Genomic DNA, 72,089 nt, shown 5'->3' on the forward strand with positions numbered 1-72,089 from the left:
TCTTGGTGGTGGTGAAAAATTTACCTAAGTGTTGAAGGGTGGACACGGACTGCTACTTTAATCACCCCGCCTTTTATCTCAGTTCGTAATTGAACCCGGGACTAAAGGAGCCTTTTGTCCCGGGTGCCAATAGCAACCAGGACAAAAGACCCCCTTTTTATCTCGGTTCCAAACTGAAATCGGGATAAAAGGGTACGTTCCGAGCAGGAATCGAAAAATACCCTTTTATCCAGGTTCCAGTTTGCAACCGGGACAAAAGGGCCTTTTCCCATTTTTTGTCTCCCGCCTATTTTTTGGAAATGGATTTTATTTATGTTTTCACTGAATTTCAGGATGCAAAAAGTAAAAACTTTAAATGTTTCGAACATGCAAAAATATATTAAATTAACAATTATATTTACAATAAGTTTGAATGACTCATTAATTTTATACCAGTTCTTTTAGCTTCTAAAATAATTATTTTACTGCATTGCTATCATCAAGAAATTATTCAATTAAATAATTGCAACGCGTGAACAAATCAATTTATGTATGTGGTTAACATTGTTCATATTGATCTAATAAATCTTCACATCAACTAATTTAAACATACATGAAATCATACATACATTAAATTAAAAATTGTATCAAGTAGTACATGAAATCATAGAACTTTACAATGTAACTTTACATAAAGGTGAAGCAAATTTAGCGCATTACAATGTAACGTTAAAAAATTTCTTCTTCACGAAAGTTCCTTGATCATGATCGTTGCGTAAGTACGTAGCCTCTTCTTTGGATAGCAAGATACTTGGGTCAACTTCAACAACGAATGGAGGCATGCCATCAAACTGATCATTATCATCTGATTGGTCTGTTTTGTCTTCGACTCCCACGATTTTTCATTTACCTAGAAGAACTATGTGGTGCTTTGGCTCCCATGGCTCTTCTGGATTTCTCTTGGGTTCGCTAGACATGTCCTTCACATAGAAAACCTGATGCACATCATTGGCAAATACGAATGGTTCATCATTGTATCCAGTCTTGCTCAGCTCCACTATTGTCATTCCATACTGATCTTTGGTTATGCCAGTTAGCTTCACCGATTTGCAACAAAACAGAGGGATGTACAACGAATTATATTCAAGTTCCCATATCTCCTCTATGAAACCATAATACAACTCCTTGCTACTGTTTCTGTCTATGACATCTATGCGGACACCACTATTCTGGTTCGTGCTTTTCTGGTCCTGGGCTCTTGTGTAAAATGTATAACCATTTATCTCGTTGTCTTGGAATTTCATGATTGTGCTAGCAGGTCCCCTAGCTAACCAACCGAGTTGTGGGTGAATCTCAGAGTTACCCATAATTTGTTGGCGCAACCAGGAGGGAAAAGCTTCCATGTGATGATGTGTAAGCAAGGCATCAGATTTCATCGGGTTTTTGGAAACTAGCATCTTCCTATGCTGCTCGATATACGGAGCCACAAATGATGACTATTGCAGAATAGTGTAGTGTGCCTTATTGAACAAATTAGTATCATTGCTCAAACTTGATTTTCTTCCAAGGGTGCCCATTCCCCACAGCCTCTCCTCATGGCGTGAAGTTGGAACCCCAATCAAGTCAATTGAGTCAATAAAATCAATACAAAACTCGATTACCTCCTCTATTCCATATCCCTTGGCAATGCTTCCTTCTGGACGTGCACGATTAATAACATAATTTTTTAGGACTGACATGAACCTCTCGAAAGGCCACATATTGTGCAGGTATACTGACATAGTTTGAGAATACCAATCTCTTTTAATAGGTGAACCAGGAGGTGCGATATAATATTGAAAAAGGATGGTGGAAATACCAACTCAAAGCTGACAAGACATTGCACCACATCGTTCTGTAGCTTTGCTAGCTTGGATGGATCGATTGCCATTTTCAAAATCGCATTGAGAAATGCGCATAGCTTTACGAGCAGCAATCGGACATTCTCTGGTAGAACACCCCTCAGTGCAACCTGAAGCAGCTGGGTCATCAACATGTGGCAGTCATGGGCCTTGAGATTTGTGAACTTCTTTTCTTTCATATTTATTATTCTCTTTATATTCGAGGAGTACCCAGTCGGGACCTTCGTACTATTCAAGCATTCAAACATGCTATCCTTCTCTTCCTTGCTGAGAGTGTAACTGGCAGGACATAAGTAGTGTTTTTCGTTATCTCTCTTTTCCGAATGTAGGTCATCTCATTACCCCAAGGCATTTAGGTCCTATTGTGCTTCCAATGTATCTTTTGAGATCCCATAAAAACCCATGAAGCCTTTTAAGTTCACGCAAAGATTCTTCGTCAGGTGCATCACGTCTATTGCATTGCGGACCTCTAGGATTTCCCAGTAAGGTAGCTCCCAAAATATTGACTTTCTTCTTCCACATGGGTGCACGTCCGTTATCATCGTTCGAAATAGGTTGGCTACCAAGACCCTTTCCAAAGACTACCATTACATCCTTTATCATCTCAAAGACACAGCTTCCATTACGGTGTGTAGGTTTTTTACGATTGTTTGATGCCTCTTTGAAATGCATCCCGCTCTTTCTCAGATGGTGGTGAGCAGGGAGAAATCGACGATGACCCATATAGATGACCTTCTTACAGTGCTTCAAATACATGCTGTCAGTGTCATCTAAACAGTGGGTGCAGGCCCGATATCCCTTGTTTGTTAGCCTCCGAAGGTTACTCAATGCAGGCCAATCATTTATGGTTATGATCAACAATGCTCATAGGTTAAATATCTCTTGTTTATCCTCATCCCACACACGTACACCTTCTTCCTTCTAGAGCTGTAAAAGTTCTTCAACCAATGGTCTTAGGTACACATCAATGTTGTTGCCGGGTTGTTTTAGGCCTTGGATAAGCACTGGCATCATAATGAACTTCCACTTCATACACAGCCAAGGAGGAAGGTTGAACATACATAGGGTCACAGGCCAAGTACTATGACCACTACTCAACTCACCGAATGGATTGAATCCATCAGTACTTAAACCAAACCTTATGTTCCTTGCATCACTTTCAAAGTCCGGGAATGCTCTATCAATTGATCTCCACTGCGCCCATCAACAGGGTGTCTCAGCATCTCATCTTGCTTACATTCTTCTTTGTGCCATCGCATCAACTTAGCATTCGCCTTGTTCTTGAACAAGCGCTTCAAGCGTGGTATTATAGGGAAATACCACATCACCTTCGTGGGAACTCTCTTCTTGGGAGGCTGCCCCTCGACATCACTAGGATCATCTCGCCTGATCTTATACCACAGCGCTTCGCACACGGGACAAGCATCCAGTTTCTCATATTCGGAACCATGATAGAGGATACAATCATTAGGGCATGCGTGTATCTTCTGAACCTCCAATCCCAAAGGGCAAACAATCTGTTTAGCTTCATATGTTGTGGATGGCAATTCATTATTCTCGGGAAGAATTTTCTTGACAATTTTCAACATCCCCTGAAATGCCTTATCGGACATAACATTTTTTGCCTTCCATTGCATAAATTCTAGTGTGGTACCCAGTTTTTTATGACCCTACTAGCAACCTGGGTACAACAATTTTTGGTGATCATCTATCATGCGCTGCAACTTTGCTGCTTCCTTCTCAGTTTCGCAATCTCTGTGTGCATCCCGTAGCACCTGACCAAGGTCATCAGTAGGGCCATCTTCTGCAAATTCATCTTCATCAGCCTCGCCCATTGTGGTATCTGCAAAAGCTTGGCCTGCAACCCAATCTGGAATGTTGTCATCATCCTCCTCCTCTTCACCGTCTTCCATTGCAACCCCTCTTTCGCCGTGCTTGGTCCAAACCACATAGTTAGACATGAAACCGTATCTAAATAAGTGGCTGTGAATAGTCCCCCAGGAAGCGTGTGAATAGTCCTTCTTATTACTGCATTGGAAGCATGGACAATATATGAACCCGTTCTCTAGCTTATTCGCTTTGGCCACTTCGAGAAAATAATGCAAGCCATCAATAAACACCTTGCTCCATCTGTCCACATTATACATCTGTTGACTCCAGATTTTAACACGTATGGAATCGGCGTCAAGAAGAGAGAGAATTAGCTGATGCGGCGAGGCAAGGAGGTCACGATTGGGAATCGGCCGATTGGTGCTACAGTTGGAGATCGGCCGATTGGTGCTGCAGTATTTCGGTGGATGGAGTTGGTGAAGATCGGCCGATTGAGAGGCTGGTGCGGTTGGGCCAATATGGGCTTAAAGTGGATTACGAAGATAAAAGGAGATTGGCCCACAGGAGCGCGACGACCAACTCCGATACGAGTTATGCTTGTAAATATTCGTTTTCATTTAAAATTAGAGATAGAGTCCTAGTCGGTTAAGAGATTGGTTGTAACAGGCTATAAATAGCCATCTTTAGAGATCTGTAATCATCACCAAATCAATACAACAATCTACTATTTCCTCGCACTTTACTTTTCAAGTTGGCGACTTCGTCGGTACTTTTCTTCTTTTCACGAGTTCGTACGGGTTGGCGGGGCTGCATCAACTTGATCTCCGGCCGATTCTATAAGTTCCGTTTATCGAGTAATATCTAAGCTTTAACTTCGGGTGCATCGCTGTCATTTCGTTTAGATTTATTCATCAGTTATCGATATTTACTAGAATTCTAGGTTTTACCTGCTGTTCTAGTTTTATCACGAGTTATCCAGCTTGGAATTAGAGATTTCGGCTTACTTATATTTTATTTCTTATCTACCGCTTTTGCATAGCCGATTAGATCTGTTCCTAGCGTTGCTACTATAGCGTTGTCTGGTTTACTTTAGTAGTTTTCTTTATCAACGTTACTTGGTAGTCGGCTGCATAATAGCCGATTTCCATATTATAGCAAATCGGCCGATTCGCTGATAAGCCTCCTCAAGATCGGAACCTTAGCCGATCGCAACCTCTGGGATCTGACACGTTTCTCCCTTACCAATCAACAGGTCAGATTGGCTAGCACACCACGCGAACCGCACCAGGGCGATCACCCGAACAGAAGTTAAGCAGATTCTCCCGGGTCGTGTGTCCGACGCTGAAGATTCAATCGGCTGATCTTTAGCACCAACAACATGCATTGCCGGTCCATCTGCATCGTATTACGCATGAAATAGATTACGCATGAAAATGGATTACACATTTTTCCTTTTTTATTTCTATTGTACACAATTAATTTTAATATGATTTTTAGCATGCAGGTCTCTAATATCTTGCCAACGTTATAAATATTAGGTTATATGGTAGTTGTTTTTTTTTTACCAATTCAAATATATTGTTTCTTTATCCTACAATGATTACAAATATTAGGTTTTCTTGTTGTGAATAAGTGTGTCATTTCCATTTTGCATCAATATTACGGTGAAAAGGGAGAATATGCTTCGCTCGATATTGCATTCGGAATTTCAAATCTCTTGAATAAAGCACGAGGCACGGAAACGATGCCAGCCGATATCAAATTTCTTGCATGATCAACAATCTGTGAGTGTGAACTTGTGAAGTCGTACATGTCGGACTGAATCTATCGTTGGAATTTGATTTTGGCAACCTACTACAATGTGCATTGACCGTTATTCATCTGTGATCTGAAAGAGTTTTCTTTTATCAAAAACTAGTGGACGTGGACGTGCGACACGCACGTGATATGCGTGGGCAAGTCTTGTCTGCTTTATAGAAGGAAAGGAATGACAAAATTGGATATACCGGAGGTCAGGCGGAGTGATTATAATGGACATAAATCACCATGCACTATACAAGGAAATGTGAAGTATAGAAAATTGATAATCATAATCAGGGGAAAAAATCGTGGGGGTAGAAGAGAATAATCGCCGATATCTATCACTCAAACTTTGCCATATATCAGGACTGGCCGCCACATTCTTTGTCATATATCAAGGACGCGCACCTCGAATTAGGAAAGGACGATTGAATCTCCCACCAGACAAATCAGCCCCATGTTTCCTTTTTCTCAAGGTGCATACACACATTTATTTGAGTACTTGTCAGCGCTATCTGCTTGTGTATTCTCCTAGTTTTCCTAGCCCAAAGAAACCAACACAAAAGCTTCTTCGCCATCTCTGCCTTAGCAGCACCTTTGAGAACTCTATCATGCCGTCCTTCATCATGCTTGTAGTGCCAACTGTCCAATGGTGCGAGCTGCCTACTGAGATATGCAGCAAGATCATCAGTGGCATTGACGTGTTGGACGTCATGAGCTTCTGTTGGACCTGCAAGTCACTGGAGTTGGTTTGCAAGACCCTCGGAGCTACCATTATGAAGTTAGGGAGTGTAATACTGGTCACATCTCAACTAGATCAAGATGGTAGGGGGGTTGAGGACAACCTAAAAATAGGCAAGTTTGTTTTGCACGATGTCTCGAATGCATTGTCCTTTTGCTGTGTGAATGAGGGGTTGCAACGTAGGATCCGGTTAGGTGGCAAGGGTGATTGGCTAGTTACTACAAGTACAAGCCTCGACTTGGAGCTCCTAAACCCAATAACCAGAACTAAGGTTCTGTTGACGCCAGATTTTGACACGTATGGAATCGGCGCCAAGGGAAGAAAGGATTGGCCGATGCGGCAGATTGAAAGGTCACGACTAGGAATCGGTCGATTGGTGTTGCAGTTGGAAATTGGCCGATTGGTGCTACAGTGTTTTGGCGGGCGGAGTTGATGGAGATCGGCCGATTGGAAGGCTAGAGAGATTGGGCCAATATGGGCTTAAGGAAGATTAGAGAAAGAAGATAGAGAAAGATTGGCCCATGGGAGTACGATAACCAACTCCGATACGAGTCGTGTTTGTGAATATTCGTTTTCGTTTAAAATTAGAGATAGATCCTAGTCGGTTAGGAAATCGGTTGTAACAGGCTATAAATAGCCATCTTTAGAGATTTGTAAAAAACACATCAATCAATACAAACAAATCTACTTTTTCATCGCACTTTACTTTCAAGTTAGCGACTTCGCCAATACTTTTCTTTATTCATGAGTTCGTACGGGTTGGCAGGGCTGCATCGACACGATCTCCGGCTAATTCTATAAGTTCCGTTTATCGAGTAATATCTAAGCTTTAACTTCGGGCGCATCGCTGTTGTTTCGTTTAGATTTATTCACCAGTTATCGATATTTACTAGAATTATAGGTTTTATCTGTTGTTCTAGTTTTATTACCAGTTATCCAGCTTGGTATTTGAACTATCAGCTCTGTTATTTGTTATTTTCATTCATCATTCTTATATAGCCGATTAGATCTATTTCAAGTGTTGCTTTCGTAGCTTTGTCTAACTTACTCTAGTAGTTTCCCTCGCAATCACTATGTGATTGTCGGCTGTATCATAGCCGATTATCTTTATATAGCAAATCAGCCGATTCGCTGATACACTTTTCGAGATTGGAACCTTAGCCGATCGGAACCCCTAGAATTTGACACGTTTTCCTCTTTGCCAATCAACAGGTCAGATTGGCTGGCACGCCGCGTGAACCGCACCAGGGCGATCACCCGAACAGGAGCTAAGTAGATTCTCCCGGGTCGTGTGTCCGACGTTGAGAGTCAATCGGCTGACTTTTAGCGCCAACACACTTTTGGCACGCCCAGTGGGACGACCTCAACATCCACCTTGTCAAAAGCTTCCGAGATCTCCGAAGACAACGTCATCAAGGTGACGGAAGCAGATCTCAAGGACGACCAGAAAGAAGAGTTGGCAAAGAAAATGGAATAATACAGGAAAACATGCTTGCAATCTTTCAGTCATAACAGGAGCGGGGAGACCATCAAGAAAGCTCCTTTTCCAACTCCCACCAGATCACCATCGCTGAGGATTCGGCCAAGATGTCCGACATGATCCAACAGTCTGTCTACCAGGCCTTCATCGATCAATCTCCGGTGATGGCCAACACAGTGTACAATGCCGTCATCAGCTCCCTGGCCAACGGCGTATCTCAGGGATATCAGGGGCCGGCGTACGCCCCACCCATCGCAGCCCTAGTCAGGAGCTTACCGGGCACATCTCAATTAGCTCCTCAGCCGATGCCAACACAGCATGGAGGACACAACACTTCACTGCCTTCAATGCATCCAGGATACAACGGTGCGCCATGCTTTCAATCACAAGCACCGCCGCAGCCTGCTCAAGTTTCCTCTGTGCAATCATTGCCATCAAACTCAGTGCCTTGGGGGGCACCGTCGATAGCGGCCGTTCTGGATCAATCGGCCGGCTATGGAGGCTCTCCGATCCAGGCACCATTTCAGTCGGCCACCCGGCCGACGGTTCCACAGTATCAACTGGCCACGTCAGAAATCGGCAGGGGGGCAGATGCTGCTGAGTCACTCCGAGGTGCGGCACCGATGATACTCTACGATGAGACAGTCGGTTCGCTGCACCATCAAATGTCAACCGCTCAGCCGGCCACGTTGCCGCAAAATCCGCCGCATGCTTTGATTCATCACCGGTCATCCCACCGCCAATCCACCAACATGTGCCGATTCCCCAGCCAGTAATTCATCAGCAGCAAGTAGATTGGACGGCAAGGATAGCGGAGGTGATTCAAGATCAATTTGGGTTGAAGCCAAAGGTACAAACTTACACGTACAAAACGCCATACCTGCCTGCCTACGATCTACTATCATTTCCCCATTGGTACAAAGTTCCCGACTTCACTAAGTTTTTAGGGCTGGATGACACCTCAACTGTGGAACACGTAAACCGATTCATCATCAAATGCGGGGAGATAGCTACACAGGATGTTCTACGGGTGCGTCTGTTCTCATCGTCCTTGTCCGGGTTGGCTTTCCAGTGGTTCACTACACTACCGCCCAATTCCATCATCACCTGGGCCAACCTGGAAAAACAGTTCCACAAATACTTCTACGCGGGAGTCCATGAGATGAAGCTCTCAGATTTGACCAGCCTCAGGCAGAGGAGCGACGAGCCCGTGACCAATTATGTGCAAAGGTTCAGGGAAGTCAGAAACAAATGCTACACCTTGGTCCCGACCGATGCGCAGCTGGCCGACATCACCTTCCAAGGCCTCCTGCCACATATCAAGGAAAAATACGCTTCCTAGGAGTTCGAGAGTCGGAGTCAGATCATCCACCAATTGTCCGGTCAAGAAGCACGCCCCTTTGATCAGCGAAGAAATTTTCAGAAGAAGGTGGCATACTTAGAGGGATCTAAATATGAGGAAGAAGTGGAAATTGGCCTAGCAGAGTGGGTTAAAGGAAACAAGCCGATATCGTGTCCTTTCGGGAAAAAGGATCCGGAGGCGTTCGGTTTTGACACGTCAAAGGCCGACAAAATTTTCGACCTACTTCTCCAAGAAGGGAAGATCAAACTCTCACCTTATCATACGATCCCATCGGCCGAGCAATTAAAAAAGATGAAGTATTGCAAATGGCACAATGCCACGTCCCACGACACAAATGAGTGCAAAATCTTCCATCAGCAATACAATCGGCCATCGAGCAAGGCAGGCTCAAGTTCGAGGTCCCGACAAAGCCAGCAAAGCCAATGAAGATTGATCAGTATCCTTTCCCCACTAACATGGTTGATACGGGAAGAAACGCGCTTCAAACCAAGGTGCTGACGTCGGAATCGGCTAAAAGGAGCGGCGCTGTGGACCTCAGAAATCAAGCTACGGTCGAAGACGTCAAGGGGAGGAGACGGGTTGACGATGAGGGTGAAGGATCGGAAAGACCGCGTAGACCTATTACCTCCCAATTCCTGCTTAACAAATATTAGCGGCAGCAGGAAAGTTCAAGATATCGCAAAGAAATAATGCGACGACACGAAGATCATTGGCGGTGTCCGTTCTTCATCCACTGCTGGGAAGACAACCTCAGGTTGCCATCAGCCGACAATTGACTGGAATGCAGCGGTCCATACCGTGACAATCGCCCGTTCAAGAGGTCTCGCTCCAGGAACAGAGGGTCAAAGCCAATCAGCAGAAACTGGCGCGAGCAAGAGGATCGGCGCCTTTCAGTGCGTGATCGGCTGGGGGGCAGAGTTGACCAGTATGATCAGCCAAGAGGCAGACTTGAACAGTACGATCGGTCGGAGGGCAGGTTTGACCAGCACAAGCGACCGGGGGGCAGAGTCAGCGCGCATGATTGGCTAGAGGAGATGGCTGACGCCAAGGTGCCAGATGAAAACCCCCTAGGACAGGAACTGGACTGGGAACGCGCCAGACCACCGGCCAAACCAGTGAACCCTAGATGGTGCCCTGATGGATTGACCAAATCCCAAAAATGAAGGATCCAACATCTGTGCCAATGGGAACAATAGGAAGAAGAGCAGCGACAGATGGTGGATAAGAAGGATGATAGATCTCGGGTTTGGCGACCCAAAAGAAACGACAAGGAAGAAGGCAACAATAAGGAATTTGCAGCTGACGTCAGCATGGTGTTCATCTTGCCGATGGAGTCCATGGCTCCCGCCGATCGGGACAACACGACGAAGATGGAGGAACAGATGGCACAATTGGCTCTGGAGCCAATGACAGCCACTTTTGAGAAACCCGAAGATGAAAAACGGCAACACCTCAAGGCACTGTTCCTCAAAGGACACGTCAACGGTCGACCTGTCACCAGGTTACTAGTAGATGGAGGCGCTGCAGTCAACATCATGCCGTATGCCATGTTCCGGAAATTGGGCAAAAGCGATGAAGATCTGACCAAGACGGATATGATGCTTAAGCACTTCGAGGGCAATGTGTCTCCCGCGCGCGGAGCACTCTGCGTCGACCTCACCATTGGCAGTAAGACCCTTCCTACTACTTTCTTTATCATTAATGGCAAAGGGTCCTACAATATGTTGCTCGGACGCGATTGGATACACGCAAATTGCTGTGTCCCGTCTATAATGCACCAATGCCTCATACAATGGGTCGGCGACAACATCGAGATAGTCACCGCCGATTCCGCCTACAGTGTTGCTGCAGCCGATACGCAGCAGTGGAGCTGCGAGCACGTCAAGTGCATATCTGGAAGAACTTGGGACACCGATTTCCTAAAAGTGTCCGATTTTGGCCTACAGCCGATCTGAGCAGTCGGCTCTGAAGATTCAGATTAGATGGATCAGTTTGTCCGAGAAGATGTGAAGCTGGGGCATGGGTTTACGTCGGCCGACTCATTAGAGATGATAGATTTAGGTGATGGCACTAAACCAAGGCCGATGTACATTAGTGCTAACCTAGATCCCGAATACAAGTGTAAATTGATGAGTTTATTTAAAGAATTTAAAGATTGTTTTGCTTGGGAATACCATGAGATGCCTGGTCTAGACCGGTCCATTGTTGAACACCGGTTGCCTATAAAACCGAGATATTGACCGTATCAGCAGCCCGCACGACGATGCAATCCCAAAATTCTACCTGATATAAAGGCCAAGATTACAAGACTGATTGAAGAGAAATTTATTAGGCAGTGCCGTTATGCCGAGTGTATCTCTAATATTGTACCCGTATACAAGAAAAACAGGAAAAAATGGGAAGCTGCGCGTGTGCATTGACTTCAGGAACCTTAATCAGGCTACACCGATGGATGGGTATCCAATGCCGACAGCTGATGTTTTGATAGATGCCGCCGCAGGATATAAAGTCATCAGTTTTATGGACGGTAATGCTAGGTACAATGAAATATTAATGGATGAAGAAGATATTTCAAAAACGGCTTTCAGGTGCCGGGGCCACCACGGTTTATTCGAGTGGGTAGTAATGACCTTTGGATTAAAGAATGCTAGCGCTACATATCAACAGGCTATGAATTACATCTTCCACAAGCTCATTGGCGTCCTGGTGGAAATCTACATCGACGATGTCGTAGTCAAATCAAAAGGGCATCAAGAGCATCTGGCCGATCTGCGAGAAGTATTGGAGTGCATAAGGAAGCATGGGTTTAAAATGAACCCGAATAAGTGTGCATTTGGTGTATCGGCTGGGCAATTTCTAGGATTCATGGTTCACGAGCGCGGGATAGAAGTCAACCGAAAAATCATAGTGGCCATCAATAAGGTCGTGGCCCCACAAAAAAAAACTGAGTTGCAATGCCTAATCGGCAAAGTTAACTTTATCAGAAGATTCATATCCAACTTGTCCAGGCGTATTCAAGCCTTCACGCCGTTATTGAAGTTAAAGCCCGACCAGGAATTTGTGTGGGGAGAGGAACAGCGAAAAGCACTGGAAGACATCAAGCAATATCTGATCTCGCCACCTGTATTGGTCCCACCACAAGCTGACAAGCCATTCAGACTATACTTATCGGCCGACGAAGGGGCTATCGGATCGGCACTGGTACAGGAGTTCGAAGGAAAGGAATGGGTAATATATTATGTTAGCAGAAGACTTCTGGATGCCAAGACAAGATATTCCCTGGTAGAACAGCTATGCCTATGTCTTTATTTCTCATGCACCAAGCTCAGGCACTACCTGTTGTCGGTAGAGTGCATAGTCGTATGCAAGGATGACGTGGTAAAGTACATGCTATCATTGCCGATTTTGAAAGGGCAAATTGGAAAATGGATCCTAGCTCTGTTAGATTTTGACCTAAGGTACGAATCGGCCAAAGCTGTCAAAGGTCAAGTCGTGGCCGATTTCATGGCCCAGCACTGTCGTCGAGCCGGTTCCATGGACTCTATACTTTGATGGTTCATCATGTGGGGCCAGATCAGGAATCAGCATCATTCTCATATCGCCTCAGGGGGCAAGTTATGATTTCTCTCTGCCGATAGAAGCATCCGCGATCAATAATCAAGCAGAATACCGAGCCGTCCTAAAAGGTATTCAATTATTGAGAGAGGTCAAAGCCGACGCTGTGGAGATTTTTGGGGATTCCATGCTCATCGTAGACCAGTTAACGGGAAGATCTGCATGTAAAGACGATGTCCTGAGGATCTACTATGAAGATTGCCTCCAACTCTTAAAGGAATTCAAGTCTGCGGTTATTGAGCATATTCCTAGAAATTATAATGAAGAGGCTAATAGGCTTGCCCAACACGTGTCCGGGTATCGGCCGATTCAAGGCACCATGACTCTGGAACTCACGGCCGACGATTGGCGAAAGGAGATCGCCGACTACCTAAAGGATCCGTCCAAAAAAGTGGACCGGCGAGTGCGTTTTCAAGTGACAAAATATGTATTACTCGAAGATGACTTGCTTTACCGAATGATTGATGGGGTTCTACTCAAATGTCTGGGGACGGAAAAGGCAAAGATCCTGATGGGAGAAATCCACGAAGGCATGTGCGGAGCTCACCAATCGGCTCATAAGATGAAGTGGATGATTAGGAATAACAGATATTATTGGCCGATGTTACTCGGAACCTTAGCCGATCGGAACCCCTGGAATTTGACACGTTTTCCTCTTTGCCAATCAACTGGTCAGATTGGCTAGCACGCCGCGCGAACCGCACCAGGGCGATCACCCGAACAAGAGCTAAGCAGATTCTCTCGGGTCGTGTGTTCGACGTTGAGAGTCAATCGGCTGACTTTTAGCGCCAACAAGTTCCACTACCATCCTTTGGTAATAATCTGTCCGGTATAGAACTGCCATCATACAGGGAACATAGTGTAATATTTCCTCCATTTGCACGTGATGTCCGGCGCGTCGCCCTTTCCCGGACGCCATCCCACGTGGATGGCTATCAGGCCATCGCACTTTTCTCTGATGGGTTATTGACATACATAGCATAAGGTGAACATGTTTGGAGGGTGTTCAAGAATCCAACTGACCACGATGACAACGCCTACAATTATTATCCAGAGGTTTTCTTGGATGTCATAGTTTACCATGGATGGGTGATTGCTGTTGAAGAGGATGGTGACATATTTGCATGGGACATGAGCGGTCTGGACTTGACACCAGTGCAGCTGCCAATGCTGAAAACTACTTCAAGTGAGGAGGAACTTGAACGTGTGTTCTACCTTGCCATCTCCCCTTCTGATCAGCTAATCTTGGCATGCCTGTATCGTCATGATTTTGGACACAATAACAAAGCGAGCAGAATGGTGTGGAATGAACATGACAGTTTTGAGCAACTGAATAGCATTTCCATGTTTGAATTTGACAATACAGATGTGACATGGAGAAGGATTTCATCCATTGGGAAGGACCAGTCATTATTCATTGGGCTAAACTACCCCTTTTTGTCACTTCAATTGACTTGAAGGGTAATAGCGTCTACGTGGCCGATGTGGGGAACTTTGATGTTGGCATATGCAGCTTGGGTAAAGAAGGGCAAGTCTTCATTACTAATCCAGATTTTCCAGTTGATGAGAAGGCACATTTGCTCCAAGGATGGACCATTCGCACCCCAATGCTCATGTGAAAGGAAACAATTAGTTTATATTTATAGTATAGATTTTCTTGTTACTTTGCTCATTCTTCACTCCATTGTAATGCTTGATGATTGATTTAATGGATAATTTAAGTTCACAAGTGATTTTTAATGATTGATTCATGCGCTATATACATAATAATATTGGTCTACATGTTAATTTAAAACACAATTTACATCCATAATCATTTAGATCTTAAATCAATATAATAACTAAAACTGCCACTACAATGTTGGCTGTGTAATCTTATCTAAACAATCAATCAACCTTTTACCCTCCCTACTATATTTATTGTATGTTTCTAAATGCATCTCCAGGAATTAGGCTGGTTATCCATGTGATTGGGGTATTGGTTTGTAAATACGAAACTAAGGATAGTATGAAAGAAAAAAGGAAGGTGTGAACACAATCAGCGGGGGTGCCGTACAAGAAGATGAATGGATGTCGATTCATTTCACCACACGCACCGTGATCCATTCCATGTATATAATAACTACATTATAATGAACCATGGGCCAGCGTTTAACCCACGGATTTAGACACATAAACAATAGCCCATTATAACCATTACAAACTCGATAGGTAAAATATTATTACAGCCCATGTCGATGCCCTTGCCCGTTATATGTCCCAGATTGTTCAACAATCTAGATAACCCCAGTATAGAAGGGGACCGACTGTTCACCTCCTAGAAGCCGTTGTTGATTCCCCTTTCCACATTGTAGCACGGATCTACCAAGGATACGCACAAGCAGCGCTATCTGGCAAGGACGCCTTTGATCGAGGAAACTCAGAAACTTCACAATGCACTTCATCCCTTTTTTACGCTCTCCATTAGCTAGGATCCGAATCTTGCAACCTTTGTTTTCCCACAGAATCGACACACAACACCACAACCGCCATGCTGAACAACTTCCGCGGGCCACTGGAACCATCTTCCGAGGAGGAAGAACATTTGCTTCCCGGTGAACAGGTCAGCACCGATGACAACCCAAGCGACTCTTCCACCATCGTCACCTCTATCGATGGACGATGAATGGGAGGAGAAGCCCCCCTCAGAGACCGACAGTGACATCAGTGCAGCTCTTGCCCTGATGGAGATGGACCCCTCCATCACACCAGATGAAGAAGGGCAGACGGATACATATGAAGGGGAAGGTGAGGGATATGAAGCTGGCATCAAGGACTACGAGCACCGACCATGCAAAAGAATCAAGACTTGCTTGAGTGCACCTGCTTGGGACACCGCCGGCCCATCAACCAACAATGACAGCGTCCCCGACACTCCTCCTGCCTGCTCCGGATGCGATCGTGTGTTTGGTGCAAGAGAGGAACTGTGCAACAAGCCTGGAGACACCGCTGAGTCTCCAATCAACCTCGATGGATCTGATGATGAAAAATAAGATGCATAGTGTGCGCGTCATGTCTTTTTCAATTCTTTGCATGCAATGTTATCACATACTATATCCATATTTTCCTTGGCGTATGTAAATTATCATATCATGAATTGATGAACTCACCATATGTAAATTCTTGGCGTGCTTGTATGATTATTTAATGCGGGGATATAAACCTTTAAAAATATATGCAAAGCAGCCTGTAGAAAAATTAAAATTTTTCCTTCCTTATTTCATACTTGTCAACTTAACACTACGGACCTAATCAAGGTCTACTCCACAACTGCAGACATTTTTATACTTGTCAATGCCATGTTCCATACGGTTGCCATTTATCATGTACTCGTACACATCAGCTATGGAATGTGGAACGCACACTCTCCTTTAGCCTATATCTAGTGCCCTGATCTCGATGGCGAGAACGGCAACAGCAATTGCCATCGTGAGCCATGACGTCCGTACGCAGTCCAGCTCTAATATCTGTACAAGAAGTCACAAGATTAGCAAACCTATGACGCCCAAATATATATATGCAGCACCTTCCAGGCTAGGAATGCATGGGTATGCGCCATTATCAATCAGGGTAATTGATGTGTTCACTACTAGATTTTTGGTCCATTGCAACGGCGGAAAAATGTTGCAATACCCAAAATCAATGCAATATCTAGCAATTGCAACGGCGACTGGTTGGTTGGCAGGTGTGGCAAGAACTGGCGTTGCAATAGCTCTTTGCAATGTTTTTTGTGGGCCGTTGCAACTTAGGGTAATTGCCACACACTTTTTCATTGCATTATAGAGTATGGCAACGGAGGATTTCGTTGCATTACATGTATTGCAACGCAAGTAGTCATTGCTATAGTACGTAGTTGCAACGTACAAACTCTGTGGTAATATGGTAGTTCACAACGATTTACATGGTGGCAATAGAATATATTGCCACGGAAATTTGACGTTGTGACATATCCTATGGCAACTAAATTTCTTTCGTGGAAATAAACTATATTGCAACGGAACCATTTTTGGTGGCAATAATTAGTTTTGCAACGGAAACTATTACATGGGGATTGTTTCTATGGAAACTCAATTGCTTTCTTGGCAATAACTTATATTGCCACGAAAACATGTTTGGTGGCGATAATTCGGTTTGCAACAAAAAATATTACATTGTGACAGATCATATGGCAACACAATTGGTTCCATCGAAATAAACTATATTGCCATGGAAACATATGTGGTGACAATAATTTGTTTTGCAACGGACAATATTTAGAAGCAACATAATATGTTGCAACAAATTAGCGGTGAAGGTTATTATGTATTATTGCAACTTTTATCTTCCGTGGCAATAAGTTGTTGTGCAATTGAAAGTATATAGATGCAATAAAAGATGTTGCAACGAATTGGGGTTGTTGCAATTATTTGTTTTTGCAACACGTGGATGTATTTCTTTTCGCAACTGGAAGATGTTTTTCGCAACGGATTGCATTTTATATATTTGGATATTGAATTGTTTGTGCAATGAAATGATTTCACCGAAATATGAATTGCATCATCATGAATATGAAACCAAGCCATCTCGACATTCATAAAGTCAAAGTGCCAAATACATATTCCAAATCAAAAATAGTTCATAACTAGTATTGGTATATCAACAATACTAAATCCTTGTAATGTAGGCTACAGAAATCATGCAATACATTGATTTTCCTTGTGTCAACCATATCATGACTCCGAGCCCGTGCGATCCATTGAAGAAGAATGTTCCTATCCAAAAAAAAGAATGCAGTGCATCAGCAAAAGGGTCTCATAGTGCAGTAGTATGTACTAAACAAACATGATCATGGTAATTTTTCTTGTGCTTGTGGACACGTGGTGAACAAACAGAGCATATTATTTGCGCACAAGAGACAGCTTTAAGTTTACTGATGCACTTAAACATAGATTATAAATCAGGTTTACTTCTGCATACCTGTTGGCTTCTTGTGCGCACACGTTTTGTAGCAGCATTCAGTAGTTGCCGTGTACTAATATATGCTCCTGCCACATTGTTGCTTTTGCTGTTTTGAAAAAGATCTCGAGACATTGTACGAGTTCTATGTTTGCTAGCATTTTTCTCAACTGTTGGCGTAGCATCACTTGGGATGATGCTCCTTGGGTTAGTCTGCATAGGAAAAATAGGTGGAAGTAATTTAGGGACAAAACACAATCCAATATGCTAATTTGTGCAACAAATATCCAAATTGCTTTTACCTGTAGTAATGGGGTTTCTCTCTGTTCAGCAAACTTTGATAGCATCTCTTTCATGATTTCTTCCCTAAGTGCTTGCCTTTTGTTATTTTCCTCTTCTTGAATCTGTAGCAATTTTTCTTCCAATATCCTTTCCCTTTCGGCCTTTTCATTTGCAAGTTGTTCTTCTAACTTGTCAACCTTTTGTTGGAGCGCATTCTTTTTCTGGTTGGCCACTTCTGTAGCATGGGCTTGCTCTTGGATTTGAGCTTTCAGCAATTCACTACGTGATGAAGTTTTAGACACGTAACCATGACCATGGGTTCTGTGGGTTTTGCATCCTGTACTTTGCTTGTAGCATATTTGGAAAACATTATTTTCCTCTACAGTCGAGATGGGATTTGTATCATCATTGCGTTCTCTCTCGGAAAGATTAGGCATGCATTGTCCTAATTTAAACAGCAGCATTGGTGTCGGTATTGGACCTTAAAAATAATAAGAATCATGTTGTTAACAGTGAACTATGTAGATTACTTACATACACAGCCTTATATGCTTCATCTGACTGTTGCCCATTCTTCATATGAGTACTCAACCAAAGATTTAAATCACTTGATTCTTCTCTTGTATCCGGGTCTCCCTAAGATGGCATGAATGAAGCACATTAGCTTGACATGTATGCAAAAAGACCATACAACAAGTCTAAACATTACCTGCTCATGGCTCATGTTGGAAAATGATCTAGACCCTATGACATGGTTCGTCTTTGCTTCTTTATAGTTCTTGGAGTTCTGGTTGCTAGCTTTCTGTACAGGGTGTAAGTAAAAAAATACATCAGTAGTGCATTGATCGAACTAGTAATAAATACATGTGATATATGGAAGGACAAAAAGGAAATGCTATGAGACCTTGAAATTTGGAGATCCAAAATACAAGATCAGGTAGTGCCATTCAGCAATGTCAATGTCTTCTGGCTTGTGTTTTATTGTTGCTGCGTAACTATCGTTTGCCTTGTACGTGGCACTAAGTGATGATCTCCATCCTTTGTATCGCACCATCGCGATGGCCCAAATCTTTTCCTTTTCATCATCAATGTCTACAAGCTCCCACGTATTCTATTTATGTGAGAACACATTCAGAAGGAGAAGTATTTGGCTATTTGAGGATTATTATAGCAATCTGGCAACAGAATTAAACATCGTACGTACCAGTATGTCGGATGCTATAGAATTTTTCACATTTTCCTGTATGTCTTTCCATTTGTTGACTCCAATAAGTGGAGCCCTTTTCCTTGTAAACATTACAATTTCATCCACATATGACCGAGTGTTAGGGCCTACAGGACCTCCCAGCTTTGTGGAAAATTCTATTTTAAGTTTCTGTGAGCCGCTCCTTATCCTCTTTATGGCTACTGATAAACCCTTGAGGGCACCACGTCCTCCTTGCTTGCGCCCTTCACTGGAGTCTCCTATGAATCCATTAAGTAAAAAATGGTCAGATAATTGCAGCAATGTAGATTACATTAAAAAAAATTTGCAATGCATAACACACATTTTCTCGCTTTTTTATCATGCCGAGCATGAGATGGCCTATCTGATGGTGCTGATTGCATGGCTGCAAGACCTTCGTCATCAGGAAGGTTTTCAACTTCATCATTGTCATCTTGATCTAAATAAGATACTGCATATCATATTATGGATCCACATCAGTCTAAACATTTTTTGTTCACAAGTAATATTAACTTTGATTGTTGAATGATTGAATAGAAATTACTAATGTCTTGAAGATACTCTTTATGCCTTAACCATTCTTTATATGTCTTGATGGTTTCTTCCTTGTAATCATCTTTAAATTCTGCACGTAATGAATATGTAAGTGCAATGGATAATACAACACATAGTTTATATAAATTGTGACTGGAGGAATTGTACCTACCTGTGTCTGGTTCATCCTGCTGCAGGTTTTGAAGCCATATCTTGTAAGCATCTATTTGTTCTCCTATCCTTTGTCCTTTTGTAGTTGTTTCCCTTTGTCGCTTCAAGGGAGTTATGGTTACCTGCAAGTTAGTCTGTTGATCCCTTGTTAGGAGGATCCTGATTTTCCTGTCTTTTGAATTTCTTTGTAACATGGCTGGGATTTGCTGGTCATAATCAAGAGGGACGAGGGCTGCTGTGTTCCTACCACATCACTCCTTATAGTACAAGAAGGCACATCCATAGTAGCTGAGCTTTGACTTCAAACAAACCAAGTTTAAAAATGTGATATTAGACCTATCACAAGTGAACTGGGCAGTTTCATGACCCGAAGGTGCCCCGACGCAATCAATAATTACACGCCACCTCTCACCAGTGAGTCTACAATCAAACATATATGCAATCATTCACTGACCAAGGTAATGTCCTTACTCTTACACAGGAATATTAATCTATATATTCAATAGAGGACTATATATAACCCTAGGACTAGAACCTAGGCATGTATTGAGATCTTCCAATTTTAGATAGGAATATAACCCTAGGCATGTATCCAGATCATCCAATATCACATAGGACTATAACCCTATGCGAATTTTCGATTGGATTTGCAATAGCCTGAGAAAACATACCTGGTTTGGGGAGGTTGAAACAAAAACTCATCAGGACCATCGTCTTCAGTCGCCATCTCTTGGTCACCGGCGGTGTGGGGTGGAATCAGCCTCCTGCCGTCAAATCCAGTCACCATCTGTTGGTTGCCGACTGTGTGGGGTGGACTCAGCCTCCTGTCGTCGTCTTCAGTCGCCATCTCCACAAGGAACTGAGAGTCATCGGCTCATCGCCCCCCTCTCCCCCACGAACATCAAGGAAACGTGATTAATGGCGCCGGAATTTTAGTAGATGGGGATTGGTAAAAATATATGGAAGGGTTATTTTGGTGGGGCTAGGAGAGAAATTTGGGCAAGGCAAGCGGGAAAAATTTGCCTGGGGAAAAGGAGGAGGTGTTATGTTTCATGCGTGTTTAATTGGAACATTTGAGCAATGTGTTCAATATTGAAATCACTATGCACATTGCTTCATCTGTACATGTATATATTCACGTGGATCTACATGGTGATAGTGTGGCACACAATGAGCATATATAACTAAAGATAGTGTGGCACACAATGAGCATATATAACCCTTTGGCATGGCTCATCCAAAATGGCTTCACCGGTGAAGCCAATGCCTGTGAAGCCAAAAAACATTAGGCATATCCCTTAGTGAGAGAGAAAGCATTAGGATTGCATTGGAAAGTATATCGATTAGCGTGGAATAGAGATGAAGCCAAAGTCGAAATGAGATACTTTTTGAAATCATAAATGTAGAATTCATGTTATTATGTATTACAATCTAATGAAACTAAGTTGACACCATAAAGTTGAGATACTTGACTCTCCAAGATTCTTGGAATGACTTACAATTACGTACTTTGAAACTCCAAGTTTCTTGGAATGACTTATAATTTGGTCAAACTTGAGATACTTGATTCTCTAAGAATCTTGGAATGACTTACAATTTGGTCAAACTTGAGATACTTGACTCTCCAAGATCCTATGTGACTTACAGACGGCAGCGGCTTAAACTATTGAACGTGCCCTAATTTGATCAAACTCCAAGTTTCTTGGAATGACTTATACATATAAAGAGTCAACCATTGCCCAACCGTGTGCAAAGTCATAGGCAAGGAACTATATAGGATATCAAGAGGCCACTTTGCAACCATTGCCCAACCTTGCCTAGCTTTACTGAGCAAGGATACATATGTGTTTGGTCTGGCTCGTTGTGGGTCCGGCTCCACCTGTCACTGCCTACTGTAGCGTGCCAGTAGCCCCAAGGAGTTGGTAGGCAAGCTAGAATATGGTACAGCATGAAAAATCCTTGTTAGGCTAAGCGATGCAAACGTGCACAAGCCTGCAGTGTACGAATCTGAATGGATGACACATGCACAAGCCAGCATCAAAGATCTTCTCCTCGAAACTGTGCCATTGCGCCGCATGTGTCAGCCAATGTCAGCGGCTTTGTGGTACTACGCCCGTGCCATGAGTACGTCGCGCACGCAGGTTCCCCATGCAGACCCCATTTAACACAGCAGTTGATTCCCTACCTCGCACCGTTTCTCGGCGCACAGCCGCCCTTTAACTGGTCCTTCGGCTGCTCTGTCCCTTCGTTCCCCCAGCCAACAGGCACGAACGTAATAATATCCTAACACAACGACCAGGGTCATAAGATAATGCAAAGCCTAGTGCCATGAAAAAATGAAAGCCCAACCCAACCGTTTTTTCCTCCGACGCTTCCCCTCCCATCCTCGTCCAATCCGCCTCCTCTCATCGAGCCAAGTCCTCCTCCCCATTCTCCTCCTATCATCCTCCGCCAAGATCTGCACACCTCCCCCTAGATCCGGTCCCCTCCCAAGTCCTCGCCGCTCCCCATCCGCACTGCCCGGGTCAATGAAGGAGTACCATCATGACGCTAAGGGTCATTTTGCCTGGAGCAACAAGGTCATAAAGTTGGAGACGTCATCGAAGGCCCACACCATGGGAGGTCGGGGCCGCTGTGGTGAGGCTTCTTCCTCACGTCATCAACAATTGCACAGCGGCGTGAACAGGCGGCCTACCACGTGGTCGGTTTCGAGGGGGTTTACCCCGGGGAAATCTTTTTAGGTGAAGATAACTGCCGACTCCGACTACAATTCCGATGTAGTTATCATTGCGCCCATGAAGCCAGCAAACATCATCGGCCTGAACTCTGAAACTGAGTCCAACACAGAGACGGATGACGATATTGACCACATGTGCGACCAGTGCATTGATGAAATCATAATGTTCTTACTTTCTTCTATGTTTTTATCTATGTATCCCTCATTTGTACTACAATTCAAAGATGGTTAAGATAGTCATTGAACCATTGAACATTTATCTATGTAGCTATGTATTGCACATTGACCCCTGAACCATTGAACATTTAGGGAACATTTAGGCAATATTTGGGAGACTAATTCAACATTGATCATTGAACATGACAGGAATGTGAACAAGGGAATGTCTATGTTTTTATCTATGTATCTATGTCAGAATGTCAATCATGCATAAACCCCTAAAACATTAATCATTGAACATTAAAAGAATCTGAACATTGAATGTCAGAATGTATTGCAGACTGATTTTATTTAACTGTTTGATGTATTATAGACTGATTTCGATGAGTTGAAATCTACTTTCAAGAACTACACGAATCATGCAAATGAAAAGTACAACAAAGTGGTGCGGGAGCGCCATGATCTTGCCAAGAAGCTTGACATAACTAAAGAGAAGGCAAAAACATTAGTTGCAGCAGTTAAGACGCTTGGCAAGAAGAAGGTAGACAATAAGTAGGTCTTGGTTCACAAAGTGTTTAGTTTCGTCTGTAACATAACCTCTAGTGGTATGATCCCCATCTGTCATGTTCTTTTGGACTGCCTGTGTGCATGGTGGAAAAACGTTGCTTAATAAGCCTCATTTTGATCAATGTGTTTGCTATGATCCCCATCTGTCATGTTACCTTTGATCAATCTGTTGGTGTAGCTGACAAATACATTTACAGTATTAAATTACTGATTGAATGAGGTTACTAGAATAATTGTCAAAGCCTTGCAACATTGCCTACCTGTTGCAACAAATTTTCATAGAATTTATTTCTGTAACTAACATAGAATTTATTTCTTTTATTTCGGCTCCTATCCATCACCCAACTATTGCATAGCGTGGTGGTGAGGTGCTCGAGTCCAAACTTTGGAGACCCTGGTTTGATTCCCTCATTGCGCATCTTTTAATTTTTTCTGAAATAAAACTCGCAACCATTTTTCAACTCGTGGTGACAACACCTATCTATTGCAACAAATTTCTTGTTGTTGCCATGGGCTATGTGGCAATGTAACAAATTCGTTGCAATATTGCTTCCTACTTGCAACATTACGTATTTCATGGCAATAACCCTTACATATTGCAATGCAAAAAAAAACTTTATAACAATGCAAAAAACGTGGCAATTTGTTCAGCAACTCGCAACCATTTTCAACTCGTTGCGACAACACCGACCTATTGCAACAAATTTTCCGTTGTTGCCTTGGGCTCTGTGGCAACATGACAAATTCGTTGCAAAAATGTCAAAGCCTTGCAACATTGCATATTTCGTGGCAATAACTCATCGATATTGCAACGAAAAAAATTAATTATTGCAACGAAAAACACACATGGCAATATTGCCTACCTATTGCAACGAATTTTCAAATGGTGGTAATAACGCCTATTGGTTGCAACGAAAACTCAAAATTGTTGCAATAACCCCTTCCTGTTGCAATGAAATTTGAGTTGATGGGATGATGGCCGTAATTTGAGTTGATGGGATGATGGCCGTGGCAATAGTCCTAAAATCTAGTAGTGGTTTTAGCACTCTTCGAAGCAAGCTGCAAAATCTCAGATTTGAAAATGGATCACAGATCTACATGTGAGCTCTTGATGAGTTCATGTATTTCCATACGCACTTCTATCTCGGTTAACATGAACTCTTGTTGCAACCAAAAAATCATTGCTTAGTTCGGCACCAATGAGTTTTCCACAGGCCATATGATCGTAGTCAGATATGATGCGTAGAAATCTAATGCGACTGCAACCCACACAGCAATTTGAAATGACATTGAAAGGCATAATTTAACTGTTAATTAAGCACAATGGAATAAACAAACCTCGCATCTTTCAAGCAGATCTCCATTCTGCAGTATGGTTCAAAGGAGCAACTTGGGGTCACCGGGCCAACAGAAGCAACTACCGTGAACAAACTTACCTCGGATCCATGCTCCATTGCAGGGGCTTCCTGCATAGTCAAGAAACTGCCACATGAAACCATCGTGTTCTTCACAAAATTTCTCTCCATCTCAACCGTTAGTGTGTACTCCTACGCGTGAAGATGGAGACAAATTTGGTGTCACGCGTCATGCAGTAGAAATTCGGTGTATATATACCTAACGCCTCTTACCTCCAAGTACCTCATATTGAAAGGTGATTGGCTGGCCAATTTATTTCCAAAAGTTAATGGATCCAATATTAGGCAATTAATATTGAATTAGGAAAGCCAGAATTAGAGGGTCTGACAAGGAATACTGAATTAACGGGTGTATAATACCTTTCATAAGTAATCAATATATCGATTTCCAATTACATACTATAATCATACCGAAATAGTTAGTACACTCAACATGGAAAGGACATTGTTGGGCACAAAAAATCTTGTGCAAGCAGTACAGCCAATAGACGCCAACACCGTCATTGGTGCGCCCACATCACATGGGATGACTAGTCCTGGGCCACCATTTTTTTTGATAAACCATGGGCCAACGTTTAACTGATGGACTTAGACACATAAATGACAGCCCATTATAACCATTAGAAACTCGAAAGGTAAAATATTATTACAGCCCATGTCGATGGCCTGGCCTGTTATGTGTCCTAGATTGTTCAACAATCTTCTACATTAGTATAGAAGCTGATATACCTCCATAGGCTTCTTAAGCCTATAATCTACTCGTACTGCTCATGGGAGTGCATTCTGCTGGTCTATTTTGGTCGCACTAAACCTGTTTTTAGAAACTAAAGTCATGTAATGTGATGCAGTGAAAGACTATGTCATGTTAACTTGTCAATGTCTGCATAGCGTAGTTCAATCTGGGAATGTTTGTATGTGTGACAAGTTACGTGATTGATAGTTCTTATTATGTCCTCGAGAAAATCCTCGCGCTGCCCCACCCCTTCCCCCTCTGCTCGCCCCTCACTAGCAGTGAGGAGCGGCAGCGGGGTGAGGGCAAGGCCAACGGCGAGCGCGGTGCAGGAGGAGGTGGGCGGTGGCAAGCGAGGGCGAAGTGGAGGTGGACGGAGGCGGAGGCGGAGGGCGGGTGGCGAAGGGGCGGAGGCGAAGCCAAGGTGGGCGGAGGCTGCTGGCCTATTTTTTTTATTTTTGTTTTGGAAACTACTCCCAGTTGGTAACACCAACCGAGACTAAAGGGGGCCTTTAGTCCTGGGTGGATGATGTGGGACTAAAGGACCCCCCCCTTTTGTCTCGAATAATTAGTCCCAGATGGATTTTTGGGATATTTGACCAATACCAACCGAGACTAATGTCGTGTTTTCCAGTAGTGACACATAAAGAACTGTTTTCTCTGGTCTATGGGAACCTTATGTTTTTATCATGAATATAAACTTGTTTGTTCTCATGAACCGTTGATGTACCTTTAGTGCGCGCCACAAATTTGTAAAAACAGACCAGTATGATTGTTTTTAAGTTCATCCTATTGTTAGACCAGACTGTCACGGCAACCACTTCATAAACCAGACAGCTGTCCTAATGATTTAACTTCCATTCATTAAAATTTTAGATTCATAATGTTTAGTTGAAATGGAGTAAGCTAGGCAGATGTTTACCTGATTGTAGAGCATAATGTGGAATGGTAAATCATTAATCATGATGTTCTATATATTGTGACCCTGTTTTGCTTATAATGAAGGCTGAAGGAATAAAGTATGATATCGCATTCACAAAGATGACATGTACCATGATACTCCATGAAGAGAGCAATGATGAAACCAATGGACCAGTTATGTCTTCTAGTCAGGTTCCTACCCTTACTGTAATCATCACTATGTTCCTTCCCTTTTAGTTCCATGTTGTGAGCTATTTTTGGTTGATCTAGTAGACAGTAAATGTACTTGTATGTTGTGTCATGTGGGAAATTCCTGAAAACTCGGTTTTGAATTTGCCAAGATAAATGTACCAACTGATAATAACTTCCTAGTATATGTGGTATGAATGCATGTTATCTTATCCACATGCTAACTGACCCCCTTGTAAAATTTCAGATTCGAGCAAAGGCGGAGGAGCTTCGCGTTGCTATCAAGCGGAAGCTGAAGATGGGTGACTATAGCTATGTGGAAAAAGACTGAGTTGGTTGTCGTTAAGAAGAAGAAATGGAGTGGGTTATTATCACATGTATATGTGTCCACCAGTATATATAAACATATATATGTATATGTATATGTATATGTATATGTATATGTATATGTATATGTATATGTATGTATGTATGTATGTATGTATGTATGTATGTATGTATGTATGTATGGAATCACTTTGGGTCCTATTTGGATCCTATGAACTGGGATGTGCTATATATCTTGAACTGCTATGAATTGGGCCCTGTTTGGATCCTATGCTATGAATTGGGCCCTGTTTGGATCCTAGTAGGGACAAAGGGAAGGGAGCGACATTATACAGAACTTTCTAATAAACGATTGCAAACAAATGAATCGATACAAGGGTGAACAAAAAATTCCTGTATACATAGCTGGTACCCTAAAACCAAAAATAATCAATCATACATGAGGCGAAGCTCAACAGATCACAAAGACACACAAGGTAGTCATTCCTGCATTGGCAGAGACACTGCCTGTAGCATAATAAGCTGATCATCACGTAGGTGGAAGCATGCAAACCTGCATGAACAATACCTACAGTTACAACAATGCACATTGGAATTGGAACATAATATTTTTAAAAATAACACACCTTAAGTGTCCAAGCCATCTCTATAGACAATGTTCTTTGTGCCTAGGCTAGCGTTTTTTTTTTGATAAACCATGGGCCAATATTTAACCGACGGACTTAAACACATAAACGACAGCCCATTACAACCATTTCAAAGTCGAAAGGTAAAATATTATTACAGCCCATGTCGATGGCCCGTTATATGTCCTAGATTGTTCAACAATCTTCTACCCCAATATGGAAGGGGACCCGGAGGCAGTTCTTATTATGTCATTGAGAAAATTGACCTTGCTTGTTAACTAAATATTTCACAATGATTGCAAACAAATGAATCAATACAAGTGTGAACAAAAAATTTGTGTATACACAGCTGGTACCCTGAAACCAAAAATAATCAATCATACATGAGCCGAAGCTTAACAAATCACAAAAACACACAAGGTAGTCGTTTCCTGCATTGATAGAGACACTGCCAGTAGCATAATAAGCTGATCATCACGTAGATGGAAGCATGCAAACCTGCATGAACAATACCTATAGTTACAACAATGCACATTAGAATTGGAACATAATTATTTTAATTTTTAAAAATAACACACCTTAAGTCTCCAAAACATATCTATAGACAATGTTCTTTGTTCCTCTTCTAGTGGGGTCCATATCCTTGTTCTTTCTAGCAAGAACCCACGTCGTCTCACAAGAAACACCTTCAGATAGTGCAACGTACAGCTGTCTATGTGCAAAGACAGGCTCGGGGAGGTAGATACCAACATTGGGTATTGTCTGGCCCTGCGCTTTGTTAATGGTCATGGTGAAGCTCAAGCGGACAGGAAATTGCTTGTGCTTGAACTTGAAGGGAAGAGAAAGATCTTCTGGAGGTGACATTGGTATCCTTGGTATGAATACCCTCTTTCTTGCATGCTGTCCACTTACAATCTCAGCATCAATAGAATTTTTCTGGAATCCTTTAATGATCAGTCGGGTGCCATTACAAAAGCCGTTGTAAGGATCTAGATCACGTAGAAGGATAACAGGACAATTCTTCTTCATCGTTAGCTTGTGTGGAGGCAACTTGTTTAGTGTTATTGAATTCAGAAAATCAAGGGGATAATTATTCCGCGTGTCATCCTCTGCCGAATCAAAGCTGTAATACACCTGCTTAGTACTTGGAAACCTATCAATCATCAGTGCATTGACCGCATCAATGTGCTCGTTCCATGTTGAAAGGATAGCACCCTTGCACATGTAGGATGCTGATCTACGATTATCGGGCAGGTCCGGGAATACACGATCAATGACCGTATCTATACAAATATCTTCTGAAGGGCTATCAATAGAAATGTAATCAGGCAACAACACATACTTACTGCCAAATGTTTCCTCAGTGCTATTACTGATCCTCAACAGATAATCTGCAAACCACATGTCGGACTGTGCTCTCATGTTTTGGGTCAACTGGATGCACCGAACACTTTCCCATATGTATGACTTGAGAAAAGTAGCATCAGTTATCTGTGCTCTTATACCACGAGCCACGACAGGAAGAACCTGTCTGAAATCGCCTCCAAACAACATGACCTTACTGCCAAATGGTTGCATGCAATCCTTTATATCTCGCAATGACCTATCTAGTGCCTCAACGCACTATCTCTTGGTCATCGCAACCTTATCCCAAATAATGAGAGATGCTCTCCTAAGAAATTCAGTTGTAGCGGACCTTTGTAAGCTATGCTTTATATAGATATGTCTTACCGGTGCCGCTAGGATCATCCAAAAAAAACCTGACCCTTGCCATTCATAACATGGTCAAATATCTCCTCGAAATCTGCCATCTGCTCTGCATTTAGTGTATCTATGATCGCCAGTTGTTCCTCTTCATAACCAAGATTCTGCTCCTTAGTGAGCTCTCTGTAATGGTCTCTAATACGTAGTTCATCTGCACACAAGGAAAATATGGAATGTTATAGGCAAAATTTAACCAATAGCCAATTGTAACCATATTTAAATAACAATCTGTTGGCGCTGAAAATCGGCCGATGATCCTCAGCGTCGGACACACGACCCGGGAGAATCTGCTTAACTCCTGTTCGGGTTATCGCCCTGGTGCGGTTCACGTGACGTGCTAGTCAATCTGACCCGTTGATTGACAAGGAAGTAAAAGTATTAAACTCCAGAGGTTTCGATCGGCTAGAGTTCCGATCTATCTTCAACAGCGTGCCAGCGAATTGGTCGATTCATTGTAGAGGTAACCAGCTATAAAACAGCGCATACCGCGTAGCGATTGTAAAGAAAAGCTACTAGAGAAAACTAAACAACGCTAGAAAAATAACACTTGGGATAAATCTAATCGGCTGTATGATAATAAAGAAAGAAAGCAATAAAAGCCGACAGTTCGCATCTCAAGCTGGATAACTGGTGATAGCAACTAAAATAACAGGTAGAACCTACGATTCTAGTTAATATCGATAACTGGTGAATAAATCTAAATGAAACAATAGCGATGTGCCCGAAGGTAAAGATTAGATATTACTCAGTAAACGGAACTTACAGAATCGGTCGAAGATCGTGTCAATGCAGTCCTGCCAACCAGTACCAACTCGTGAAAGAAAAAGTACTTTGGCGAAGTCGCCGACTTGAAAGTAAAGTACGAGGAAAAAGTAGATTGGTTGTATTGATTGATGTGTTGTTTACAAATCTCTAGAGGTGGCTTTTTATATCCTGTTACAACTGATTTCCTAACCGACTAGGATCTATCTCTAATTTTACTCGTATCGGAGTTGGTTATCATATCCCACGGGCCAATCTCCTTCTTTAGCTAATCTTTTCTCCGGGCCACTTTAGGCCATACTGGCCAAGCCGCTCTAGCTCCCAATCGGCCAACCCTTACCGACCCCTGTTGTCAATCGGCCGAAACATTGTAGCTTCAATCGGCCGATTCTCAACTGTAGCTTTTAGCTTGCCGCATCGGCCAGTCTTTTCCTCCCTTGACGCCGATTCAAAACACGTGTCAAAATCTAGTGTCAACACATGCCCCCAGTTTCAGAGCAAAACGGAACTTTTGCTTCGAAATTCTTCTTAATTTTAACTCTCTCTCCGAGACAAGCGCGGCAAAGACCCCTTTCTGTTTTGCAGTCTTCTACCTAATGATTACAACCTTTTCAAACTAGGCCTTTGAGGCAACCGCTCCTCCGAAATTCGTGTAGGCGGCGCGGTAAAAATCTCACATTTACCGTTTCTCTCGAACTGTCTTTAAATACTCGCATCCGCCGCCGCTTCTTCTCCACGAGCTCAAAAATTCTTCTTTCTCCAGCGAATCATCTTCCGCCACATTCCGGCGCCCTTTCACCTTCCAGCCGCGTTCCTCCGATGATCCTTCTTCCATTCTCCAACCACCCTGATTCATCTTCCCCAATGGCGGCTCCATCGGCAACCATGAGCTTCATTCCAGAGGTAAATATCTAAAGTTTCACCCTTTACTTTTCGCATCTTTTAGATCTATTCTTAGTTTCCCCTTTTCATCTTCCTTAGGAGGTTAGGCAGCAAATCACCATCCCTATCTTGGATGCGCCTAGTCTCATCGGCCTTGGTCCCATGGGGAACCCAGATCCAATTTGGAAACCCACAGAATCCCCTTCAAACAATCACCCATGGTTCTTGATCAGTGGACGGGCGCATTTAGATCTTGGCCAAACGAGACCCCTGGCTGGAAGGAATGGTTCCAAAGGATGGCCAATTCTAAGAGGGTTTTATGGGACGAACAGAAAATAAGCCATTGCATAAATTTGTCTTTCTCTCAAATGGAGAAGAACGAGCCCCAGGTCATTGTAGCGTCCTATTTCTGGTCTGACGCCGTCAACGCATTCCTCTTTGGCAACGGGCCCATGACCTCAACTCTGGCCGATGTTCTGATGCTGATCGGCCTTGACATCTCTTCGCCCGATAGACCTTTTGACTTTCAGATCAAACCAACTCATTGTCTAGAAACAAAAGGAATCGGTGGATGGAAAGGTTATATTGACAGGAATATGAAAACCGGAACCATCGGCGAAAGAGAGCACACAACCTTCCTGATGATGTGGCTGGAAAAACATCTTTTCTGTGGCCGAGCAGTTGGCCCTTCATCCAACACGCAAGCTCTAGCCGAAGCATTAGCAAGGGTTCTAATGTCCCTTTAGGGAAACACTTGCTGGGATTGGCCTACCATATGCTGCACCAGATTGCCGTAAAGTTATCAACTGGAGAGCCGATTGGAAACCCCGATGGCCCTTGGTGGTTCATTACCCTCTGGCTCAACCTATACATTGCAAAAGTTTCCCGGGAACGAATTGAGATCAAAACATTCCCCAATAATGAGTCAAAGGAAAATCCAACAGTACGTCGGCGTTGCACTTCTTTTGGTGAGGCAGCATCGCCTTTCCCTGGCAGTAAATTCACTCCTACCAGGACCGTCAAGTACTTCAGATGCTTCTATGCTGGCTTCAGTGAAGAAACCACAAGCTGGTATCCATACCAGAGAACTGAACCACTCTTTGAAAACCCTACTTGCTTCAATTCAACCACCAACTCCTTTGACAATGAGCTCACGGATTTCCTGATGAAGCCTGGGATTCTGCCACCAAACTTCTTTTCAAGGAAAGACTCCCCGACCTATGAGTTTTACAACCCATCAGTGGTAGCACGGCAATTCGACCTTGGACAGTTGCCGATTAGGATTTATTTTGCTGGCCGCGTGAAGTTCCGGGATGAGCTTACCACAAGGCTTGAATATAATCGGCTATACAGTTTGACGCCAGACTCCAATACCATTGACTTGGCTAATTGGGTGGTGGCCCCCTTTGCCGTTCAACAATTCAAGCTATGGTGGGGTGAATGGAAGCAGCATCTCTTCTGTGTATCTCCCGCAACATACTGCAACGATCTGGATCCAGCCAACATTGATCCAAATGTAGCGGTACTATCCTTTTTGGTCGATTTTAACGTCACTCCTTTTGTATTGCAAGATTACCGCTAACTTTTCTGTTCTCTTGCAATCTGGAAGCCAACTCCCCCCAACGCGCAGCCGTAGCGGAAGGGCGATAGAGAATTGCCATCCATATACTGCATTTCCAATCATTGGTTTCCAGGCTCCATCCATCGAAGACATCTCCACCGGCCGATTGAAGCAAAATCTTAAGATATCTTCTTCAAAGAAGACGAGCCGTCGGGTGCGCGCCCGTATAGAACTGGCCGACCAATCGGCGGTGGTACCGGCTGAGTCTTTAGCCACACCGACCCCGCCGATTGTCCAAGAAGTCGACCCTCAAGCTGCTACAGAAGCCGGATCAGCAGCCGCGTCCTTATTGTTAGAAGCTGTTCAGGTAACTCTATACGCCTTGTATTTATCCAAGTACACTACCAGTACTAATTTCAACTCTCTGTCAGGCTGCGCAAATCATTCAAGAGCAATCTCTGCAGCAATCGACCACACTCCAAGAAGAGACCGAAACACCAGCAATCCCCTCAACTGAGGTAGAGAATATTTGTTTTACTTCAGTCTTTTAGTCCTTAACTGAAACCTGACTGATTTCTGATGCAGGCCACTTTGAGTTCGTCAATCATACCTTTCCAACAGCCATCGGCCGGACGACTCGCAGAGGTAAAGAAATTTCCATTCATCACCAGTTTTAACCATTGCTTCATACTTACAGAGATCTACCTCTTGTGACTTTCCAGGAAGCTGGTCCGAGTACAGTGCCGTTAATCGTCGAATCTTCTTCTTCTGATGAGCCAACCGTGCCGATTCCTGAAATGAGGGCAGCGCTCCCACCAACACAAACAGATGAAATCCGCTTCAAAGAGGTAAGAAACTTGATGTCTAAATCGGCCGATTTTCTACCGCCGTCTGCTGATCCGTTTCTTTATTTTACCAGGAGTAGGACACCCCCAACAACAATCTCTTCTCTTTTGCGGTTGCAATCTCTGATGATGAGGAGGTCGCCTCGCGCCAAGTTGCCCTGAGCTCGATTCCTAATGAAGTCCGCACTAAACTCCGAAGTATACGGATCCTTCTTCAGGACGACATCGGCCAATAGGTGGAAGATGCCTTGGCGATTCGGCAGTTCTTCAACGAAATTAGAGGTCGAGTTCCAGAAGAAGCAAAAGAATCCCTTGCCCCCGCAGCATACATCGAATCGATGCAAATACCGATGTTCAGGGCTCTGCGGCATATGACTGATCATGCCAAGCTAGCCAAGGCGCATGAAGAGGAAGGTTCTTATGAACACCAAGCCCACGAGGTACACCAGCAAATCGGCGTCCTTGAAAACTCTCGGCCGGACATCGTCAGCACCATAGACTGCCTCAAATGACGTAGGGCAGAACTTGCCAAAGAGATGGAGCAGATGACGAAGGCTATAGCCGCTGAAGAGAAGAAACTCCATGACCTTCCATCCGTCATTGCTGATCTAAAGCAGGAGAGGCAGAACCTTGCCCATGAAGCCATCCGACTTCACCGCAATATGCCAGAAGTCCCCGGATCGGCCGACGACGACCAAAGGGTTTTAGATTCGGCTGATCAGGTTCGGCAGCGAGCGATCGTGGCCATTAATACTCTCCTCGGGTGAACGTAACGGACACTGAATGCTTTTGTACAAACATTTAATGCTCTTTTGTTGTTGCCGTGCGAATTCAAACTTGGTCTATCTTCTCTCGCAGTTTTTCATTTAATAGTCCTTTACTCCGATGGGATGCGTTTTACCAACCGTTACCCTTCATCTTCTCCTTCTATAAGTATGAGACCCCCGTATTTCTTCTAGGGGCATTTGCACCTTGCCCAGCCTTCCATTCTTAAGTTGTCTTATTTCCATACTCTTAAGCCAGGCAACGAGATGTCTTCCTCTTCCTCCGTCAATCAGGTATGAAATCCCCCTTCATTCTTCTGCCCGACGCTCATTGATCTACCAATGGGTGATTATTTGTTATCTTCCTAGCTCAGATGCCTTAACCCTATCCTGGAATGGGCTATTGAGATTATGCACTCTGAGGAACTGCTGACGCAGGCAGACAAAGATCTAATCGATGCCCATCGCGAAGGACTCAAAGATCACATCCCTGCCCATGTCCAAAAGATCTTGGATCATATTGAAACCAATTGTTCCAGGCGGGTGCCGATCGAGAAAAGCCACTAGCTACCTCGTCAAATCATTCTTGAGGACGCCATGGCAGGAACCTCCCAACCGCCTCTCGAAAGAAGCCACCAACTTCCTCATCAAGTTGCCATTGAAGCCGCCATGGAGGATTTGGAGGAAAAGAACATCCGTCTCTTAATAGAACTAGGCCGGATCCAAAGAGAGATTAATAAGAACAAAGCTCAGCTAAAATGTGGTTAATAAATGTGTCCCAGTAAATGTATTGGTACTTTTTAGTCTAAGGGCGACTTGTACCGTGTCGGCCATGTATCCCATTGTTGTACCGAATAATTAATCGGCCAAACTGGTCAAAAGTTTCGCCCTTAAGGCGATGTCTCCTTGCATTGGCTATATGAACATGAGTCAATAGGAGTCGGCCACAATGACTCGACATGCCATATCGTCAACTACGCATCCACCCATATGCTAGGATAATATCTCTTCAAATACCTTCTATTTAAAGCTCTTGTAAATTCTTCTCCTTCGATGGTCTCTAATATGTACGCATTTCCCAAAGCACATCGGCCGATTCTGTACGGCCCTTCCCAAGTAGGTGACCATTTACCGAATTTGGGATCTTTAGACCCTATCGGCAGCACCAACTTTCATACTAAGTCTCCTTGGGAGAACTGCTTGACCTGGACCTTCTTGTCATACCACCTGGCCACTCTTTTCTTATTTTCTTCGATGCTAATCAAGGCCATCAATCGCTGACCCGCCAAATCGTCGAGCTCCCCCTTCATGAGTAGGGAATAATCATCGGTTGTCAACTGATCTTGAAGTGATGTGCGTCTGGACCCCGTCCTTAATTCCCAAGGAAACACCGCCTCGTGACCATATATCAACTGATAAGGAGATATTTTAGTAGCTCCATGGCAAGCCATCTTGTAGGCCCATAAAGATTCAGTCAAGGATGTGTGCCACCTCTTGGGCTTCTCCTCTATCTTTCTCTTGATCAACTTGATTATCCCCTTATTGGATGATTCGGCCTGATCGTTAGCTTGAGCATAATACGGAGAAGAATTCAACAATTTAAATCCCATATCGGCGGTGAACTCTTCAAACTCTCCCGAAGTAAACATTGTCCCTTGATCGGTTGTGATGGTTTGACCGAACCGATAAATAATGTGGTCTCTTACAAAATCGATCACAGTGGCCAATGTCACGATTTTTAGGGGAACTGCCTCCACCCACTTGGTAAAGTAATCAGTGGCTACTAATATGAACTTGTGTCCCTTGCTTGATGGAGGGTAAATCTGTCCGATGAGTTCTATTCCCCAACCCCTAAACGACCATGGCTTAATTATTGGGTTCATAGCCGAGGCTGGTGCACGCTACACATTACCAAATTTCTGGCAATCCTGACACCCCTTATAATATTTAAAGCAATCCTCAAGTATCGTCGGCCAGTAATAACCATTATTCCTAATCATCCACTTCATCTTGTGAGCTGACTGATGAGCCTCACATACGCCTTTGTGAATTTCTCCCATCAGAACCTTTGCCTCTTCTGTCCCAAGGCATTTAAGTAGTACTCCATCAATCGTCCGGTAAAATAAGTCATCTTCAAGTAACACATATTTCATGGCCTGAAAACGCACTCGCTGATCCACTTTTCTGGACGGATCATTTAAGTAATCGGCGATCTCCTTTCTCCAGTCATCGGTTGCAAGCTCCAGAGACATAACCCCTTGAATCGGCCGATACCCAAAGGCATGTTGGGTGAGCCTATTAGCTTCCTTGTTATAACTTCTGAGGATGTGTTCAATAATCGTGGACTTGAATTCCTTCAATAATTGGAGGCAATCTTCATAGTAAATCCTTAAGATATCATCTTTGCAATCAGACTTCCCAGTTAATTGATCGACAATGAGCATGGAATCCCCAAAAAATTCCACCGCATTAACCTTGATTTCTCTCAATAACTGGATACCTTTTAGGACAGCCCGGTATTCCGCCGGATTATTGGTGGCGGACGCCTCTATCGGTAGAGAGAAATCATAACTTGCCCCCCGAGGCGATATGAGGATGATGCCGATTCCTGATTCGGCCCCACATGAAGAACCGTTGAAGTACAGTGTCCATGGGACTGGCTCAACGACAGCGATTTCCGGTCCACAATGCTAGGCCACGAAATCGGCCATTACTTGGCCTTTGATAACTTTGGCCGATTCGTATCTTAGGTCAAACTCTGATAGAGCTAGAATCCACTTTCCAATCCTTCCTTTCAAAATTGGCAATGACAACATGTATTTGACCACGTCGTCTTGCACACAACTATGCATTCTACCGATAACACGTAGTGCCTGAGTTTAGTACATGAAAAATATAGACACAGACAGAGCCGTTCCACTAGGGAATATCTAGTCTCGGCATCTAGGAGTCTTCTGCTGACATAATAAATTATTCGTTCTTTTCCTTCAAACTCTTGCACCAGCGCCGACCCAATAGCTTGTTCATTGACCGACAAGTACAATTTGAATGGCTTGTCAGCCTGCGGCGAAACCAAAACCAGCGGTGAGACGAGGTACTGCTTGATGTCCTCCAACACCTTTTGTTGTTCCTCTCCCCACATGAATTGCTGGTCGGGTTTTAATTTCAACAAAGGAGTGAAGGCTTGAATATGCCCGGACAAGTTGGATATGAACCTCCGGATGAAGTTAACCATGCCGATTAGGGACTGTAACTCAGTTTTGTTCTGCGGGGCCACAACTTTATTGATGGCAGCTATAATCTTCCAGTTGATTTCTATCCCGCGCTCATGGACCATGAATCCTAGAAATTGTCCAGCCGAAACACCGAAGGCACATTTGTTTGGGTTCATTTTCAATCCATGCTTCCTTGTGCACTCTAATACTTTTCGCAAATCGACCAGATGCTCCTGATGCCCTCTTGACTTGACCACGACGTCATCGATGTAAATCTCTACCAGGATGCCAATAAGCTTGTGGAAAATATAATTCATAGCCCGTTGATATGTAGCCCCAGCATTTTTTAAACTGAAGGTCATCACTACCCACTCGAACAAACCGAGGTGGCCTGGACATCTGAAAGCCGTCTTTGAAATATCTTCTTCGGCCATTAATATTTGATTGTACCCAGCATTACCGTCCATGAAACTAATGACTTTGTGTCCCGCGGCGGCGTCTATCAAAACATCGGCTGTCAGCATTGGATACCCATCCATCGGCGTAGCCTTATTAAGATTCCTGAAGTCAATGCATACACACAATTTTCCATTTTTCTTGTATACGGGCACAATATTGGAAATCCACTCGGCATAATGGCATTGCCGAATAAATCCTGCGTCAATTAATCTTGTAATCTTGGCCTTTATATCAGGTAGGATTTTAGGGTTGCACCATCGTGCGGGCTGCTGATACGGCCGATACCCTGGTTTTATAGGCAACCGAGGTTCAACAATGGACCGGTCCAGACCAGGCATCTCATGGTATTCCCAAGCAAAATAATCTTTAAATTCTTTTAACAAACTCGTCAATTCACGCTTATACTCGGGGTCTAGACTAGCACTAATATACGTCGGCCTTGGCTTGCTACCATCTCCTAAGTCCACCGTTTCCAATGAATCGGCCAACGTAAATCCATGCCCAAGCTTCCCGTCTTCTCGGACGAACTGATCCATCTAGTCTGATTCTTTAGAGTCGACTGCTTGGATCGGCTGTAGGCCAAAATTGGACACCTTCAGGAAATCGGTGTCCCAGGTTCTGCCAGATATGCACCTAACGTGTTTGCAGCTCCATTGTTGCGCGTCGGCCGCGGCAACACTATAGGCAGAATCGGCGATGACTATCTCGATGTTGTCGCCGACCCACTGGATGAGGCACTGGTGCATTGTAGACGGGACGCAACAATTCGCATGTACCCAATCTCACCCGAGCAACATGTTGTAGGATCCTTTGCCATTAATAACAAAGAAGGTAATGGGTAGAGTCTTACTGTCGATGGTGAGGTCGACACAGAGTGCTCCTCGGGTCGGGGACACATTGCCTTTGAAATCCTTGAGCATCATATCCGTCTTGGTCAGATCTTCCTCACCTTTGCCCAGTTTCCGAAACATAGCATACGGCATGATGTTGACCGCAGCGCCTCCGTCCACCAGTAGTCTAGTGACCAGCCGTCCATTGATGTGTCCTTTGAGGAACAGAGCCTTGAGATGCTGGCATTTTTCATCCTCGGGTTTCTCAAAAGTGGCTATCATTGGCTCCAAAGCCAATTGTGCCATTTGCTCCTCTATTTCTGTTGCGTCGTCTCAATCGGCGCGAGCCATGAACTCCATCAGCAAGATGAACACCATGCTGATGTCAGCTGCCGATCCCTGATTGTCGTCTTCTTCACCAATTTAGGGAGCCCGACTCGAGACCTGCCCTCCTTCTTATCCATCGTCTGCCTCTGTTCTTCTTCCTGTTGTTCCCATTGGCGTAGACGCTGGACCCTTCGTTTCTGGGATTTAGTCAAACCGTCTGGGCACCATATGGGGTTCACCGGTTTACCTGGCGGTTTTGCACACTCCTAGTCTGGCTCTCGTCCTAGGGGGTTTTCGTCTGAGACTCTGGCATCGGCCATCTTCTCCAGCCGATCATGTGCACTGGTTCTGGCCCCCAGTCGACCACGCTAGTCAACTCTGCCCCCCAACCGATCACACACTGAAACGTGCCAATCCTCTTGTTCGCGCCTGTATCTGCTAATCGGCTTTAGTCCGCGATCCCTGGAGCGTGACCTCTTGAACGGGCGACCGCTACGATACTGACCATTGCACTCGGGGCAGTTATCGGTCGACGGTAACCTAAGGTTGTTCTCCCAGCAGTGGATGAAGAACGGACACCGCCAATGATCTTCGTGTCGGTGCATCATCTCCTCACGGCGTCTCGAGCTTTCTTGCTGTCGCTGGTACTTGCTGAGTAGGTCTTGGGAGGTGACAGGCCTACGTGACCTCTCCGATTTTTCGCCCCCGTCTTCGATCCGTCCTTTTCCTTTGACATCCTCGATTGTGGTCTGATTTCTAGAGTCCACAGTGCCACTTCTCCTGGCCGATTCTGACGTCAGCACCTTGGTTTTGATTGCGTTTCCTCCTGCGTTGATCATGTTGGCGGGGAAAGGATGTTGATCGATCTTCATTGGTTTTACTGGCTTTGTCGAAACTTCGAACTTGAGTCTCCCTTGTTCGATGGCCGATTGTATCTGTTGTCGGAAGATCTTGCATTCGTTCGTGTCGTGGGATGTGGCATTATGCCATATGCAATATTTCATCTTTTTGAGCTGTTTGGCCAATGGAATCGTGTGATAAGGCGAAAGCTTGATCTTTCCTTCTTTGAGAAGTAAATCGAAGATTTTGTGGGCCTTTGACGTATCAAAACCGAATGCTTCTGGTTCTTTCTTTCCAAATGGGCACGATATCAGTTTTTTTCCTTTTACCCACTCTGCTAGGCCAATTTCGGCCTCTTCCTCCGATTCAGGCCCCTCCAGGTATGCCACCCTTTTCTGAAAATTCCTTCGCTGGTCGAAAGGGCGCACCTCTTGGCCAGACAAACGGTGGATGATCTGACTTAAGCCGAACTTCTGGGAGGCATACTTCTCTTTGATGTCTGGCAGGAGACTCTGGAAGGTGATATCGGCCAGCTGAGCATCAGTCAGGACCAGGGTGTAGCACTTATTCCTGATCTCTCTGAACCTCTGTACGTAACTGGTCACTGGTTCATCGCTCCTCTACTTGAGGCTGGTCAGATCTGAGAGCTTCATCTCATGGACTCCTACGTAAAAGTACTTATGGAACTGCTTCTCCAAATCGGCCCAAGTAACGATGGAATTAGGCGGCAGTGTAGTGAACCACTGGAAGGCCGCTCCGGATAGGGATAACGAGAATAATCGTACTCGGAGAGCATCTTGTGTGGTGGCTTCCCCGCACTGGATAATGAATCTATTCACATGCTCTACCGTTGACATGTCATCCAGTCCCGAGAATTTGGTGAAATCGGGAACCTTATACCGATGGGGAAACGGTAGCAGGTCGTAGGCAGGTGGGTATGGTGTCTTGTACGTATAGGTTTGCACCTTTGGTTTCAACCCGAACTGATCTTGAATTACTTCCGCTATCCTTGCGGTCCAATCCATCTGCTACTGATGTATGACCGGTTGAGGAACCGGTACATGCTGCTGGACCGGCGGTGCCATGGGTGGGTGGTGGATCAGAGCGTGCTGCAGATTTTTCGATTGTGTAGTCGGCTGGGCAGCTGATGGTTGATGGCGTAGGGAATCTGCCGCTCCGTCATATAGTATTATCGGCGTTACACCCCTAAGTGTTTCTGCAGTGTCTGCCCTCCTGCCGGTTTCTAGCGTAGCTGGCTGATATTGTGGGATCGTCGGCCGGATGGCTGATTGGAATGATACTTGGACTGGAGAGCTCCCGTAACTGGTTGACTGATCCAGCCCGGGCGTCGTTGCTGGTGCCCCCCAAGGCACTGAGTTTGAGGGTAGCGATTGCATGGAGAAAACTTGGGCAGGCTGAGACGGCACTTGCGATTGGTAGCATGGCCTGTCGTTGTATCTTAGGGGTATTGAAGCTTTTTACCCTCCATGTTGCATCGGTATCGGCTGAGGAGCCGAGTGAGACGCGTTCGGTACCACTGAGAAGCCTTTGATTGGAGCTATGATGGGCGAGGGTGTAAGCTGGTCCCTGATACCCCTTAGCTACTCCGCTGACCAAGGAACTGATGACGGCGTTGATACCGTGTTGGTCATTACTGTGGACTGGTCGATCATAGCCTAGTAAACAGACTATTGAACTATGTCAGATATCTTCCCCGAGTCTTCAGCGATGGTGATGTGATGGGGAGTTGGAAGAGGAGCTTTCTTGACGGTCTCTCTGCTTCTGGTACGACTAAAGGATTGCAAGCATGTTTTTCTGTATTCTTCTAGATGTCTTGCCACTTCTTCCTTCTGGTCGTCCTTGAGATCTGCTTCAGTAATTTCGATGATGTTGTATTCGGAGATCTCGGCAGCCTTTGACATGTTGGATGTTGTTTGGTCCCACCAGGCATGCCAAAAGTGTGTTGGCACTGAAAATCGGCCGATGATCCTCAGTGTCGGACACACGACCCGGGAGAATATGCTTAACTCCTGTTCAGGTTATCGCCCTGCTGCGGTTCGCGTGGCGTGTCTGTCAATCTGACCTGTTGATTGACAAGGAAGTAAAAGTATTAAACTCTAGGGGTTTTGATCAGCTTGAGTTCCAATCTGTCTTCAACAGCGTGTCGGCGAATTGGCCGAATCACTGTAGAGGTAACCAGCTATAAAACAGCCGATACCGCGTAGCGATTATAAAGAAAAGCTACTAGAGGAAACTAAACAACGCTAGAAAAACAACACTTGGGATAGATCTAATCGGTTGTATGATAATAAAGAAAGAAAGCAATAAAAGCCGACAGTTCGAATCTCAAGCTGGATAACAGGTGATAGAAACTAAAATAACAGGTAGAACCTACGATTCTAGTTAATATCAATAACTGTTGAATAAATCTAAACAAAACAACAGCGATGCGCCCGAAGTTAAGGCTTAGATATTACTCGGTAAATGGAACTTACAGAATCGGCCGGAGATCGTGTCGATGCAGCCCTGCCAACCCGTACGAACTCGTGAAAGAAAAAATACTTTGGCGAAGTCACCGACTTGAAAGTAAAGTACGAGAAAAAAGTAGATTGGTTGTATTGATTGATGTGTTGTTTACAAATCTCTAGAGGTGGCTTTTTATAGCCTGTTACAACTGATTTCCTGACCGACTAGGATCTATCTCTAATTTTAAATGGTAATAAATATTTACAAACACAACTCGTATCGGAGTTGGTTATCATATCCCACGGGCCAATCTCCTTCTTTAGCTAATCTTTTCTTCGGCCCACTTTAGGCCCATACTAGCCAAGCCGCTCTAGCTCCCAATCGGCCAACCCTTACCGACCCCTGTTGTCAATCGGCCAAAAGACTGTAGCTTCAATCGGAAACTGTAGCTTTTAGCTTGCCGCATCAGCTAGTCTTTTCCTCCGTTGATGCTGATTCAATCACGTGTCAAAATCCGGCGTCAACACAATCATACCTGACTCATGCAGCTCTGGAAAACCATAGTGTCTGATATCTTTTCCCATGGATTTTAGATGACATGATATATCATGTAGTACTAATTGCTCTATGATAGTGTTGTTGCCATTAGTACAATGGAAATCCTCAGCCAATGATTCATAATGCTTGTCCCAAAGATGGCATATGTTTGCGTACTAGTAGAAAACCATAATAGTGGCAAAAAGCCTTCGGAGAGAACAAGGAAACCTGACCATGGCACATTCATTCACACAGTCATCTAATGACTTATCAGTTTCTACAAACACCATCGCTTCTACGGCTGCCCTAAAAGTGTCATATGTAATACCACGTCATGTTTTCAAGCTATCATATGAGTTTGCACCCCTAACATGGTTCAGCAGAACCCGAAGGTAGTATCTATCACCTTCATTGGGATTTACGTACACCAATCTACCAATCTATAGTAGTTCTGTAGTTGCAAGATCTAAACAAAAATTCTCAATTTTTTATTCAATTCATAATGTTCTATCTGATGGTAAGTCCATTTCCATAGTAGTGCTGTATTTGCAAGATCTAAAGCGAAATTCTCAGTTTTTTACTCAATTCATATCATAACAAGGATAGGAAAAGAAAGAAGAAACAAAAACAAGCTAGGTTGGCTAGGTTAGTTTTTCATGTAACATTAACATAGACAAATTACTTTTCTATAGCATGCAGATATGAGTTCCTAAGAACCCACACTTCAAATCCACATGTGGTATTGAAAAAGAAAATTTCCCCTGTTATTGCATACTCATATAGAACAAAGTGAAACATTCTAATTTGAATCCAATTTGTTTATGAACAAACAAATTATGGTGGAGTTCTGTTGATCATTCTACTTTGAAGGGAGTTCTGTAAATCTGCTAATCTGATCAGGCCACACTCATGGTGGTCATGTCTTCTCCAGGTAAGCTCTTCGATTCTACTCTCCCAAAAATACATTCAGAAGAATTCTGTTGGAAGTTGGGTCATTTGTACTGTAAGATTTACCGGTCGATTTTTGTGATACTGTGAGGATGTATTTTGAGGGATCATGGCATACTATCTGCTGAGATCCATGGAGTGTTGCTATTGCCAAATTGACAACACGGATGGAGGTGGTGTGTGGATAATGCTTGGAGTTTCTATGTCAGGAAAACTTTTATGCTTTTTTTATCCACAATCTTAAAACTTAGTATAGCAATCCATGGATATCACCTGTGCTCGAAGCAATATTATAGCCATTCCTTTTTAACTTGAATTAGTTGATAAATCCATATAAGTATCTGATTTTGCTGTTGTTTGCTGCAGGCGACAAGGGAGCCGCTACAGTAGTGCCACTTATTAACATGACATGCAAATGTAGCCATAATGACTCAAATCAGCAAGAGGCAGGCGTTTGAGAGTGTCAAGTGGCACAAGTAGCAGCTGCAAATAGGATGATCTTAATTTTTCAAACACATGATAGATGTAGCTTAATAATATAAGAATGGACCATCTATTAGTAACTGAATATGACTATTGGCAGTGCACAATATATTCACCTACTCAATTGCACACTTAACTTTGTCACACTTCAATCTCTTGTCTTATTATTTTATAACTTCTAAGTTCGTAGGCCTTGTTGATTTGTGTTGACATACATACTTAGGTGCAACGTATACAATTTTTGCAATAATCGTTAGGATTCACCATCATTCCATTCCTTTTCCATTCCATTTCTACCATCCCACCGTATATATTTATGCCTCTTCCTCGAATATATTGAGCAACAAACATTAGTCTAACTCAAATTGGGCGTGGGCTACGAGATTATTTTTTTTCCTCAAAAGCACATGTCTGGGAGCCGTTCCTTTTTCAAATTTCTTTGTTTCGACCAGTTCTCCTACAATTTTCCCACATTCCAAACAGGAACTAATATCAATTGAAAAAAAAAGGTTTTTATGTGGTTTTTTTTGTGGGCTTTCGCTTAAAAATCATGGGAATATCCAACATTCCAAACAGGTTTTGTTTCGACCAGTTCTTCTACGATTTTCCCACGTTCCAAATGGGAACTAATATCAATTGAAAAACGAAAAGGTTTTTATGTGGGTTTTTTCGTGGACTTTCGCTTAAAAAATCATGGGAATATCCAATATTTCAAACAGGTTTTGTTTCGACCAGTTCTCCTACAATTTTCCCACGTTCCAAACGGGGATATTAAAAAACGAAAATGTTTTTATACGGGTTTTTTTTCCGTGGGCTTTCGCTTAAAAAATCGAGAGAATATCCAACTTTCCAACTGACTGCACACGCGCCCACTCTACCCACCACACCCGGCTCCGCTGCTCCCATGGCCGCGCCTACCTCCCCGGCGAGCCCCGCCGCGGGCCTGAAGGCGCCCCTCCCGACCATGGGAGACATCATGGCGGCGTCGCGTGCGCAGGGCCTGCGCGTGCGCCTGCGCACGGTCGGCCCCTTCTTCCGCGTCACGGCCACCTGTGGTGAGGGGGAGGACGCGGTGGAGCTTGGCCGCGCCGAGGGCGGCGTTAGGCCATGGCCCGGCGGCGCCGTGCTGCACCTCGACTCCATGCGGATGACGCGCGCCACGCTGAGCGTCTCCGACCGGCCGCTGTTCGGGCTGGGGATGTTCCTGGGCGCCGTCGCCGTGCGACATGGTTTCGACGCTGGGTGCAAGCGCGCCGAGCTGCTGGCTATCAACGACACGCCGCTCTACCACGACAAGGTATACCAACGGGGTGCAATTCTTATCTCCATAGATGTACAACTCTCGTATTCATTGCTGATTTGGTGATGTTGGCATACCATGGAATCCTTAATTCCTTATACTTGCATACTTGATTGGCTTCAGAGTTTGCAGTGTGGTGTCCAAAATTCACTTGTTATGACACTAAATTCGTTCGCTGCATCAAACAAACAGCATTGCAGTCTGACACTGAATGTGGCCTATGAGTTTGATTGCTCTCTCGTATGATTCCCATGGAGAATAAGCAAGGAATGCAGTCAAAAAAGAAAGAACAAGGAGCGTTGCAGTTTGCTGTGAGAAGAAACCAATCTGCAACTGTTATATTTAGATAACTTCAGATTCATAAATTGGTGCTTTTATTTTAGTGCTGGGTCTCAGCACAACATGCTGACATTTTACATGATATTTTTAGTATTGGAGGTTTGATCAGCAAATTTGAAACTTTGCTTTCTTTGTTCTCAGCTCGTTAGATTCTATACAAGGATGGGCTTCAAAGCAGTTCATGAAGTGGATGGATCATCAATCACAGATCTTGCTCACATGTTGGTGTGGGGAGGTAGGGGTACAAGAATGGATGCTGATATTGAAGAGCTTCTCATTAAGTGGGGAAAAAGATTCAGGCCTCAAGACTAAAGATTGATTAGTTTTGTTGAGACTTGCACTTTTTGCAGCACACAAATCTTGATTGGACACAATGAGGTACAGGCCTTTCTTCAATTTCTGTCCTGACATGCATTTCCTTCACTTCAAGATCTTACTACAATACTATGTTGCAGTCATTCAGTAATCAGTATATCAAGTTGTATTTACGATAGAGTTTTCAATGCACCAAAATGTTCATTCCTAAGATTTAGCTCCTTAAATCCTAAATTGTGGCAGTAGCTACTTCTTGATTGAACTGCCCATTTTCTGGATTGACATGAACATGAGGGTGTTTGAATGAGCAAATTTGCTCTGAGAATTTTAGCATTTCAAAGGAGTAGGGGCCAAAATTTCCCAATATGAAAGGAGGGACTTAAGTACACGTCATTTTCATATCCAATTAATGATTTAAAATGTCACATTTAAAGCCCAAGCCCTCGGTGTAAAATGTGTAAGTGTTATCACCGTTGCTCAGGGCCATAGAGGGCCATCAACCGGCTAGGTTACAAAGATTGAGTTCGTTACAATGTGTTTATCTACATGCACAGTTAGGACATCAAACAACTACAAGATAAATATCTCAATAATTCAAAACTATATATCTCTAATCCAGATATTTTACATTCCCTCTCAATCACAACTTATCTAAGTTGAGATTGTGTCTAAATCTTCTAGTTGCCGAACTGTGATCAGTTTTGTTAAACCCATCCGCAACTTGATCTCTTTCGCTGGTGCTGATTCCTTGCCATCGAGATGCCCTTCAGCTGGGCACCGCCTGCCATAGAACTAGATTGTTCTTGGAAAGCTTGTCCGTGATCGGGAGACTGAGCAACGATGGGAGCACCGCTCCAGCGGAAGATGAGCCAGAGTCTCCCATGTAAATGTATTGTAGAGGTTGGCTCTTAGTACCATGTAAAATGTGTAAGCGCTGTCAAATGTCAACCTAGCTTAGGGCTGCGTCATGTTTCTATAACGGGCCATCAACCGGCTAGGTTACAAAGATCAAGTTTATTACAATGCATTTATCTACATGCACGATTAGTAGATCTAACAACTACAAGATATATATCTCAATAACCCAAAACTATCTATCTCTATTCTAGATATTTTACACTCAGAATATCACAGTAATTCCTGTCTTAATAGCATAGGATTTTGTTAGCCTACTTATTCCGTTGCTGCAATTAGGAGTTGTGTTGGAAACGGGGTAATCGTACAGTGACCTGTGCTGAAATTTTGGTAGCGTGCTCCATGTAGTGTTTATTATCTCCTCTGCTTTGGATTGCATTGACCTGACTGTTTATGTCCAATTCTTTGCGGATGATATGAAACTAACACAATTGTTCTTTTTGTCTGATGGAACTTGCAGCCTAAGATGATGCTATTTTTCCTTGGCCATTTGACAATGTGATCACTACTAGGACTACATACTGATTTGTATCATAGGCCAAAACCAAAAACCACTTCTGTGTAGCAAATCTATTTTGCTGGTGATGTCAGACGCCAACAAGAATTTGTACAACGAAGCTCGTTGAGGCTCCGCAATCACTTGGAAGAGCAGCTTCTAAGGGGATAAGTTAGAAGAGTGGAAGCATCCAAGGTCCTATCTATGACAGTTCAAGTAAAAGGAGTGTAGGTGAGCACTGCAGCATGGTTCGATTCATCCTTAAACTCGCTATAAGAGAGAAGCGCCATTATTGTGCTGTAAAGTTTCAGCTGCACGCAAAAGGATGTTCTTTATAGATAATTGAGGTAATATCTGGCCTCTTAACCAACAATGGACACAAGGATGTTTGATTCCCACGATACCTTTTTAATAATATTGCTAGTGTAAAATAACGATCTTATTTTGTTAGCCACATGCCGCTTAGATCTTGTCTTCCCCCACAAAACTCTCAAGTTGCGGCGCACACAATTTCACTGTCCAATACTGAATTTATGTGCGAAGGTTAACCTTAAAACATTCAACATCAGGGAAGGATTCGTTAAGTTATGAAGAAATTTCATAGCAAGAAAACCATATCTGTTGCAGGGACCTAGGTCCTGAAACAGGAAGAGCAAAAGGAACTGCATCCCAAACCCAGACTGGTTAGATCGTCACGTGGATAGAGTAATAATAGACAGTGGTTCAATCGCGAAATAGCATCTGCCAGCGAGCGACATAGTGTCTGATGCCTTCAAGACAAATGTGGTCAACAACTTGCCAAATCCGGTATTTTGCCCCACTTTCAAGTTTCAAGACGTCAACGGAGTAATCGCTGTCTACTGAACCAAGTCATTTCCCTCAGCTTTGCAAAGCCGCCAAAAACAAAACTCAATGTTCTGTAAGGTCTCTACCATAGAGCACCTGATCAGGGTACAAGAGCAAGAGCCAGACCAATCTTGGGAGGTCTATCCAAGGCCTTCATGTCGAATTCACCCGAGATCATCAGATGCGACCTTGGTTTCACCTCAAGCCGAAGAAGAGCGGCAAGATTTCCAGTGTTGTTGAGCCTTGCCTTGACTGTTGTCTGAGCATCAACAGTGTACAGGCCGCCAACAGTGAGCGTGTTCTCATTCTTTGAGAGCTTCCGCGTAAGTTCTACTACAGCTGACGCCTTCTGCTTCTTATCAAAGTGGTACAGGCCATACACTTTGATGGTGTCACCTCTGTCGGCACTACAAGAAGCAGAGTTCATTTAGAAATGCTAGCACAATATACAACTCTGAATATGTAGTGATCAACATGACTACAAGAAACAGAGTTCATTTAGAAATGCTAGCCCAACATACAACTCTGTGAATATATAGCGATCAAGAGTAAACAACTTACAGAATGAATGCAGCATGATAGTACTTACTAGTCATGCCAATCGCAGCTCTGTACTTTCTAAATTTCCCTCTTGCTGTGTCATATCTACATTCAGCACCAAAGGAAACACCTTTAGCACCTACTGTACCCGAAAATTCAATAGCAGGGGAGGGCTTCATGCAAACCACAGTAGCAAAAGTTGCATTTTCATGGAAGTATTGCAACTTCAACTGTCAAGAAATGCAGCAATTAGTACTTATCACTAACATTAAGAGGATCAAGAAAAAGTTAGTCACCTTTAAAGGATCATCAGGTAGTTTAACAGAGACTGCAAGCTTCCTGTATGGCAGGGCTTCTGATACTTTAAAAGCAGTAGAGATCTGTGCAAATAATAATAATAAGCACTGTTGTTAGCAAGAAATGTCAGAAATTAGTGCAATAGCATCAAAAGGTGGGGAAAAAAGTGATCACCTTTCTAGCATTGCAGTCAGGCAGCTTAACAGAAATCGCAAGCTTTGTCGATGGCAGGGCTTTCAATAGAGTCAAAGTAGTAGAGATCTGCACCGATCATTAAAAGCATTGTGGTTAGCAACGTGCCAGTATGGGAGATAGGGTGAACTGAGAACTCCAAAGAACTCACATTTGATTCTGTGTCCACTTTGACACTGATGAGCGTATTTTTGTGCTTATACTCTGAGCTCATGTCAAGATAACAAAGTCCTCCTTTCTCCAGAGCAGTTGAGGTGATACCCTGAAAAGTTCAGGAAAAAATCATCATAAAACATTCATTTATCATTTTGTACCTATTAAAGGTAGCAAGGCGCTTGCTCAAGTTACAAAAAGCCAAAGTGGTAAACTACACATGCAAAGAAAAATAATTGCATTGCAATGCAGTAACTTTCAGCTAGAAGAAAAAAAGAGATATGCGCCCATGTAAAGGTGTAACACCGAAGTCAAATAGAAAAGCAAAATCAAATTTTGATGCATTGACATGATCCTACTATGGGATAAAATAGTTCAGCAACAATTTTCTATGGGTATGAAGTCACATGATGCCAGAACAAAGAATAGCAGCAATAAGGAATAACTGAAACATCAGCTACTCAGGTATTATGAAACACAAAGCAACATATATGTCATATGTGTAATTCATATTGCTTTCTGCATAGAGACATATGCTACAAGCTTGTTAATACTTAATACAGATGGGTTTGCAGTTCACATTACGTCAGAAGCCAACCACTTAAAGCAAGATAGCAACATGTGACTCTAAATATAATTTCCTCCACGAAATAGTTTAGAACATATATGTCCAAGCATAGCTTTCTCCAAATTAGAAACATGCCATTCAAGCTTATAGGGACAATCGGGGTTTGCAATTCAGATTTATGTCAGAAGCCACTTCAGGCAAGCTATCGACACGTGTGACATGGAAAAGCTCAAATCAATGCTAGAAAGGCTAATTGATGCATGTTCTTGTTTTTTCATGGGTGAAAGGACAATATGACAGCTATAGAGAAGATTCATTAAAATATATTTATGAACACATGCTCATGGAATTCCAAATATTAAATATGGTGGGTGTATATACAATATACTGAATTGTTGGGCAACATAGTAGATCTTCATGAACTATTGCATTCCTCAGAAGAAAAAACAATTCATGGTAACAGACAAAGCAAACAAGGTCTCCAAGACAAGTTTGACAAGTAATTTCTACTATGTATTTATCAAAACCAATACAATAATTATATTACGTAAGTACTTTTAAAAGAAAATCTACACATTATTATATTCCTAATTTACGTACTTTAAAAAGTATGGGTAGCTTAAGGTTCAAAAGCATGGTTGATGTATGTAAAAAATAACAACATGTTTATGTAACCAGAGGTTGTAACACCATTGCATTAAACAAACAGATCATAAAGGGCAATTAGGATACCAGAACGACCTTAAAGACCAGCTTGGTGTTAGGTGGCCCAAAATTATAGGTTTAGGCATTAGAAGGCTATGTCTGAAGTTTCTGGCCCAGCTGAAACTTGGGATACACCAGGGAACACAGGCAAGCAACTTCTATAAAAATAACACTTATATCTACTAGTAACGACATTTGGATCAAAGACTTTTCCCAGGCTTTTATGTAAGGCTTGCAGGTACTAGCACATAGCGGCTTTACTAGCAGTCTACCAGATATATGAGAACTCAAGCAGTAAGTACACTACACAAATGATTTTGGCCTTAAGCATACTTATGTTGCGAGAACATGTGATATTTTTGGATATTGAAATGATAGAAGAGGCACTGCAGTATCTATAATTCCATGTTTTTGTATACAGAGACTGTTTCTCACTCAACAGGCATTTGTATTATGAGTTTCTCACTCATCAACAGGCATTTGTATCATGAGTGCACAAGAATCTTGGTTATTAATTAGGTTCAAAATAAAGAGAAAACACTATTTAGGAAAGAGATTTGATTAATATTGTTATCTAATTAGAAAAAGTTGCACGATATGGTTGAAACATCAGTACTGTTACAATTATTGTGTTGTGAGGCAAGAAGCAATAGCTGTAAAACCATCCCTAGAACCACCAGCCGCCACTGCAGCACGCATTAGTTAGATAGATACGCATGGCAGCATGCATTAGTTAGATAGATGGACCAGTATCTTATCATGTATTCACCTGCTGTTTGGTTGCATAGCTGACTATACATAAGAACAGCATTTATCTCTCATTAGCATGCAAATAAGAATCTCTCAATCCAATCTAACCAAGCTGCATAGAGATAGCCCTGGATCACTGTTTCTCAAAAAAATATTCCACAGATTAGCACCAATCATGCTATCCATTTACGCATAAGAAGATTATCATTTGGATGCAAAACCACTACAACATTTGCAACAAATATACAAAGCCGCAATTGACCCAAGAAATTCAGAGACCACATACAGCACCAAGAACAACAAAATCATAAGCAGCCACGAAATGAGCACAGGGTACTAAATCCCCGTGCTTCACGACATATCACATGAAAAACGCCTCAATCTTAGAGTAAACACGCCTCCAATATGCTACCACATGGTTCAACACAAACAGGTTAGTTCAGAAAAGAAAATCAAGAATGCCATACTTCTATTTTTGCTGCTCCCTTCTTAAATGAAGGGCAGAGCTCCTGCCTTTGCTCTCAAAAGAAGAAGAAAAAAATAAAGAACGTAGGATCAACAAGGCACGGACAGCAGCATTGTAACTGCATTCAATTATTCAACAATGTGTCGCTACTAAGGACAAGAGCAGCCACCGCGTCACCACCATCAACCTTGAAGCCGTAAAAGAATCAAGAAAGCCTCGATACATTGAACCCTTGAAACTTCCGAATTGTTATAGACGTAAGCAGCCCCGAAGCGCAAGGGGATAACAGAGAAAACCGCAACGTACGTGATCGGAGGTGGGGGAGAGAGGGGCGCGAGGCACGCTTACCACCCCGGAGGCGGTGACGGTGGAGAGGGTAACCTCCCGGTCGCAGGTGTAGTCCTTGGTCAGCAGATCTGCGGCGGATCATCGATACACCCAAGCAACGCGCAAATTAAACGGGTCAAGAAATGCTCGTCGGAAGGAGATCGAGCAGCGAATCGAGCGAACCAAGAACACAAATTGGGCCGCAAGGGAGGCGGAGGAGGCGCGCGTACCCTTGGCGTTCCTGCCGATGTCGGAGAAGAGGCCAGGGCCCTTCATGGCTGCAGGCGGAGGCGGGGAGAGGAGGGGTCGTCGGCTTGGGATGGAGTTGAGCGGGGTGGAGGCCGGCAACAGCAGGAAGCGCAGAGGACACACACAGACAACACGAGCGTGACGGTTTTGTGGTGGCCCCAGTTTTCTCCCGCGCGCTGCCTCGTGCCCATTCCATTCAGAACCCGCCAAGGTCGATCAAAAGCCGTAACCGTCAAGTTTCGTCAGCCATGAGCCCATATGACAGCCTGGCAGTCACCTGCTTGAGTTTGACTGGTAGCATCTTTCGTCTCTCTATTCGTGTTCTTAGATTATTATAGATGATCTAGGGGGTGTTTCATACAACCCGTTAAAGTTTAGCACCTATCACATTAGATGTTTGATACTAATTAGAAGTATTAAATATAGGCTAATTACATCCAACTTTCAGGCATTAAGATACGTTTAAGATGCACAGATGGAGTCTAATTCGTGAGACGAATCTATTAAGCCTAATTAGTCCCTAATTAAACAATGTGGTGTTATAGTAACCATTTGCTAAAGATGGATTAATTAGACTTAATAGATTCGTTTCGCGAATTAGCCAAGGGATTCTGCAATTAGTTTTATAATTAGCTCATGTTTAGTCCTCCTAATTAGCATCCGAACATCCGATGTGACACTGCTAAAGTTTAGCACCTAGTGTCAAAACACCCCCTTTAATGTGTAAAGTTAACTTAATTCAAAATCTTATATTTCCTTTCGTTAATGATGGATGTATTTTGATAAAAAAAGACAACTTTATAAATTATGATCAATAATTAGTTAAATTATAACTATATGTAGCGTACAAAATTCTCATCAATATATTTGAATCAAAGTCGTCTTGAGATGATATTAGTCTTTAGCAATTGACATTATATTAAAAGTCAAAATCTACTTTGTAAGATTTTTCCATTTCAAATACAGCTATCATGCATTGTAAATTGAGCGTAGCGTAGGTGGTAAGTTAAGTTTCCTTAGAGATTCTCAGTTTGGTTCCAGATTCTGGGAGCATTTGCATGAAGCCATGGGTACCACATTAATAAGAAGCTCAGCATAGCATCCACAAACCGGAGGTCAGACCGAAAGAGTTAATCAGATATTGGAAGATATGTTAAGATCTTGTGTCATCACTTTTTCAAAGAAATGGGATGAATGTTTGCCTCTAGCAAAATTATCCTATAACAATAGCTACCAAGATAGCATCAAGATGACACCGTTTAAATCTTTATATGGATGAAGATATAGAACACCTTTGAATTGGTCAGAAGCAGGAGAAAGAGCAAACCTTGGACCAGATTTGGTTATTGAAGCAGAAGCAAAAATTCAAAAGATCCGTAAACATTTGGAGATAGCTCAATCAAGATAGAAAAGTTATGTAGATAAGAGAAGATGACCTTTGGTCTTTAAAGTTGGAGATTTTGTATATCTCCGAGTATCACCTATGAAAGGAGTGCAACATTTTGGAGTCAAAGGAAAATTAGCTCCAAGGTATATTGGTCGGTATAAAATTTCAGAGCAAAAATGTCCTGTTGCCTACAAACTTTCAATGCCAGACCAACTTGCCTCTGTACATGACATGTTTCATGTATCTTAATTCAAGAAGTGTGTCAGTTCCTAAAGAAATTCTAGAGGATCCAAAACTAGAGTTGGAACAAGATTTGACTTATGAAGAAAGACCAATCAAGATTTTGGATCAAAAGATACGAGACACCCAAACCAAGAGTGTAACATCCCGTATTTTACAAGATGATTGTTTTTGCAAAAATGTGAATTTCAAAATTTTGTGGATGGTCGAGTAAAAGAATTTTCCAAACTAAAAGAATGTTTTCGTTATTTCTCTCCCTAAAACTTTCTAAATTAATTTGAATTAAATTGAAAACCTAGGATTGGATAATTGTTAGTGTGCCATTTGGATTTTATTGGCCTTTATTTGGATTTTAATTGAGTGAATTCAAATTTGAAATCTAGAAATCAAATCTGAATTAAAACTAAACTACCTATCCTAACCCAGGCCGAAACCCCCTTAGCCCACTAACCCTGCCGGCCCCCTCAACCCCGCCGGCTTGCTCCGCTTGTGAAACCAACCCGGCCGGAGGCCTGCTAAGCCAACCGGCCTAGCCCGCTGCATACCGGCACACCTTCCAGACCCGTCTCTCCCGCAGTCGCTGCCAGCCGGGCCCCACTTGTCAACAGGCATGGGGAAATTGTTCCCCTTTCTCCTTCCCGCGGCCTCACGTGCAACGCACGCGCGCAATAGCGACGACACCTACATGCACTGCAGCTCCGCCGCGAGGTTGCTTTTGCGCTGGCACACGCCGATGGCCTCCTCACCGCTTCACCCTGCATCCCCCACCGATGGCCTCCAGTCTTTGGGTATGACTAATCGAGAGGTCGTTGTGTGCAACCCGCGCAGTTGTGCATGGCTGGTGATTAGGTATCTCCTACAGGATGTAAATTAGTCCGGATCGCCATAATTCTTGGTTATGAATGCACTTGATCACTACTTAAGCATCGTAGAAGTAATAAGTTGAATATGATGTTTTTCCTTTAATTAATATTGCTTTATGGTGATTAGCACCACTTGTTTCAGAAAAATGATTTATCCACCTAGACTGGTTAGGTAAGAATAATTTGTTGTTAAAATAACAAAACTAAGGAATCACAAGTAGTAAGCTTTTCGCAAAATGTTGAGTCAGCCAATCCACCAAAAAGCTTTCATACTCCTTGAGGTCTTAGTTATTTTATACTGGTTAGATGGGTCAATCTTGTTGAGTACCTTCGTACTCAGGGGATCCTCCTTTTTTGTTTTTCAGAAGCTCTGTAGCAGTGTGCCAAGGAAGAGATCCTGAAGAACCAGAACACCTTTTGAGTCTCAAGTGTTCTAGAATTTAGCCATATATGTATAGTTAAGTTTTGTAACAGTACTATCCCTAACTTGTTTAAGTTCAAAACTCCTTAGAACGGTTTAACATGCATCTAAGTTTGTTTCAATCTATAGTTTGTAATAATTCGTACCTCTAAGCTATTTATGTAAAAAGGTAATGTTTGTTGAAGCTTTCCCATCGTGGAAGCGATCCTGATGTATGGTTAAGATTCAAGTTGTACATGGATGATTCGGGTTGTCCCGGGGACACTCGACCGATTGCCGGAGTTAAACTGTTTTAAGTGCGTTTGTGAATAATTACTGTTCAACAGTGATTAGGTGCACTTAGGCTAGTTTAAGTTGGACGCTTCTGCCACAGCTGATATCAGAGCCATAGGTTGGGATAATCAACAAATATTACAATTTTGAAACTCTTGAGACTCTATTTTTCTATAAATTATAAAATAGTTGTGTCTATAGGTGGCAGTAGTGTTAATTTGTTTGATTGTTTTGCAGATGCTAGCTGTTTGCTGCGTGTCGCTAGTATCATTAGAAATTTATTAGGGAGCGAAATACTACGATACCACCAATTTTTACGCGTGTGAGTAATATATGTCAGAAAGGACGTAGAAACCGTTGCATCCTGCTTGCATAACATGTTTTCAAAAGTTTTGGGTTGGGGGAGTCTCGTTAGACGTAAATCCATTCCGTGTGATAGAAGTTAGACGTAGTCAGAATCAATGGATATGGATGACCGAAGAAGGAAGGACCAAGCCAAATGGATAGATCTAGGATTCTTTGATGCAACCAGCTTCACTAAGATGCTATGGAAGGACAAGGTTTCAAGCATATCTGAGATTTCGGTGGTTTATGATGAATTTTTAGGAATTAAGTTAAAGATGTTGTTTTGGCTTAAATTTGAAGATGTCATTTCAACAAGTAGACGAAGGAGGGAGTTTAATGGATTCTTGTTGGATTTTTTGTAGAATGTCGGACCCAATAGGATACTTGCCATTCGGGATAGGGGCTCGTGGTGAAGTGCCACCTCAAGATCCCACTTTAATAGATGCAATCGCTAGTCTCATGAACACTAGAGCTGAGCAGGCTCGACTTCTAAGCTTAATTTTTTAGAACACTAGAAATCAACATGGACGATGTGAGTTAAAACATGGGGTCAACTACACCAATTTTATGGAGACTCATCCCCCTATCTTTTTTGAAGTTTGAACATCCCATCGAAGCTAATGAGTGGCTTCAGACTCTAGAGCAGAAATTCCCTGTGATTCCTCAATGCACAGATACTCAGACGACGGAATTTGCGGGACTTCAACTCCAAGATCCTGCAGGTTCTTGGTGGACCAATTATCTTGCCAAGCAACCTCCTGGAAGAGTTATCATTTGGGATGAATTTAAGAGAGCATTTTGTGCTCAGTTTGTCCCAAAAGGGATTATGAGGATGAAGTTGGAGCAATTCCAAAAGCTTCAGCAGGGAAACAAGAGTGTTCTGGAATATACAAATGAATTCAATCATCTAGCTCAATATGCTCTGGAGCATGTGGATACTGAACCTAAGAAGAGAGACTACTATCTTCAAGGGTTGAATGAAAAGATGCAATACAAGTTGTCAACCAGCATCTTTGCATATTTTAGTTCCACCATGAGTATGGCTATCACAGCTGAGGACAAGATGAGAGCTTTGGACGAATCCCTTAAAAGGAGGAATCCCTTAAAAGGAAGAATACTTCTTTCAAAGTTTTGGGAAGCGCTCCTCAACGTCTGAGGGTGATTTATCGAGGACCTCCCAAGCCAACTTACATGCCTAAGCAACAGCCACCACAGCAGCAATGGGTGCTTAGGAAACCATATAATGCTCCACGCCCGGTGAATCCACCAGTTACTGGAAATCAAAATACCGCTGCTCTAGTAAACCCGCAGTCGTGTTATAGTTGTGGAAGAATTGGTCATTTTTCTCGGGACTGCTATTTACCCAAGCAAGGAGGAAACATAAATGTGAAGGCTCGAACTTCTGGACAAGGATCTAGTCAAAAGTTTGTTTAGAAAAAGTTTCTCTACGCCAAGACTAGACGTGTGCATTATATGAAGGTGGAGGAAATTCCTGAAGGTGAACCAGTCATGGCTGCAATGTTTTCTATCAATGATCATACTGTTGTTGTTTTGTTTGATTCCGGTGCCTCACATACTGTCATCAGTAGAACTTTCGTGGAAAAGAATCAGTTAGAGGTACATACCTTGAATATGAAATATGCCATTCAAGCCACTAGAGCCACACAGTACACCGACCACATAGCTAGAAATGTCATCTTGAAATTAGATGGTAAGAAAGTTGGAGCTACTCCCTTAATCTTAGAAGACCAAGGCATATATATTATCTTGGGAGTAAATTGGATGAAATAGTATAAGGTTCTGATTGATGTGGACAATCGGACCCTTAATCTAAAGGATATGCTAGACAATCCTTTTGAGATACAACTTCCTACCCACCCATGTTTTGATCAGATGGTAAAGAAAACTAAAGCTGTGAACTTTGAGTCCATACCAGTGGTAAATGAATTTGAATATGTTTTCCCTGAAGATCTTCCTGATTTACCACCGAACAGAGCAATAGAGTTTACCATTGAGTTAGAACCTGGTACTGTGCCTATCTCGAGAAGATCGTATAGGATGCCACATAAAGAATTGGTAGAATTAAAAGTACAGCTACAAGAACTGTTGGACAAAGGTTTTATTTGACGTAGTGCATCACCTTGGGGTTGTCCAGCAATATTTGTTAAGAAGTATCACACCTTGAGGTTATGTGTGGATTATTGCCCTTTGAATGCAGTAACCATCAAGAACAAGTATCCATTGCGAAGGATTGGTTTGCTATTTGATCAGTTGGCTGGAGCAAAAGTTTTCTCTAAGGCACGATCATTGTTTCAACTTCCCCCATCAATTCTTTTCTAAGTGCGGCTTTAAGTTTTTCTCTCTCTACTTCCTTTTCAGCTTCATGCTTCTGCAATTTTTCCTGTAACTAACGTTCTTGTTCTTCGAGCCACTCTATTCTCTCCTGAATCATTCTCTCCTCAAGGGCTGCCTGCTTTCGTTTTGGATTCAACAAGTAACCATGGCCACGTGACCTACTGTATTTGGCTCCTGTTGTTTCCATGTACGTTTCCTGGAAAACTTGGTCTTCCTTAGCAGGTCCAGAAGTGTGACTACTCTGGAAAACTTGTTCTTCTTCATCTGATTGTGCTAGAGATAATTTTCTGCTTGTACTAGTCTGATGGCAAGAAACAATTAATTGTAACATTAATTTGGTCATGGTTTCATACAAAAAATAGCTGGTAATGTACAGGCAATGTTATGATCAAATTAGCACTCAGTACTCACATAAATACTCTCAGCCAACTGATTTGTCCATCTTCCTTCCCTAGTGTGAGTAGTCTTCCAAAGTTCCAAAAGTGGTGGCTCAACACCAGTTACTAGATCTCTCTATGATTGCAACATTAAACGCCAATAATATATCATTGTGTAATGTACTGAAACTTGAGAATAAGTAAACAAATCTTTACCTTTTCCCAACTCCACTGCGAGAAAGGTTTGGAACCCCCGAGTGAGTTGTTCTCAGCATGCCGCGATTCGAAGAGTTCGTGCTGCTCTTATTCTGCACAATCATCCCGTAAAGTAATGGTTAGCGATGAGAAGTTGAACTCATGATTGTGTTCTTTTACTTACAAAAGAGGGCGTACCTTGAAGTCCTTAGTTGCATAGTACATGTTCAAATAGTGTCACTCCACAATGTCTATGTCTTCATGCTTATGTTTCATTCTCTCATCATAACTGTTGTATGCCCTGTATGTAGAATGCAAAACGGATCGCCAACATTTGTAGCGTGCATTGGCAACCTTCCATATCTTTTTTTTTGGACTCCCAGTGGTCTCAAGGTCCCAATTATCCTAGTTCAAAAGAAAATTTGTTATGTATGCTACATTCATAATATATGTTTCCAAGAAAATAGAGGGAACAAGACTAATATATAAAAAATATTATAATGCAGCATGAGGTGGCCATTGACATACCATTACTTCTGCGATATCCTCCTTGACAGATGAACACACATCTTTCCAATTTCTAACTCCAATTATTGGAGTCTTCTGCTTTGTATACAGAACAACCTCATCCACAAAGGTACATCTATTATCTCCACAGGGACCACCCACTTTTTCGAAAAATTCGATTTTCAGTTTATTCTCCAAGCCACTCTTCGATCGCTTGGCCACCGCAGCTAGCCCTTTCAAGCATCCTCGGCCAACTTTCTTGCCACCTACTTACAATCCAAAAATAGAAACATATATACATTAAGTTATGCACAATAAGAGCATAAAAAACTGCAGAAGGTGTGAAGCATTTACAACCTTTTGTCTGCTTTGGTTTCCTAGCATGAGTTGGCCATTGTTGTGGCGGCATGTTCTACTACCATTGTTTTCCTCACGTACTTCTGTAGGCTTTTCTTGACCTCTATTATAAGCCACTGAACAAATGAAAAATAGGTGCACTTAATGGATTGTACAATTTTCATCAAAAATAAGAATTAGTTCAGAGGCAAAAGGATTTACAAATATCTCTCAGAAGGCCTTTGTGCCTTAACCATTTAGAGTATGCCTTTATTGTATCATCCCTGTATTCATCGTATAGACCTGCAAGTTACCAACACATACAATTATGTGACTACATTGTATAGTTATAGACACATGTGCATAGTGTAGTACAAATAGCATACATACCACATTCTGGGTCTTGGGCATCAAGCCAATCTTTGTATTCATCAACGTCACGATCATTACTAGAATCATCATCAGCATCACTAACATCATTAGACTCATTCACCCTTGGTCGTTTCAGGGGTGTAATGTTGGCAGCTCCAACCACTTCTTGTTTTGATATTATCAACCTTAGGTTCCTTTCTTCAGATGATTTCATTTTCTCAAGCAAGCACTCTACATCTTTGGTGGAATCAATTGGTAGGACAGATGCATTAGCATTTCCTATTCTCTTCTTGTAGTAGTAGTAGTCCCACAGACCAAATCCAAGTTCTTCTTTCAAACTCAACAACCAGACTAAGTCTACTTGTTTCCTATCAAATTTAGTCCTAACCCGACGCACTAATTGTCCATCTGCCCCCAAGCAATGTACCGTTACCTCCCAGTCACCTATCAACTCGCATGATTTGTATGTGCACATAGATATCAAAACCCCACATCAATGAATGAAGATGCAGTACTACTAGTGCTACGTGAAAAAATCATTAGTAGTAATCAGCTCTATGATTTATAAAAGCATGCGCCAATGAGGCAGCATCAAATCGATTGTACGCATTATTTCTTTAGATATTTTCTGCCCTAACCCTACAAGGCGTTAAAGGTGGATGCAAACCTGTAACGTCAGTCTTCAATCTCGGCCTCCTCCTCGACTACGACCGTACTAGGTCGTGTGCTCCGTTCTGCATCACCGGTCATGGAAGGAGAAGAAGTTGCCATGGATGGAGTCGATTGGGCAGAGAGGAACCATCGCCCTTCTGATGCAGCTGTCGTACTTGGTCATGTGCTTCGTTCTTCATCGCCGGCCATGGAAGGAGGAGGAGCCGCCATGGATGGAGTCGCTTGGGTAGAGAGGAACCGTCGTCCTCCCTGACGATATTCTCCATCGCTAGCCATGGAAGGAGAAGGAGTCGCCATGGATGGAGCTGCCGTTTTGGGGGCAAGTGGGGAGGAGGTTGAGATATTTGAGGATTTTGGAAAATGTAGGAGGGAAACATTGCACTAGTACTAAAAATTTGAGGCACAACCTTGGCGGAATGTAGTGGGTCCCACCTATCCTTTTGATTTCATAGTTTTTTGAACTAGGAGTCGCCATGGATGGAGCCGCCGTTTTGGGGGCAAGTGGGAAGGAGGTTGACATATTTGAGGATTTGGAAAAACGTAGGAGGGAAACATTGTACTAGTACTAAAAATTTGAGGCATAACCTTGGCGGGATGTAGTGGGTCCCACCTATCCTTTTGATTTCATAGTTTTTTGCACTCATGTTTGGTTTCAACAAACCTATCTACAATTTGCACTCATGTTTGGTTTCAACAAACCTACCTACAATTTTATTTGAATTTGTGCAATTATTATTCATGAATGTCAGTTGGAGGATGCATGACTATCTCACCATGTACCTATGATCCCTCAATTGAAAACGAAGGAGAAATGAGCCAAATTAATCACAAACATAGTTGCAGCACTACAAGTTGAGCCAACCAGTCATGAACATCATCAGAAAAAAGCAAAAGAAATGATAAAGCTATGCTACTTCACACCTGCATACAAAGACAGAATTACTGATCGATCCCCATTATCTTTTCAAACTCCACAATTTCATGGTGTATCCTGCAGTCCTCGTTGCAAAATAGCGCAGCTTGTTCGCAGCCCTTATCCTTGCCGTAGTCGCCTCGAGCGCACGGGAAGTCGCCGTGAACTAGTGCCCGTGGAAGCGGTTCATCATGCATGCATCATGTAACACTGTTGACTAGGTAGGCGCAGCTTCTTTGGGCCTGCGCTCCTGATCGCCACCAAATCATTCTCGCATTTGAGGCGACGGATGTACATCTTCGTGATGTCGTCGTCTGTGGCGCCGGTGTTATTCCTGTACAGCATCAGAGCGTATAGATAGGCCCCCACATTGTGCCCACCTGTCGTGGCACGGGAGAGCTCGTTGAGGGATGGGTGGGTGCCGGCGAAGAAATCTGCTATCCCATTGAGGGTGCAGGCCTGCAGGTTCGCCACACCAACCAGAAGAGCGAGGAGGTTGTAGTACTTGTCAGGATCGAGCCACTCCAAACCCTCCATGTAGATTCGTAGCATTGCCACGCGCTGTCCGACGGATGGGTCACCGCACGCACGTTCCATGACCCTGCAGACCGCCCGTAGGTCGCTGAGGTCTTCCATGGGCTTGAAGGAGGTCACAGCAACGTCACCGGCGATGATAATGAGCACCTCCATAGGGAGGTCTATGAGCAATAGGCATTGCCTCCCCGATGCCATGAATGTGGAGAGGTGGAGGGTCACCAAATCTAAGGGGGAATGGTGGAAGAAGGTGACAGCGGGGTACAAGTCGAGTTCTTGAAAAGCTCTTTTTTGCGATATGGCGAGGAGACTACGGAGAGGGGCATAGGAAGAGTTATTGATATTCCCCGCTGCCGGTGCCTTGGGAACTCCTGAACAAGAAGTGGAGGAGATGAGGAGATCAAGCGGCGCAGGCTTTTCTCGGGTATGGCAGGCAACCGCGCGCTGGAACAGGCCCCGCAATAACTTCCCAACATCTCGTCCCGTCCAGCTGCTGTTCATTTCAATTTTCAATCACGTCCCGTCCGATAATAATGCGCGGCCTTGCAAAAAGTATGAAGCAAAAGTATTAACCGCACCCATCCAAATCTCATAGGCATACAAAGGGGTACAGTTAGCATGGTGTATGCATGTGTATGTGTACATGCATTCATAGGCATACGTTGTGTATGTGTTTTGTAAAAAGAAAATGATGTAATTGCTTATGTCTATATCTCTTAAAGCAATTTATTTAACTATAATGCAATTGAGAAAACAAGAATCATCGATGTTGAGCAATTTTGGTTTGCTATCTCATGAGTGGCCGCGGAATGCTTCAAATAGTGCAAGGTTTCATTGTACTATTTCCAAGGATGCCACATCTCCCATGAGCACACAACCGCTGTTGTTCATTTCAATTTTCAATCACGTCCCATCGTACTGTAGGCAAGGGGACGGGAAGATAAGGAGGCACCGCTGTTTCTCGGATACAGTGACCGTGTGACTGTGTGGACAGCAACAAGCAAAAGATACGCTAAATTCACAGTTTATACCGAGATTTAGAATGAGAACATGTACAAGCATAGGATGGTAACAAGATCGATCTTCATTAACCACATATATAGTTCCAGAGGTCATCCATGGGCCGGTCCGTGGTCGCAGCGATGTGGATGGCGATGTCAGTGAGCACTTCCACCGGTAGTGTTGCAAGCGATGGTTGTTGCTAGTTCGCCACCATGAACACGCGCTTGAGCGACGGATGCTACGATGGAAGGAAAGGGGGTGGGGTGGAAGGAGGTGTCGGGGGGGGGGGGGGCTATAAAATTAAAAGCCCTTTTCCGTCGGGGAGATAAATCGAGCAGCGGGTATGGCAAGCATCGGCAACAGTGGCCGGGAACAGGCATCGTATGTGATTTTGACATACGTATAGCCCTACTAATTGGGTTAGAGCCCAAGTTGTAACCCCACCAATCCATTCTCACAAGAAAATAAATATAACCAAATCTCCATCATCACACACCACACCACCCCAAACTTTCCATTGCATAAGTTATACAAACTGCTTGTCAAATATGGTTACAACTCAATAAAAACCCATTAGGTACCCAATAAAAACCTATTAGGTAGTTTTTTGTTTGAGTTTGTATGCAACTCTTGACACGGAGCCCACATGTTTCGGTCGATTTCTCTAAAACTTTAAGGTGTGAACACGATGTTTTAGTTTTAGGCTCCGACTCTTGACAGGCGAGGCTCTAGGATTTTATGGATTCTTAACAGGTCTCAACCCCGGGTTAAGAGCCTTTTGGACCCCAAAATACACAATACCACACACCCCAAACACCATCTAAACTATTTATTTGTAAAACCCAAACCAAACCATCTATTAGGCCAATCCATTACAAACCAACCCAAATGAGCTTATTATAGAAACTAAACCAATAAAACCAATAAATCCAACCCAATTATATTAACAGGCCTACATACGGAGTACTAGTATGAAGTATTTACTATACGTCTATTGACTACTACACACCAAGATGCCAATGTCACATCAAGAGTTCAATTATTCACATCCCGATCTTGATCTGGGTCTGTAGTTTTGGAAAATTGGTGTGTACGAAAGACGATGAGTTTACTTTGCATTCTTAGATTTCAAATGTGTATCGTATAGGTGTATCATATGTATGGCATACTCTCTCAGTCCCAAAAAGAATACAACTCGATCTCACTTCCCGAGGAGTCAAACAGTTTCATGTTTGACCAAATTAATACAAAATGTACTAACATTCATATCTCGAAATCAATTAGTTCAAAACTATATTGTTACATGATTAATCCATTGATATTTATTTTTATATCATTAATGTTAATACTATTTTGTATAAATTTGGTCAAATTAAAAATTGATTGACTCCTCAAAAGGTGATAGTTGCATTCTTTTTGGGACCGAGGGAGTATTTAAGTTTCAATATATATATATATACATAATATATAGATAGATATGACATATATATGATATAGGTGTATCATGTTCAATATCCCACCTTCTTTGCCTTGAGGTGATTTCATGTAGGAGCTAAGACAATGTTTCGGTGCAAATTGGTAATCATCCTCCTCAATGACAGGATTTATCGCACAAACCTTCTTGATGTTCGCAGGACATCATCTTTACCAAGGTTTTGGGTTCGTGACACCAAGATACACTTATCTTTGTATTTGTATTTGTGATAAACCAAGCTAGTGATATACACTTACCTTTGTATTTGTGACAGCATCTCCAGTCATGCATGCACATTGTGTTAGGACTTAAGAAAATATATATTGGAATTGTAAAAGCAACATGAAAATGAAATTGCATTTGAAACTACCTTTATAATGTCAAATTTCATGGTGTAGTTCATATCCACTACATGCAAGACACAAATTGTGTTGGTAACTGTGCATACATGATTACATCTAGATGAAACCCCCCTTAAGGGCAGTCCCAATGGTGTATTGATGATGGTTTCTATCCTCATTAAATGACTTGCCACGTAGGCAAAATGCTGACATGGCAACATAATTAATGAAGAAAGAGAGCAAAAATCCTCGAAATGGTTTCCTCATGAACAAATTAGGTCTTCTCTTCACCCAATACACCAAGAAACCATGAAATTGCCATTGGGGAGAAACCACCAGTTTCCAGGGGGCTTGTGCCACACTCCCATTGGAGGAAGAAGATAGAGTTGGGAGAGAGAAAGAAAAAACAATTATTACTCAAAGGCACCAGCCTGTTTGGCTGGCTGCTACTGCTCGGCAGCAGCTGCACCCACACACAGCAGTGCAGCAGCTGTTGCAGCACGCACGCAGTAGGCTCAGCAGTGCAGCAGCTGCTATAGATGATTTTTCTTGTGCTATGGAAACCGCGTCAGTTTCTTCCATCGGGACTGCCCTTACCTCTCTCCTCATTAACTCACGGCCACATTTATCTGGAAGATGATGCTCTACTTGGTGCACCATTTTGTCCTTGAGGGGATTCAGCACGCAAGCTGCAGCATGCATAACGCAGGCCTGCCGCACTACTACAATTGACATTACACAAAGACGCAGGCCTAGTACTCAAAAACTCTGTTGACTAGCAACACTTTGGTGCGGCTCCTTGGAGCTCTAGCTCCTCCTGCTATTTGACTATTCACACACTGTACCAACACTGTTCATCGAAGCCTATTTTCTCTCTCCTCACCTTCTCCAACACAAACCATGCAGGCCGGTGGAGCCAAAATTGTGTAAGAGCCGGAGCACCAAACTGGACATGACATTACACGGTGACACAGCAAAACATGACACGCCCTGATATGTAGATGGTGGACATGACACATTAGTATAAATTATGAAGATACCTTTCGCATGCTTTCGTACCTAGCATATCATATACTATGGTCTTCGTGTCAACGACCAAGGGATGATGTAAGCAAAACAAGGTCATACAATGCAACATGAAATATGTAAGCAAGTAAATTGGTTTTTTTCAGTACCAGTAAATTATTACATTGACCTAAGACATAGATTCATCACTGGTGCTATTAATTACTGTCGGTGTTGCTGCATGCATCGTCCCCCTACTGCTGGTGGTCCTCTAAACGACATAGATCAAACACACGACGCTAGAACATAGATCAAACATGACGCTAGATCAAACTCTAGTACTACCATTACATTAACCAGTCCTGGATGACATCATGCACAAGCAAAAGAAACACAAAAGATAACGATAATTCACAGCTTCATATAGATATATAAAGACTGAATTAGTCAACTATTCTCCGTTCGAACGCCGCAAGCTCATGGCGTAGCCTGTAGTCCTCGCTGCAAAACAGCATATCTTCTCCCCAGCCATTAGGGAAGCCGCAGCCGCCTCCATCGCAGGGGAATTCGCCACAACCCGGTGCCAGCAGCAGTGCAATGTTGTTCCATAGGATTCGCACCACGAGGTACACGGCGTCCTCACGGCACTCCTGATAGACCAAGTTCTGGAGCATTTTTTGGGCCGATGCTCCCGCTTGCCGCCTGTTGGCGCTAAAGATCAGCCGATTGAATCTCAGCGTCGGACAAACGACCCGGGAGAATCTGCTTAACTCCTGTTCGGGTGATCGCCCGGGTGAGGTTCGCGCGGCGTGCCAGCCAATCTGATCTGTTGATTGGCAAGGAAAGAAACGTGTCAGATCCCAGAGGTCATGATCGGCTAAGGTTCCGATCTCGAGGAAGCTTATCAGCGAATTGGCCGATTTGCTATAATAAGGAAATCGGCTATGGCGCAGCTGACTTCTAGGTAACGTTTGTAAAGAAAAACCACCAAAGTAAACTGGACAACGCTAGAGTAGCAATACTTGAAACAGATCTAATCGGCTATGCAAAAACGGTGGATAAGCGATAAAGATGAATAAGCCGAAAACTCTAATTCCAAGCTGGATAACTGATGATAAAACTAGAACAGAAAGTAAAACCTAGAATTCTTGTAAATATTGATAACTAATGAATAAATCTAAACAAAACGACAGCGATGCGCCCGAAGTTAAAGCTTAGATATTACTCGATAAACGGAACTTACAGAATCGGCCGGAGATCGAATCGATGCAGCCCCGCCAACCCGCACGAACTCGTAAAAAGAAGAAATGTACTTGCGAAGTCGCCAACTTGTAAGTAAAGTACAAGGAAATAGTAGATTGTTGTATTGATTTGATGTTTTTTTTTACAGATCTCTAAAAAATGGCCATTTATAGCCTGTTACAACTAACCTCTTCACTGACTAGGACTCTATCTCTAATTTTAAACGAAAATGAATATTTACAAGTATAACTCGTATCAGAGTTGTTGCACTCTTGTGGGCCAATCCCCTTTTAATTTCTCTTCATAATCCACTTTAAGCCCATATTGGCCCAATTGCCTCAGCCTCTTAATCGGCCGATCTCCACCAACTCCATCCGCCAAAACACTGCAGCGCCAATCAGCCGATCTCCAACTGTAGCACCAATCGGCCAATTCCCAATCGTGACCTTTTCATCTCACCGCATTGGCTAATCCTTCCCTTTCTTGACGCCGATTCCATACGTGTCAAAATCTGGCATCAACACATGCCCCCCAGTTTCAGAGTAAAACATAATCTTTACTTCGAAATTCCTTTCAACTTCCCTTCCGAAACAAGCACATTAAAAATATCTTTCCGTTTCGCGGTCTTTTGCCTGATGATTGCAATCTTTTCGAAACGGGCGCCTATGACAACCACTCCTCCCGAAAAATCGCATCGACGGCGCGGTAAAAATCCCGCTTTTACCCCTTCTCAGGCCGTCCTTAAATATCAGCACGTCCCACACTTCTTTTTCACAGGCCCACGTCTTCCTTCTTTGGCGCACTGGTTTCCTTCTTCCTCCGGTGCCTCCTTAGCTTCCAATCTCCTCCTCCGGCGACCTTTTTCCATCTGCATTCCATTCCACCTCCCCAATGGTGACCCCTTCAGGAACTTCACCAACACTTGATGCCCCGGAGACGGCTCCACCAGCGGTAGCTCCAGCGGTAGTGGCAGCAGCTCCATCGGCGGGAGCGGGAGCTTCATCAACGACGGAGGCCCCACCAACAGCTTCGGCGTCCGTAGCTCCGCCAGCAATCCCGCCAACCACGATGAGCTTCATACCGGAGGTTCTTACTGAAACTTTCCTTTTCACTTTTTGATGCCAAGACATTTACCTTAGATCCGTTCTTATTTTCTTCCCTTTTTACCTTTTTTAGGCCGTTAGGCACCGAATCACCATTCGCCTCACCGAAACCCCCGGCCTTATCTGTCTTGGCCCTATGGGAAACCCATATCCAACTGATCTAATCAACTTGAAAACCCATAGAATTCCATTTAAGCAGTCGACCATGGACCTAGATCACTGGTCAGGCACCTTCAGATCATGGCCGAATGAAACCCCCGGTTGGAAAGAGTAGTATCAAAGGATAGCCGCCTCTAAAAGGGTTCAATGGGACGAGCCAAAAATCGGCCCATGTATCGACTTATCTTCGTCCCAAATGGAAAGGAACGAGCCTTTAGTGATAGCAGCTTCCTATTTCTGGTCCGACGCTCTCAACGCATTTCTCTTCGGACATGGGCCTATGACTCCCACTCTAGCCAATGTAGTAATGTTGACCGGTCTCGACATCTCTTCTCCTGACACCCCTTTCCGCTACCTGGTCAAAACGTCCCATCGACTGGAAACAAACGGAATCGGCGGGTGGAAAGGGTTTATTAAGAGCAACAAAAGGACCGGGACAGTCGCAGAGAGGGAGCACGCGGCCTTCATGATGATGTGGCTGGAGAAACACCTCTTTTGCGGGAGAGCAGCTGGTCCATCTTCTAACACACAGGCTCTGGCCGAGGCACTATCGATAGGAGCTTCTGTTCCTCTCGGAAAGCATCTACTAGGATCGGGCTATCATATGCTGCATTAGATCAGCGTCAAGTTATCCAAGGGAGAGCCGATTGGAAATCCAGGTGGACCCTGGTGGTTCATTAACCTATGGCTCAACCTGTATATGAGCAAGATCTCATAGCAGCGACTAGAGGACATGACTTTTCCCAACATTGAATCGGCAGAAAATCCCATCGTTCGGCGCCGGTGCACTTCCTTCGGCGAAGCAGCATCGGCTTTCTCTGGTTGCCCATATTCTGCCACCAAGGTAGCCAAATATTTTAGATGCTTCTACAGTGGCTTCAGTGAAGAAACAACCAGTTGGTTCCCGTATCAGAGATCGGAACCACTCTTCGAGCTCCCCTTCTGCTTTAATTCAACAACCAACACATTTGATGACGACCTCACAGATGAGCTGATCAAGCCAGGGATCCTGTCGGTGAATTTCTTCTCGGGGAAAGATGCCCGTACTTATGAATTTAATAATCCATCTATCGCAGCACGACAATTCGACTTGGGCCAACTGCCGATTTATGCATATTTTGCTGGCCGGGTAAAGTTCCGAGACGAGCTCACCAAAGGTCTTGATTACAGTCGACTATACGATCGGGTCCCAGATTCCAGCACCATAGATTTAACCAATTGGGTAGTGGCCCCTTTTGCCGTTCAACAATTCAAGCTATGGTGGGCAGAATGGAAACAACATCTCTTCTGCGCCTCTCCGGCGATATATTGCAACATCCTTGACCCCGACAACATTGATCCAAACGCAGAGGTATCGCTCCTTCCTTAGCCGATTTGTTGATTTCTTTTTTTTATACCACTGACTCTTTTTTTTTCTTTCAGTCTGAGAGTCGAGCTCCTCCAAAGCGCAACCGGAGCGGTCGGCCGATAGAAGACCGTTATCCGTACACGGAGTTCCCCTCATCGGCTGTCATGCCCCTTCCGTTGATGACATCACCGGCCGATTGAAGCAGGCGCCAAAGAAAATCATAAAGAAATCAAGCCGCCGGGTGCGCGCCCGCACGGAATCGGCCGATCCATCCACGGCTGCATCGGCGAAGTCTTTGGCTGCACCGACTCTCCTAGTCATTGAGGAAGTTGACCCCCAAGCTGCTACAGAGGCCGGAGCGGCCGCCGCGTCATTGTTGGTAGAAGCTATTCAGGTAAACTTGTTATTTAATTCCTCCCGACTGTTCCTCCGACACTGACTCCTCCCTTATACCAGGCCGCACAAACCGCCCCGATGGATCCACAGCATTCGGCAACGTCCCATGCAGAAACAGAAGTGTGAGTGCTTCCTCCCACTGAGGTACAGGGTCTTTTACCTTAATCCTTTAACACTTAAACAATGACCTAACCACTTTTGATGCAGGTTATCGATACGCTAATTGTACCCTCCGAACAGGTGTCTGCCAGAGAAGTTCCTCAAGAGGCCGGCCCGAGCCGGACGTCGATAATTGTCGAATCCTCCTCCTCCGATGAGCCAATCGCACCAGCCCTCGAACCGAGGGTAATGATTCCGCAGGCGCAGATAGAGGAAATCCGCTTCAAAGAAGTAAGAAATTTTATTATCTGACTGGCCGATTCGCTATCATTGTCGGCTGACTTATTTTCCTTTTTGCAGGAACAGGACACTCCCAATAATAGCCTCTTCTCATTTGTGGTTGCACTTTCTAATGACGAAGAAGTCGCCTCTCGTCAAGTTACCCTGAGCTCCGTCCCCGACGATGTTCGCGCCAAACTGGAGAGCATACGAACCCTTCTCCAAGAAGATATCGGCCGATTAGTGGAGGATGCCTCGCCGATTCGACAGCTCTTTGGTGATGTCTGCGGCCGAGTCCTAGAAGAGGTGGAAGAAGCCTTGGCGCCCGCCGCATACATTGAATTGATGCGGGTCCCGGTGTTTAGGGCTCTGCGCCATATGGCCAATTGTGCCAAGCTGGCCAAGACTCGCGAGGAGGAGGATTTGTACAAGCACCAGGCCCAAGAGGTACACCATCAGATCCACTTCCTCGAGAACTCCCGCTCCGGAATCGTCGGCACCATAGATCGCCTCAAGCGCCGAAGGGCGGAACTAGCCAAAGAAATGGAGCGAGATAGCCATCGAAGAGCAGAAACTTTGAGATCTCCCCTCCGTCATCGCCGATTTGAAGCAGGAGAGGCAGCACTTGGCCCACGAGGCCCTCAGACTTCATCGCCACATGCCAGAGGTCCCAGGATCAGCGGAGGACGACCAACGGGTTTTAGACTCAGCCGATCAGATCAGGCGATGAGTGATTGCGGCTATTAATGCCCTTATGGGATGATCTGTAAAAGTACTGATCATTTTGTAAGAACATTAATACCCTTTGACCGTTTGATACCCAAACTCAAACTTGACCCGTCCTTCGTGGTGCCCCTTTATTTATTTCCTTTTTATTCTGACGGGATGCGTCTTACCAAACCCTTGCCTTTTGTCTTCCTATAAATACCAGCCCTGGTATTGCTTTCAAGGGTACTTGCTCCACTCGATTCTTTTTCCCTCCGATTGCTTTTTCATCGGAATACTCGTAGAAATGTCTTCCTCGTCTTCTTCTTTCTCCTCTTCTTTCGTCAATTAGGTACGGGATCCGCCTTCATTCCTTTTCCCTTCTAGTTTGATCCTTTTAAACCGATCCAACTTTAGGCGATTATGTGTTAATCTTTT

At 43.5% G+C, this 72,089-nt stretch overlaps 3 protein-coding genes across 3 annotated transcripts; 1 reads left to right on the plus strand and 2 right to left on the minus strand.

Moving 5' to 3' along the window:
- Positions 1-28,146: 28,146 nt before the first annotated feature.
- LOC117835470 (uncharacterized) lies at positions 28,147-28,971 on the minus strand. Its single transcript, XM_034714810.2, has one exon. It carries the CDS (start codon positions 28,969-28,971, stop codon positions 28,147-28,149), a length of 825 nt encoding a protein of 274 aa, XP_034570701.2.
- Positions 28,972-45,109: 16,138 nt separating this feature from the next.
- On the plus strand, positions 45,110-48,057 carry LOC117841027 (uncharacterized). The gene is made up of 3 exons (XM_034721593.2): positions 45,110-45,547; positions 46,031-46,267; positions 47,580-48,057. The coding sequence occupies exons 1-2, from the start codon at positions 45,155-45,157 to the stop codon at positions 46,199-46,201; spliced, it is 564 nt and encodes a 187-aa protein (XP_034577484.1). The 5' UTR covers positions 45,110-45,154; the 3' UTR covers positions 46,202-46,267; positions 47,580-48,057.
- Positions 48,058-48,382: 325 nt separating this feature from the next.
- On the minus strand, positions 48,383-52,873 carry LOC117841026 (mitochondrial outer membrane protein porin 5). Its single transcript, XM_034721592.2, has 7 exons — positions 52,690-52,873; positions 52,481-52,548; positions 49,642-49,752; positions 49,473-49,559; positions 49,298-49,381; positions 49,023-49,231; positions 48,383-48,868 (listed from the first exon to the last, which is right to left on the minus strand). The coding sequence occupies exons 1-7, from the start codon at positions 52,733-52,735 to the stop codon at positions 48,562-48,564; spliced, it is 912 nt and encodes a 303-aa protein (XP_034577483.1). The 5' UTR covers positions 52,736-52,873; the 3' UTR covers positions 48,383-48,561.
- Positions 52,874-72,089: the final 19,216 nt, after the last annotated feature.

This window comes from Setaria viridis, chromosome 9 (assembly GCF_005286985.2).
Source record: "Setaria viridis chromosome 9, Setaria_viridis_v4.0, whole genome shotgun sequence".
Classification (NCBI taxonomy): Eukaryota; Viridiplantae; Streptophyta; class Magnoliopsida; order Poales; family Poaceae; genus Setaria; species Setaria viridis.

Excerpts from the sequence above, each read along its gene's own strand:
- LOC117835470 (XM_034714810.2), bottom strand. The coding sequence starts at position 28,971 with ATGTGGTTTGCAGATTATCTGTTGAGGATCAGTAATAGCACTGAGGAA.
- LOC117841027 (XM_034721593.2), top strand. The coding sequence starts at position 45,155 with ATGGCCGCGCCTACCTCCCCGGCGAGCCCCGCCGCGGGCCTGAAGGCG. Across the intron at positions 45,548-46,030 it reads CGCCGCTCTACCACGACAAG|CTCGTTAGATTCTATACAAG; the intron begins GTATACCAACGG and ends CTTTGTTCTCAG.
- LOC117841026 (XM_034721592.2), bottom strand. The coding sequence starts at position 52,735 with ATGAAGGGCCCTGGCCTCTTCTCCGACATCGGCAGGAACGCCAAGG. Across the intron at positions 52,549-52,689 it reads CATCGGCAGGAACGCCAAGG|ATCTGCTGACCAAGGACTAC; the intron begins GTACGCGCGCCT and ends GATCCGCCGCAG. Across the intron at positions 49,753-52,480 it reads CCGTCACCGCCTCCGGGGTG|GGTATCACCTCAACTGCTCT; the intron begins GTAAGCGTGCCT and ends TGAACTTTTCAG.